We start from the raw sequence: 72,089 nt of genomic DNA, 5'->3' as shown, positions 1-72,089 counted from the left end.
CTGTCAATTTATATCACTGGCCACTTGGCTTCCCTTTCTTAACTAATATGGCGGTCCGACTACAATTGATAATTTTCAAGAGAACATTTTGTATAGCTCCTGTTTCAAATTTTTGAAATAGTAACAGTTATTTCTCCCTTTTCACCACTTTAGCTTGTCACTGTTTAATTAATTATTCCAAGTAGACGTTACCTTTCAGTTTGTAAGCGTCCTCATTACCGTCGTGTATCAATGATGCTCACCAAATCGTAGCCATGAAGAAGAATGATGGCTAGCGCCAACTAGCTACTTAACATCGTACCAAAATAGTTAAAACCGGATCTCTCACTTTTCTAAGATGTAGGTATATGCTCAAGGGCGATGGGTAAGATGATTTTTTTTAATACTAGATTGGCAGAAATTTTGCAAAAAATTGGAAATAATGCTCCTTTGCAAAAGTGAGGGATAAAAGGTACTATACTTTCGGTTAGAAACAGAGATAGAAGAAAATTGTCATCATTGCCAACATTTATTTCTTCTCAATAAAACTAAAGAAAATAATTTGCGTAAGAACGAATACTTTAAAAGTTTGTACAGGGTGATTTCTTGATTCCGACTGGTGATAGTGATGAAAATAAATGAAGTATAAAATTTCAGACGATTGTAACCGTCTGGATACAATTCCCCGGGGTCATTAATAAAATTTTGTTACGACGATAACAAAATTTGATAAGACTTTTTAAATTAATGAAATATTAATGTAGATATACATATACATAGTAAAGCATGCTTATTCACTCACACATACACTCGAATACATGTATTGCCTTGCAAATAACAGTAATGTTTAAACTACGGTTTAGGGAAATAGTCCTTTAACAATTCTTCTCTCTTCTCAGGTGTACAATTAAAGTTTTAAATTTTGAAAGTTATGTGTACCAATACTCGTTCCATCTAAAGAATGCAAAATAGCACAATTTTTTAGAATTTTTGCTACCACATAGGGACCTGTAAAAACTTTCATCCACTTCGCAGATTCTTGTTTAAGAATCGACGATAAAGGATGAGTTTTTAACATCACCAGTTGATTTTCTTTCAATGTAACTTTAGTCGACGAATTTCTTTTATTAATCTTCGATTTTGCAGTTACTTCAATATATCGCTTTTGTTCATCCACACCTTCTAAGTTTTGAGGCCATGGAAAATTTTTTCTAAACATTTCTACCGTAGAAAAACTTAGGAATCGTTCTGCTGGTGCGCATCTAATACTCGAGCAGTAAGAATGATTAAGAAGAGTCTGTATTTTCAGCAGATGCCTAACCCACATAGTTTGATCCTCGTTACACCATAATCTAATCAACCGATTAAGTTCTTTATTGCTCCGTTCAGTAATTCCGTTTGAGTTCGGGGAATAACTCGAGGTTCTTCTGTGTTTTATTTTATTTTTGTTACAATATTCTTGCCACAACTTGGACAAGTATTGTGGGCCACGATCGGAGACTACTTCTTGTGGGTATGGCATTAGATGAAAATACATTTTCTCCAGAACTGCTATGATTTCTTTGGTATTGGCCTTTTTCAAAGGAAGGAATGTGACAAACCTAGAATAAATATCTATTATTGACAATATGTAATAATATCCCTGGCTAGGAGGGAGTTTTCCGATAATATCCACACCCAGCTTCTGGTGTGCAACAGAAGCCTCAATGTTACAAGGTTGTTTTAAAATAATTCTATTGGCAAATTTGGTTTCAGCACACTCAATACAATTGTTAATGAAAGTTTTTATCGTTTGCTTTTGTTGCTTCCAATAGAAAAGGGATCTACAGAAATTATAACATTTTTGTACCCCAAAATGTCCTGCACTATGTATTGTTCGAACTATGTTGTCAACACACTTTTGAGGCACCACCAAAAACCATTGATTCTGCTTTATTGGTTTGGTATAAATTAAACCTTTATATACAATTATTCTGTTTGAATCAGGAGTCAGGTCGTACAGTTTTTTCAAAGTATTGCATAAATGATCTTGTTTCTGATTTTTACGTATTTCGTCAATATCTATATTATCATATTGTGATTTTAGCAAAAAATTTACGTAATGGGTCTCTGGCTCAACGCATACGTCAGGCGGATACCTACTTAATGTGTCGGCAACAAAATTCTTTTTGCCCGGACAGTGCTGAAAGATTAAATCAAATTTCTGTAATTTTAACAAAATTCTCGTAGTTCGGGGTTCGAGACTTTTTAACGTAAAGGCATGTGTCACAGCGGCGTTGTCAGTGTGGACAAATGTGGTACGGCCCGTAATATATTGTTGGAAATGTTCGCAGAGAAATAAAACGGCCAATAGTTCTAATTGAAACATGGAGAGTGACAACTCGTAGGGTTTAACGCGTCTGCTAGGGTATCCAATGACCAGCGGTTCTTCCTGACCAGGGGGATATTGTGCGAGTAGACCTGCTAAGTTTTCCACACAAGCGTCACTTTGTATGTGAAAGGGCAATGAAAAATCGGGCTGATTTAAAGCTGGTGGGTTACTCAAAATATCTCGCAGCCTATGAAACGCTTCAAGAGTTTCTGCATCAAAAACAAATTTTTGATCTTTCTTTAATAATTTGTATAGTTTATCTGTAAGTCCAGAAAAGTTGTAGATAAACTTTCTTCTCCAACCTATAAGTCCAAGGAACTTTTGTAAAACTTTCCTGGTTTTAGGTATACGAAAACAACGGATCGCTTCGTTCAATCTCGGGTCGACTCTTACTGTTTTACCACTTACTATGTGACCCAAGAACTTAATTTCCGGTACAAAAAATTTGCATTTTTTGAAATTTAAGGAAAAATTTGCATTTCTAAAAATTTCAAATGTCCGTTCCAGATGAATTAAATGATCTTCTTGGGTTTTAGACTTTACTAATACATCATCCAGGTATAATACAATAAAGGAACTTGTGGTGTCATCAAAAAATTGTGTCATGACATACTGAAATATAGCTGGACTACTTTTTAGTCCCTGCGGTAAAACAGTAAGACAGTATTGTCGTCCCTTGTATATAAAGCTAGTGTACTGGAAAGAATCTTCATGTAAGCTCACCCCATAATACGCACTTGAAGCGTCAAATGAGGAGAACCATGAAGATTGAGAAACTCTGTTTAGTAAATCATTTATTGGTTCTACCTGTACCTGCGGTGTGATTATTTTACTATTAATAGCGCGTAAATCGAGGACTGGACGTACTCCACCTGAGGTTTTCTTTACTACGTGTATCGGGTTTCTGTAGGGTGACTTCCTTTCTACAGCTATTTCAAGCCGTAACCATTTATTTAGTTCTAATTCAAATTCAGGTTGTATTGCTTGGGGAACAGAATAGCATGGACCAACGACCGGTTCCTTATCCACTACTTGAATTTTATAAGGGGGAGCATTCACCCGACGAGGATACTCCGAAAAAACATTACGATATTTTAATAATAATAATTTAAGACCTTCTCTAGTTTGTACTGGTAAATCTACTCGACGAACAATATACTCCGTTATTTCTTCCTCCGTGAGACCGCAACCCGTGTCCAGAGGCGGTTCAATGTCAACCGTCCTTTTAACCTCTTCCTTACGAAGAGGAGGTACTGGGTAAACAGCTTGACGGGATATTTTGGTGTCAAGTACGGATGGTTTCATCACTGGCCAGCCTGAGTCACGGATAGGTCCGTCACTTTGGTGCACATTGATTGCCATCTCATTCAGTCTGTCAGTAGGAACGAATACTATATTTCCAAACTTATCCTTCATTGAGATCTCCCCTTTTCCCCTGTCGATTATACAATTAAATTTGTCCAGAAATGGGCATCCCAAAATCAAATCTGTACGTAAATATTTTATTACAAAAATTGGTATTTCGAAGATGTGATTCTGTATATTCAGATTGAAATTTTGAACCCCTTGTACGGGGAAACTTTCTTTCCCCGCGAAAGCTCCTAAAGTCAAACCAGTGTAGGGCCGCAACTTTGCGGATGGGAAACGCTGTTTTAACTGCTTCCATACTTCCCAGTCCATCAGGCATAACTCGCAACCTGAATCAATTGTAGCGACTAGTTCCAGTCCACCAATAGTCCCTCTGACTACTGGGGAAGCGGAAAAGTACCGATCCTCACTATGTTCGATGGGTTCATCGTCAATTACAAATCTAATCGAGAACTTTAAAGATGTATCTGGTATTCGTAATAGGTTTGAATTTGTCTCACCATTAATAAAACTGGAATTCTGATTCGTTCCTAAACCCATGAATTTATTCTTTATGGGGAAAGAATTCCTGCAGCCATCTTTCCCCGTTATCCACGACGACTGCGGAATTAGTTTAAAGTCTTTACAGCAGTCTCGCTGTTACTGTTACCTCCCATCGGCAAAATCCCAGTTTCTACTCTGGTTTGATTTCCCGCTTGCGAACAGACTTGATTTCTAACACTGTCATTATTAGTATTATTATTATTATTTATACCGTTCCGTCCTCCCCTTGAAGCATTTAGCCTATTAAACCCTCTTTGGTTATTATTTACTTCCAAGTTCGATCCTCCATTCGAACGGTTATACGGTTGGTAGCCCCTTCGATTGTTGTTTCTATTATACCTTCGTCCCTCATTATTATTTCCCGAAGCACGTTAATTGGGGTACCTCCATCCAGCCTGTGTGTAACTCAAAAAATCGGTCTGGCAGCTCGCACTGACCTGACTCTTCCCTGGGTTTAATATCTTCGCTTGACGAGCAAAATGTCTTTTAGGTGCATAATGCACTTCCTTTCCGCATAAAGCGGCAAGTCGTGACGTTAGCTCGCTCACGTTTTTACATAAATGTGATGCTATTGCTCTCGACTCCTCCGGAGGCAGTGCATTTACAATGTCTACTAACTCAGCTTGCGAGGGGTGTTCCGCGATCTGATAGTAGAGTTCGATTATTTTCCATGAATAATCTAACAACGTGGCATACTTAGTCCTGTCAAATCTCATAGTTTGTAACGCTCTTTCCTGAGCTCTTTCTATATGTTCGTTGCAATACTCTTCTTTGAAGTACCCAACGAAGTCATCGTACGATTTAATCCGGTACTTCATAGACGAGTACCACGCGTTAGCTGCCGCTACGAGACACCTCTCAACAGTCTGAAGACTTTCGTAATCGCTCAACTGATACATGGTCAAACATTGTTCCAGTTTCCTAAGGAATACTCTCGGTAATCCGTTTGCTATGTTACCATCAAAAGACGGAAATCTTTCCATATCACGGAGTGTCACCTTCGCACCTGTGTGCAACGGAAGAGGAATGTAATTTGTGGGGGCCAACGCATTACTGCTTATAGTGGATGTAGTGATTGGACCCGCCATAGCAGACGTCGTCACAGTTCCAGGCGTTCCCACGCATGTTGAGGAGACACCATAATTTTGACAAGAGGAATACATGTTAAATTCTGGATTCACAGCACCAGTCACCGTGGATTCGCATCGATTTACTCCCACTGGATTAAATGGCCACTTCAAACCATTTATACATACTAGAGAGGGAGCATTGACTTTTGTTACGGTATTGGTCACAACACTGGAATTCAACAGTGTTGTATGTAGTGGGATTATTTGCTGATACCAACACCGACATGGGATATCTAGTGGTGGTATCACCTACAACTGTTGACATATTATTTTCAAGTCGCGTGCCCCTCCTGGTGAAATAATCTGAATCGTAAATTTGGGTTTTCTGCATTTCTGGATTCTCTACCTTATTATCGCGTTCCCTTATCCTACTTTCTTTTTGTAAAATGGTCACATCATCCCTGATCCCATCGATCGAATGGTTCATAGTTCGAATCTTCGATTCAACCTGCTTAATTACTTCGTTTGTAACTTCGGGTGACGATTCCAAATTACCATTTGTTTCTAATTTGTTTAGCCGGGCAGCTAACCCATCAATATCAGTTTGATGTTTACAACGACTCACCAAAGGTAGTCGTCAACCCTGGTTCGGCTAATAATATAAGTATTTCCTTTTAGTGGCAAGTTTACACCTTAAAATATCTTCCGTAATTATATTCACTAGTATTATCACCTTTTCTATTGAAATTACAAGTCCATGATAAGTGTTAGATAATTTATTCGTTGATTCTCTTTTAACGTATATTCACACAAAACTGTCTTGCTATCATATATGTTAATTAAGTATCTATAAACAACTACATAGCAACCAACTATACAATAATAATGTATATTTCTTACATATATTAAAACATTCTTCTTTTGTTATTTTTAGTTAACACTATATCAGGTATAGTGCTTGTGTAGAAGCGCTTTCTGCCCAAGATACAAGTAATTATCAACCGATACAAAGTATCTCGTTGTATGTTGTTCTAATTTTGTCTTACACTGTACCACATCTGTTTTCATGTCCTCTATTTGTGTGCGTACCTCGCTTTCGACAATAGTTACCTTTGTGTTTAGCTCTTCCTTAGCAGATTGCAAGGAACGAGCAAAGTCTCGGGTGATCCGATCGATTTTCTCGCTCAAAGCTTCGAAACGAGTGTTACTATCCCGTTTTGAAGCTTCAGCTTCCTGTTCAAATCTGGTTCATTTTATCAAACTTTTCATTCATGTCATGACTTAAATTCCTAATTTTTTCATCAAAACTATTCATGTTTTGGTCCATCTTCTGAGCGAAGTGCTCAAGGAATGACCTGAGGTCATCTCTTCCCGGGGTTACGGGTACTTCTTTGCCAAGATCACCTTTTTTGTCAGCCTCGTCAGACACAAGATCACTCTCAATTTCGTGATCGCTTTTCTCATCCGAGCATCCAGTTACCTCTTTACAAGGCGTAGAGTGTAGATTTCGCACTTCAGGAGTAAAGTTTAGGTAACTATCTTTAAATTCGGATTTATCTAATTCCTCTCGCTCTTTTTGCTCTGTCCTGTGCCTTTCCTGGCACTCATTGCAGAGGCGTGTTATTTCCCTTCGTGCGATTTTCTCTTCGATGTGTTGGGTGTCCTCCAGGTCGGCACACACGAGGTGAAACCACCTCTGATGGCACCCATCACAGCGAACCAATCTCCGAGAGACTCTCTTTTTGCGCTCTCGATCATCAAGTCTACACTCACTACATGGAGTATCTGAATTATCAAATTTAACCGACCTTCTATTTACTGCCATATTTTCCATATTATTTTTCCAAATACACACAAAATAAAATTGCAAACAAAATTCTTAATATATAATGTAGGCTATCTACTACACAATACAAATATACCTTCATGTGTTGATCACTCCTGCAGCCGAGGGTTATTCAGGTTATGATATATTAATTTATTCTCTCTCCTCCCCACTTAATATTTACTCAAGCAACAAGTAACTGGAAGTGAGTGATACTTCAAAATATGATTTCTTTGTAAACTCTTCTCTTATTTTCACACTCACAATATTTATCGCAGTGAAGTTCCGTACCCAAGCTTAATTTAACTGTATTAACAATTCACTAATTTATTTAAACATCCTATACCAAACTTCCTACAAAATTGTGTCACAAATGTAAGTTTTAGTTCGTTCCCATAAAAACGCATTGCTTCCATGGAAATGGTATCCTGTATCACGGTTCGCCAATTTTTGTAGTCGCCAGAACTCTTCGTAACTCATGCAATGACCAATTGTCAAATATTGTTGTTTAACAAGCGCATTTATCATCAGCTTAATGATAATTATCTTTCTATTCAAGATTAATATTTGAATTAGTTTAATTTTGACCGTGTATCTGAAAGACAACAATATTTGCGTCATTATTGATTACGAGGAGTTCGAAAATAGGAAGAGAATAGACAAGAAAAGAAGAAAAAGAGGAAGGACGAGAAGAAAGTTTAAAGATATGAAAAGAAAAGTAGAGAAAGACGAGAATTAGAAAAAACTAATTTAAACACCCGTGACACAAAATGAGAAATAAATCCGAAAAGAAAAAAAAAGAATCCATTCTGAGACAAAAAAGGTCAAACTTGGGATGAAACCCCACTGCAATCCGACACATGTTAACTCATCTTTAGTGATCAAATAAAAAAAATAAAAAAATCATCTTTGATTTGTTGCAGATAGACTAATTCGTCGGAAATGGAAAACTATATCATCTACTAATTATGATTTTTTTTCAAGGAGATTTACTAGAAAAATCTTGTAGTTCCATTGTTACTACGCAGATAACCTCATCAGTCACTTCCAACAGCTTATTACTTGCTATATGAGAGATCGAAGATTTCAGCTGACAAATAAATATTACTTAAGTTAGGTTCCCACATATAACTAAATGTACTTCTTAACCTAAAATGACACTCACATACACACCACTCTCACTCATGACATAAACCAAAGCTTATAGGGTACATTAAGCAATAAAAAGAAATCTATCTACAGGGTAACAAAGGTTTTATTACAATAATAAAAAAAATCAGTCAGAAACACTATCAACTATTGTTCACATCAAGTTTGTGAGACTTATTATTTCACGAAACACCTATAGAGTTATTATTATAAGCATTATTCCTTACAACTTGAAAGAATGAACATCTTGAAATTTGGTAGCAATCTAATTATTATAAAATAAAAAAAATATTCCAAGTGTGACGTATTAGCTTTCTGAGACTACGTATACATAAACCAATAAAATAGTTGTAGATAGTTTAACATTCTTTTACACATTTTATAAGGATTAAAAGCAAGAAAAGAAATGTGGATAGAAAAAAAAGGTTCTAATAAATTTTGCAGTTCTCATGTACATCACTTCTGAAGAAAATGTTCGGAAATTCGTATGTGAATCTTTATATCAAACTGTCTTTCAATTTAGTTCGCCCATACTTATAGGGTCATATTTAACGTTATTGAGTCCTGTCTCATTGGAAAAAACATTTATCCTATTATGTTGGCAAAGGTCACTTTGACCTTGAATCACTTCAATATTTCACCATTTCTTCGAAGAAAAAAAAACAAATTTCTTGGTACAAATACCAATATTTTTATATTGTTTCCAAAAGGTACAGAGCTTGTGACGAATTTTAAATTTTTCGGAGCGATTTACACTGAGAACTCTGAGGAGTCACATTATCACTTTTGGGTTAGATTAGTTATAATTTCGAAAGAAATATTTTGAAGCTTTTTTTTTTTACACTAAGAATATATCGTCCACCTTTTCGGAGATTTATATCCATAGAAAATACGTGAGAATGAAGTTAATGTTGGATCACTGAGTTACTTTGTTACTATTAAATTCGTCAAGGAAAAATTTTCATCGTAGCCTGCTATCTTATCCAAACAATTACATGCATGTTAGTCATATTGGGGGTGTTAAACACATAAGATTAATACAAACACATTTATAACATAAATCATACAATTTTATTAGTATTACTGAATATGGCATCTTATTAAAGAAAGAAAAAAAATAATAGAAGGTCGGGACCGTTTCTGACATTATTGAAGATAGGCACGCTATTTGTTAAGAAACTCTACTCAATTATATATTTATAATTCTCACTAAAATAAATCAACAAAATATTCTTATATATATATTTTCGAGATATATTCATATATTCATCTATTCATATTCTTTCCGCGTGCATAAGAATACAACTTTGTATTACAATTTATAGTAAATCATTTTGCCTACTTTATATCTTTAAACATATATACATATATCCCGACAAAACACAAAAAAATAAATATTATCATTCCATAAGAGGACTATCCTAAAGTACAATACATTCCAAAAGAAAAAAAAAAACACATCTAATAGCAGGTTGATAAAGTAATCCCAAATGGAATTTAGATATTTTGGAACTTAATGAATAAAATGATCAATATATTTCATGCTAGTACAGTTAACATAGTATCTCAGGAAAGAAAAAAAAATCGATATATCTTATGTTACCTAAAATTCACATCACTGCAAAATTATAAACTTATGTATTTGTGGGCCCACAATTCTAAACTACTGAGTTCATCTCCGAATTATGCTATTTTGAACTATGAACCATTGGATTCTAAGTGGGACCTACAATTTTGTGCAAAAAAATAGGTGACTCGCTCCAGAAGGAGACACGTTTTAAGAAGGAAAATTTAAAAAAAGAATATTTAGCTTGTACCAAAACAGGCGGATAAAAGATCATCGCTCCGGATGCACGACAACTAGTGCAAGGAAATCCAAAAGATGAAACCGAAATTTAAAGTTATTTATAACTGTCTCTCGGACATACACAAGAAGCATCTGACCCTACGGGCTAACACTCTGCACGGTCAGTGAAACAACAAAAAATATATTTCCTTGAAAACTACTAAGATTTAAAGTAAGGTTTTAAAAAATGTAAAATATAATTTTTCTTATAAAAGTTAATTGTAAGCTTTGTAAAGTGGGGGGAAGGTAAATAAAAAAAATATAGAAGGAAGATAGACCACTGCCAGGTAAGTTGGATCAAAAAAAAATACGACAAGCGTCGATTTCAAGGCCGAAACATAACTCTTTACCGAAACAGGGCGGGCTTAAAATAGCGCCACGCTGATAAGTCCCCTGATAAGAAGGTAAGCAAGTCTGTGCCCCGATTAATACGTTTATAGGGAAAACATAGTCCCTATAAATATATGAATACTCACTGTAATCCGGCCCAACCCATAAGGGTTTCTCCGAATCTCTCGGCCAGTGTAGTAGTAATCTGCCTTTAGAAATTTCTAACACTAAAAAAAATTATCCAACGCCCCAACAGTAAAAAAAAAAAAAAAAATCAGTAAAGACCCGAAGAAGGAATCCTAAAAGAAGAGAAAAGTGTCTACGCAGTTGGGCAGCCGAAACTAAGAAAAAGAAAAAAAAAGAAAATTTTGTGCTAGCAATTACTATGAACCAAACATTACTAGCCACATCCCAATTCGCAGAGTCGTGACTCTCTGAACGCCTTCCAATTTTCACATTCACTATAGTGAAATAAAGAAACTTGAAAATAAGGGGGAGGGGGACAAAGGCGTTTGGGACGAAAACTCCAACGAAGAAAAAAAATTGGAAGAACCATTAGACGTCACGCAATGTTTCGTATGAACTGGGTGACCAGCGGCGTATAAAATAACAAAATAACGCGGGAAATTTAATTGTAAAATTCATCAAAGCAAATCTATACATGAGTTGTAACCTTGTACTCCTACTCTCGCGCGTCGTCTGTTCACTTAAGCCATTTTGTACATCAGAACACGGATATGTGTCCATGCAATCGCATATGCTATGCCTAACTCAATAAATCTTCATTTGCTAAGGTGATTACCGCCGTAATTGCACCATAAAGCTATCTCGATTTGCAATATTAATAACTAAATTCTTTCAATTTTTTCAGAAATGTGATACTAAACGTTAGCGCTGACTTGATTAAAAAGAATTAATATACGGAATTTCTGATCAGAAATGGTACTCGAAACGTATACTAGCTATTAATCTTACTACTCATTTCACTGCAGAAGTTTAGCAACATGGGGCGACGTTCATACTCTTTCACCAACATTCCACATATTCCCTCGCATGTATACAAGTAACCTTTAAATAAAAGAAAATTATCACAAAAGACTCTACAAGTCAATTTTAATACGGCGCCTTTATTCAAAAAAAAATTCAGGAGGACGATACTTCAGTCCACCGTTGTACCTTATAGGTAAACTCCTCGAGACACCGGAAAGTAAACAAACCATATTTGGGTTTGTTAGCACCCTTGTGCTATAGTATAAACTAAGCTACGTCGAAAAGGTTACTATTTATGGTCTTCATATAATATGTAATTATCTCTTAGGTTTTGTGAAAACCATTTCCTAACGGACGAGGTAAATTAGAGAAACCTAATTCAAGTAATACGCCGAAACGTCTAGTTGCTATACTAAACCTGCACTTATTGGATAACCTAAACACTTGCAACCCTTCTAATTATATTTTAAGTACCTAACTTCCATCTTTTATACGTATGAGCGAAAAATTATAAGTTAGAAAATGTATTTCTTCCATATAATCTAAATATCAGCACTAACACTTCGACTCAAAACAGTAAATACATTTTAAAACTGCAACAATATAATGTTACGATATCAGCTCGATATAGCTTTCTGTTTACACCACGGAACTAGCATCACCTAGTTAACGCAAGACCGAAAGTTTAAATTTTCGATTTTTAAACAAACTAAAACATTTGCACCAGTAAGATTTACCAGATAAATCAATCTATTGTTCTGCTAGATATTTGTATTTCCTGTATTCCTGTTAACTACCAAATATTCATGAAAAATGGAAAAAATAAGTGTTTCTAAGATTGTCTTTTATCTTAACTTCGCTGCATGGCTTTTGTAAACAAATAACGAACACGACTCGCGCTGTACTACTGATAATTCTAGATAGATGGCTCTCGAAACTATTCTTGTGTTCTGCTTGTTACGTGCAGGTTGACTTTCAACGGACCATAGCCAGACGTATTGGTTTAGTAATTTGCATTTTTTGATATCAGTATTGGTTATAAATGAGCAATTTAAAGAATAAAGAAACAAAATAAATCTCCCACATTCCGAGATGAACGATTTTTCTTTAGCAGATACTAATTCACTTCTATTTCTGTATTCACAAGTCAACAAAACGCATTCTCATCACATACACATTGAACATACAGCACACGGTTACATGCACTTTATTATACATATACATATCACTTAAAATATAGATACACGTATACATGAATTGTGGGAACTTAACTAGTTTAGGTTAATTAATAAAATTTCTAGCTCAAACCTGTATAGTTTCATTTCGTAATGTCAGCTTTCGTGGGGGAGGGAGGGCTAAGGTATTTGATTTACATCACTATTACCTAGGTGAAAACTACTCTTCCCAGGCCCTTCCTGAGTGAAAGGAACCCTTCAGAGGCTAACCCGGATTTCTTTCAACCCATTCCGACGTACATGAGCGATCGTTGTGAAATTAATGCTGCATAATGAGAATGAAACTTCTCAATAAGAAAACATGCTCTGCTGCAGTAGTAGTGGTCCGCGTATATCTCGCCGAGTCAGCAAAAATTTTAGTGACGTCATAGGTCAAAGGTCAATGACCTTGGCCCGGGGTCAATGACCTAGGGGTACCTAGGACCACCCCCTCTAAATTTTGGCAGGGGTACCTTGGCCCACCCCTAAATTTTGGCAGGGGTGCCTAGGACCACCCCCCTTAAATTTTGGAAATTGCCAAATTTAAAAATTGGGTATGGTAGCCTAGGACCATAGTATGTACCTCTATCAGTATTGGGTGTCTATGTCGTTCCCTTTCATGGGTAAAAAATTGCCAAAAATTCAAATTTCGGGGGTTTGACCTAATTTATCCCCTTTGATGAGGTGTTATTACCCTATATAGTTATATGGGCGTATACAGGGGTCCATTACCTTTCATAAGACATGGGTATATTAATGCACCCCTTGAAAAATTTGGGAGGGGTACGTTGGCCCACCCCTTAAATTTTGGAAATTGACCAATTTCAACATTGGGTATTATAGTACCGGACCCTAATATGTATCATGATAAATTTGGGTGGTCCACCTCGTTCCCTTCTAGGGGTACAAAATTGCCAAATATATAAACGTAAGCAATACGTTATACCACGTGTTTGGTTTTTGGCTCAATTTATCCCCTTTGATGAGGTGTTATTACCTTATATGTTTATATGGTCATGTATAGGGGTCCATTCCCTTTCATAAGATATGGGTATATTTGTGCACCCCTTGAAAAATTTGGGAGGGGCACCTTGGCCCACCCGTTAAATTTTGGAAATTGACCAATTTAAACATTTGGTATTATAGTACTGCACCCTAACATGTATTATGATAAATTTGGGTGGTCCACCTTGTTCCCTTCTAGGGGTACAAATTTGTCAAAATATAAACGTAAGCAATACGTTGTACCACGTGTTTGGTCTTTTGGCCCAATTTATCCTCTTGGATGAGGTTCTATTACCTTATATGATTATATGGTTATGTATAGGGGTCTATTCCCTATCATAGGACATAGGTACATTTGTGCACTCCTTTAAAATTTTGGGAGGGGTACTTTGGCCCACCCCTTAAATTTTAGAAATTGCTCATTTTATATATTTGGTATTATAGTACTAGACCCTAACATGTATTATGATAAATTTGGGTGGTCCACCTCGTTCCCTTTTAGGGGTACAAATTGCCAAAATATAAACGTAAGCAATACGTTGTACCACGTGTTTGGTTTGACCTAAGTTATCCCCTTGGATGAGGTTCTATTACCTTATATGGTTATATGGTTATGTATAGGGGTCTATTCCCTATCATAAGACATAGGTACACTTGTGCACTCCTTTAAAAATTTGGGAGGGGTACTTTGGCCCACCCCTTTAATTTTGGAAATTGCCCCTTTTTACATGTTTGGTATTATAGTATAGAACCCTAATATATATTACTATAAATTTGGGTGGTTCACCACGTTTCCTTTGATGGGTACGAAATTGCCAAATTTTAGTACAACCACGTGTTTCGTTTTGGCTCAATTTATCCCCTTGGATGAGGTCCTATTACCTTATATGGTTATATGATCATGTATAGGGGTCCATTCCATATCCCCTTAAATTTTGGAAATTTTCCAATTTAAGCATTCGGTATCATAGTACATGACCTCAACATGTATCATGATAAATTTGGGTGGTCCATCTTGTTCCCTTTCATGGGTAAAAATTACTAAAATATAAACATAAGCAATATGTTGTACCATGCGTTTGGTTTTTGGCCCAATTTCTTCCCTTTGATGGGGTTCTATTACCTTATATGGTTATATGGTCATGTATATGGGTTCATTTCCTATCATAAGACATGGGTACATTGACGCACCCCTTGAAAAATTTGGGAGGGGTATCTTGGCTCATCCACTCGGTTTTAGAAATTGTTTTAATATAAGCATTTGGTATCATAGTACAGGACTTCAATATGTACCACTATAAATTTGGATGGTCCACATCGTTCCCTTTCATGGGTAAAGAACTACCAAAAATCGAATTTCGGAGGTTATTGACACCTATTTAGCACGTTATATGGTTTATTACCTTTATATGTTTATGTTCCCTTTTAAATTTTTGAATTATCAAATAACAAAATTCGGTAAACGTTTTCTAGGACCCATTGGTGTTCCTCTTATGGCCAAATATTCAAAATTTAAATGTTATTGACCGGCTTTATTATTGAATAAGTACAGGATTTATTACTTTTTTCATAAGACACAGGTGTATTTGTGTACCAATCTTAAATTTTGGGAGGGGGTACATTTCTTATTGTCATATCAATAATTGGTAAATGTTCTTTGGGTAAATCATTGTGATCACGTGATCAGTTATTGACCTATGATTGGGATTAGGAGTCCAGGACATTGGTACATTGAAACTTTGTAGGATAATTTGAGAATGCGTCATTGGTATTGATTATTACAGCCAAATATAAACGTAAGCAAGACGTTGTACCACGTGATTGACCTTGATGAGGTAGTGTACAGGGATACATAGCTAACCTTATTGAAACTTATGACTCATAGTCTTAAGGGAATACATGCTACAACACTGGCAAAGTTATTGTTGATGCAATTTGATTGGCTGATCACTATCTTTCCTGCAATCTGATTGGCTGATCACTATCTTTCGTGCAATCTTATTGGCTGATCACTATCTTTCGTGCAATCTGATTGGTTGATGAGTTTTAAATCTTTGCTGTATTCAGTTTTTAAGTTTTGTTTAACATTTAAAAATCTTGTTTTCGTTCAACATTTTGCACTCAATGATAAATATGATCAAAACCGTTTATTTGTTAATCGAATAGTTAAAAACCGGATAAAGTTTGACGGTTAACCGTGAAACGTAAAAATTTTTTAGTTTGAAATTTTTTTTTGCTTGAAACATTTTGTTTGAAAATTCTTGCTTTCAAATTTTTTGTTTGAATTTTTTGTTTGAAATTTTTTTTGACAACTTTTGTTTCAAAATTTTTTGTTTAAAATTTTTTTGTTTGAAATTTTTTTCGTTTCAAAATTTTGTTTAAAATTTTTGTTTGAAATTTTTTCGTTTCCAAATTTTTTGTTTGAAAAAATTTTTGTTTGAAATTTTTTTTGTTTTGAAATTTTTCGTTTCCAAATTTTTTTTGTTTAAATTTTTTTAAGTTTGTGCACTTATTAGTGAAGAACCAAAACTGCTTAAAAGAAAATTTTGTTTGAATGTTTTTTCGTTTCAAAATTTTGTTTCAAAGATTTTTGTTTGAAATTTTTTGTTTCAAAGTTTGGTTTGACATTTTTAAAGTTTGTGCACTCATTAGTAAAGAACCGGAACTGTTTAGAACAAAAACCTCTGGCAACGTTGTGGTGCAATAGTACACGTCAGAACATGATAATGCAACGTCATCAGTTTTGCATCATATATAAGTATCGTTCGAGTTAGTATTCATGATAACGTCATCATGGCTACTTGTCTGCAGTTTCTAAACACACGTGATGTGATGAAATCATTTACCAAGATTACTGATTTACAACAGAATGTACCTTATAGAATCTTAGCTAGCCAAATGATACCTACATAGTTTGGATTAAGAATCGTAGTGAAGCTTGAAAATGATAAGAATATAATTTTACCAGCAAGATATTTACCCATGGAAGCATCGAAACAAGAAGAACTGCTGCGTTTCTTAAATACTGGATCTGTATCTTTATGCTATAAAAGACTCTTGGGTCGAAGTCATCAACTTGAATTTAGTACACAGCCAGATTCGTCAGCCATTGTGATTCAAACATCAACACGTCAGACGTAGTTGTATGAATTTGGTTGGTCAGCATGACGTCAGCAACTGTGATGAAATCATGAATTCAAACGTCAGCACATTCCTTTCCAATGATGTCAGCAATAACTATAAATCAACCAATACAGTGTCATCCCACGAAATCATTTGAGCAAGTGCTTTTCAGGAGGAAAGATGTGTACTTCTAACGATAAAGAGTTCATCTTCGCAAGCTATTATCCAATAAATATATTTCAAACAAAACATGTGATGATTGGTATCAGTGCTAGAACATTTGAACCAGTGATTCGATTGGGCAAAGCAGAACAATTTGGTGTACAACTGACCTGTGAAGAATGGCAAATATTATGTTCACGAATCGACCAAATGAACGATTATTTTCATGATGAGCTAAAAGTGACCATAGTCAAATCATTAGGCTCAAATCATGAAGTGGTGTTGCAAACAGTCCTCAAAGAGAAGATGGTGCTGTTACGTAAAAAGAGTACATTCCATGTCCCTCGCAACATGGTGTATCTAACACAAACTGAATGGAACAAATTCATCAGCGTATTTCAGTGTGTTAAACATGCAGTGGAAGTGTGCAACAAAACTAGTATATTCCTGAAAAAGTACTATTTTGAAAAATGTGTTATGCATATTGTACAACATGTATCTAGATATTGTGATGGTTGTCATCATCGTTCGTGGGTGCATACATGTATTGATAAACAGTTTATTTGTGATCAAATGGACATTGAGTTTCCACCAATTGATATTGCATTAGACCTTAAAAGACTTCAATTGGAATTAAAATTATATGCTAAAGACAAACTAGTGCAAGAAGTTCAAAATACATTGTATCGACAATATCCAGAACCACTATCTGGTATGGATGTATGTGGAGTGTAATAAAATGATCCATTTCAATGAATTGTGTTTTTTCATTTCAAGAACAAACCACATGTTCTGACGTGTACTATTGCACCATGTTCTGACGTGTACTATTGCCCCATAATGTTGCCAGAGGTTTTTGTTCTAAACAGTTCCGGTTCTTTACTAATGAGTGCACAAACTTTAAAAATGTCAAACCAAACTTTGAAACAAAAAATTTCAAACAAAAATCTTTGAAACAAAATTTTGAAACGAAAAAACATTCAAACAAAATTTTCTTTTAAGCAGTTTCGGTTCTTCACTAATGAGTGCACAAACTTAAAAAAATTTAAACAAAAAAAATTTGGAAACGAAAAATTTCAGAACAAAAAAAATTTCAAACAAAAATTTTTGAAACAAAAGTTGTCAAAAAAAATTTCAAACAAAAAATTCAAAAAAAAATTTTGAAAGCAAGAATTTTCAAACAAAATGTTTCAAGCAAAAAAAATTTCAAACTAAAAAATTTTTACGTTTCACGGTTAACCGTCAAACTTTATCCGGTTTTTAACTATTCGATTAACAAATAAACGGTTTTGATCATATTTATCATTGAGTGCAAAATGTTGAACGAAAACAAGATTTTTAAATGTTAAACAAAACTTAAAAACTGAATACAGCAAAGATTTGAAACTCATCAACCAATCAGATTGCACGAAAGATAGTGATCAACCAATCAGATTGCACGAAAGATAGTGATCAGCCAATCAAATTGCATCAACAATAACTTTGCCAGTGTTGTAGCATGTATTCCCTTAAGACTATGAGTCATAAGTTTCAATAAGGTTAGCTATGTATCCCTGTACACTACCTCATCAAGGTCAATCACGTGGTACAACGTCTTGCTTACGTTTATATTTGGCTGTTATAATCAATACCAATGACGCATTCTCAAATTATCCTACAAAGTTTCAATGTACCAATGTCCTGGACTCCTAATCCCATCATAGGTCAATAACTGATCACGTGATCACAATGATTTACCCAAAGAACAATTACCAATTATTGATATGACAATAAGAAATGTACCCCCTCCCAAAATTTAAGATTGGTACACAAATACACCTGTGTCTTATGAAAAAAGTAATAAATCCTGTACTTATTCAATAATAAAGCCGGTCAATAACATTTAAATTTTGAATATTTGGCCATAAGAGGAACACCAATGGGTCCTAGAAAACGTTTACCGAATTTTGTTATTTGATAATTCCCAAATTTAAAAGGGAACGTAAACATATAGAGGTAATAAACCATATAACGTGCTAAATAGGTGTCAATAACCTCCGAAATTCGATTTTTGGTAGTTCTTTACCCATGAAAGGGAACGATGTGGACCATCCAAATTTATAGTGGTACATATTGAAGACCTGTACTATGATACCAAATGCTTATATTAAAACAATTTCTAAAACTGAGTGGATGAGTCAAGATACCCCTCCCAAATTTTTCAAGGGGTGCGTCAATGTACCCATGTCTTATGATAGGAAATGAACCCATATACATGACCATATAACCATATAAGGTAATAGAACCCCATCAAAGGGAAGAAATTGGGCCAAAACCAAACGCATGGTACAACATATTGCTTATGTTTATATTTTTGGCAATTTTGTACCCCTAAAAGGGAACGAGGTGGACCACCCAAATTTATCATGATACATGTTGAGGTCATGTACTATGATACCGAATGCTTAAATTGGAAAATTTCCAAAATTTAAGGGGATATGGAATGGACCCCTATACATGATCATATAACCATATAAGGTAATAGGACCTCATCCAAGGGGATAAACTTAGCCAAAACCAAACACGTGGTTGTACTAAAATTTGACAATTTCGTACCCATCAAAGGAAACGTGGTGAACCACCCAAATTTATAGTAATATATATTAGGGTTCTATACTATAATACCAAACATGTAAAAGGGGCAATTTCCAAAATTAAAGGGTGGGCCAAAGTACCCCTCCCAAATTTTTAAAGGAGTGCACAAATGTACCTATGTCTTATGATAGGGAATTGACCCCTATACATAACCATATAACCATATAAGGTAATAGAACCTCATCCAAGGGGATAACTTAGGTCAAACCAAACACGTGGTACAACGTATTGCTTACGTTTATATTTTGGCAATTTGTACCCCAAAAAGGGAACGAGGTAGACCACCCAAATTTATCATAATACATGTTACTGTCCAGTACTATAATACCAAATATATAAAATGAGCAATTTCTAAAATTTAAGGGGTGGGCCAAAGTACCCCTCCCAAATTTTTAAAGGAGTGCACAAATGTACCTATGTCTTATGATAGGGAATAGACCCCTATACATAACCATATAACCATATAAGGTAATAGAACCTCATCCAAGAGGATAAATTGGGCCAAAAGACCAAACACGTGGTACAACGTATTGCTTACGTTTATATTTTGACAATTTTGTACCCCTAGAAGGGAACGAGGTGGACCACCCAAATTTATCATAATACATGTTAGGATCCGGTACTATAATACCAAATGTTGAAATTGGGCAATTTCCAAAATTTAAGGGGTGGGCCAGATAGGGAATAGACCCCTATACATAACCATATAACCATATAAGGTAATAGAACCTCATCCAAGAGGATAAATTGGGCCAAAAGACCAAACACGTGGTACAACGTATTGCTTACGTTTATATTTTGACAATTTTGTACCCCTAGAAGGGAACGAGGTGGACCACCCAAATTTATCATAATACATGTTAGGATCCATTACTATAATACCAAATGTTGAAATTGGGCAATTTCCAAAATTTAAGGGGTGGGCCAAAGTACCCCCTCCCAAATTTTTAAAGGAGTGCACAAATATACCCATATCTTATGAAAGGTAATGGACCCCTATACATGACCATATAACTATATAGGATAATAACACCTCATCAAAGGGGATAAAATCGACCAAAAACCAAACACGTGGTATAACGTATTGCTTACGTTTATATTTTGACAATTTTGTACCCCTAGAAGGGAACGAGGTGGACCACCCAAATTTATCATAATACATGTTAGGATCCGGTACTATAATACCAAATGTTGAAATTGGGCAATTTCCAAAATTTAAGGGGTGGGCCAAAGTACCCCTCCCGGGGTGCACAAATATACCCATATCTTATGAAAGGTAATGGACCCCTATACATGACCATATAACTATATAGGATAATAACACCTCATCAAAGGGGATAAAATCGACCAAAAACCAAACACGTGGTATAACGTATTGCTTACGTTTATATTTTGACAATTTTGTACCCCTAGAAGGGAACGAGGTGGACCACCCAAATTTATCATAATACATGTTAGGATCCGGTACTATAATACCAAATGTTTAAATTGGGCAATTTCCAAAATTTAAGGGGTGGGCCAAAGTACCCCTCCCAAATTTTTAAAGGAGTGCACAAATATACCCATATCTTATGATAGGTAATGGACCCCTGTATACGCCCATATAACTATATAAGGTAATAACACCTCATCAAAGGGGATAAATTAGGTCAAAAAACCCCGAAATTTGAATTTTTGGCAATTTTTTACCCATGAAAGGGAACGACATAGACACCCAATACTAATAGAGGTACATACTATGGTCCTAGGCTACCATACCAAATTTTTCAGATTTGGCAATTTCCAAAATTTAAGGGGGTGGTCCTATGTACCCCTGCCAAAATTTAGGGGGTGGGCCATGGTACCCCTGCCAAAATTTAGAGGGGGTGGTCCTATGTACCCCTAGGTCATTGACCCCGGGCCAAGGTCATTGACCTTTGACCTATGACGTCACAAAAATTTTTGCTGACTCGGCGAGCCATAACGGGACCACTACTACTGCTGCCATAGTCCTAACACAAACTCTATAATTAACTACATGAAATTTTTACCCCCAATACAGGCTACGTTAAATTGGAAAATTTAGCTTTCTGACGAAACTTCGAAAATTAAAACCAAAATCAATAATATTGAAGAAATCTCCGTTATCAGTTTAATGTTGTAGCACTAAATACTGTCAATTTATATCACTGGCCACTTGGCTTCCCTTTCTTAACTAATATGGCGGTCCGACTACAATTGATAATTTTCAAGAGAACATTTTGTATAGCTCCTGTTTCAAATTTTTGAAATAGTAACAGTTATTTCTCCCTTTTCACCACTTTAGCTTGTCACTGTTTAATTAATTATTCCAAGTAGACGTTACCTTTCAGTTTGTAAGCGTCCTCATTACCGTCGTGTATCAATGATGCTCACCAAATCGTAGCCATGAAGAAGAATGATGGCTAGCGCCAACTAGCTACTTAACATCGTACCAAAATAGTTAAAACCGGATCTCTCACTTTTCTAAGATGTAGGTATATGCTCAAGGGCGATGGGTAAGATGATTTTTTTTAATACTAGATTGGCAGAAATTTTGCAAAAAATTGGAAATAATGCTCCTTTGCAAAAGTGAGAGATAAAAGGTACTATACTTTCGGTTAGAAACAGAGATAGAAGAAAATTGTCATCATTGCCAACATTTATTTCTTCTCAATAAAACTAAAGAAAATAATTTGCGTAAGAACGAATACTTTAAAAGTTTGTACAGGGTGATTTCTTGATTCCGACTGGTGATAGTGATGAAAATAAATGAAGTATAAAGTTTCAGACGATTGTAACCGTCTGGTTACAAGCTGAGTCAATTTTCATGTACAGTTGTATTGTGTTTCTTGCAATTACAAGTTCTATAGAACGGTTTCTGGTGGACTTGCAGGGGAAACGCATGACTGATGCAGTAATTGCTGCACACGTTTCCTTTCGGGTTGATGGATGACCAGAACGAAACATATCAATAACATTTCGTAGGAAAAGCTTTGTTTTCCCTCCTGATCCGAGTTTAATGGTTTTCCTGACTTTTTATTGAACCATTTCAGAAACTTAAAGAACAGTTGTGTTTGTGCTTCATCTACTGGCAAAAAGCTTTCGACCGGGCAATTGGACGAAACTTCTGAAAATACTTAAAGAAATAGGGGTCAACTGGAGAGACCGACGACTCATTCGCAATCTATACATCGGATAACGAGTGAAGTTGCGTTTGAATGAAAGAGAAACTAATAGTGTGGAGATTGGAAGAGGAGTCACATAAGGATGTAGTATGTCGCCCTAATTATTCAACATTTACAGTGAGTAGTTAATGAAGGAAGCATTAATGGGAATTGGAGATTTCAAGATTGGAGGGCATATCATTAACAAGATCAGGTATACAGATGATACGGTTATTATAGCTAGAACTGAAGAAGGACTACAGGAGATAATTGACAAAATAGTAGATGATTGACACTGGGAAACTACGAAATGCAAATCAACATCGAAAAATCTAAAGACATGAGAATATCGCGTGGAAACGCGCCTTTACGGGTCAAAGTAGAACAAAAAGAACTTGAAGACGTTGATCATTTCAAGTATCTGGGAACTATTTTGACGAGAGATGCTTATGTGCACGAAAGAGATTAGGTCAAGAATTGCCATAGCCAAAGAAGCATTTAACAAGAAAATATCACTCTTAACTAACAGGTTTAATATTGGATTAAGGAAGAAGTTGGTCAAGTGCTATATATGGAGGATTGTAGCCTACTATCTGGTTCAGAGACTTGGACATTAGGAAGTTAGAGAAGAAATATTTAGAGAGCTTCGGAATGTGGTGTTGGAGAAAGGTAGAGAAGATAAAATGGACAGAAGTAACAAATGAAGTTGTTTTGAAACGTATAGAAGAGAATGCTTCTATCCAGCATCCTTCGGAGGAAGATCAATGGATTGGATACATCTTGCGAAGAAATTGTCTTTTTCAAACCGCCATAGAAGGACAGATGGAAGGAAAGCGAGGAATAAGGAAGATGAAGAAACAGCTGATCAATGATTTGAAAAATAGAAGAAATTATTGGGAGTTAAAAAAGGAAGGTGAAGGTAGAGAAAAGTGGAAGAAATACTTCCAGGACACAACCTAAAATTTTAAAAAATCTTAGTCCCAGGGCTTACCAAAAGGCAGAAAATATAAATAACCAGCGGTCAATTTTTATTGTTGTGCTTCCGTTTGCGAACTCACAAATTTAGCAATAAGCGCTCCTCTAAAGTAAAGTCACTGATATCTACCATTTTTGTTCACCAAACATGGAAAGGCAAGACAATGAACTGGTGAATGCACAGACTTCATTCTCCTCACTCCGCGAGCAGTTACATTCCAATTCACGTTAGGAGCAATGTTGGCATATCAACGATCAGGATGAAAGGTTCAAATCTAAAACATCTTAATATCTTAAACTGTTACATGCATTTAGTTCGAGTGTAATGGAACTTTGGTGTCACTCTGTAATAGAAATTCTATTACTTTTTCCTTTACAATGTATATTATTCTATTACTTTTTCCTTTAAATGTAACATTTGAATTTGTTAATGCCTTCATTTAGATAAAGTAAAAATGTTTCTCGGGAGAGATCATATATAAATTAAAGAATTCCATTTTTTTAACTGCAATTTCATTCCCAGTCGAAACTGGGCGAGCCACAGAAGGTAACGCCTTCTCCGGGGCCAGAGAAAAACTGAAGTGTTAGAGGTGCCTGTTTATAGATGGGATACAGGAAGTTATTGACGGTGGTGATGTATGATCATGATTATATCTTTAGATGCAGTACAAGAAGTGCAGGTTAGAAGAGATTATGGACGATAGATATGCTGATGGGTTTGATAGATGCGACGACGTGGGTTATAGGTTGGCGTGGTCTGGTCAAGCTCATGCAGTGCAAGTAGATGGTCAACTGGTGGATAGGCATGTAGTGGTCGTGCAGGAGTCTGATCGAGCAGTGCACCAAGAATTGGATGGGCCTCAGCGATACGGCTCTGTATATAGCGAGTGCGGAGACGATAGAGATGTTTTAAGAGCGTGGGTATGGTGGTGTGCCGATAGACCTCCCTAGTAGGAGTATTTGCCGGTAAGAAATAAGCGGTGCGCAGAGCATGACGTTCCAGGACTTGTAATTTGGTGTAGAAGTGCTGAGGAGCAGACAACCAAGCAATATGACCATGGGTAAGAGCTGGGCGGACAAATACCTTATACGTATGAAGAAGAAGCCCGGTGTTGAGACCCCAGTTGGTACCGCAGAGGCTTCGCAACAAATTTATGCGGCGTCGAATTTTAGTTTGTAACTGAGAAAGGTGGGCTCTCCAGGTGAGATGTTTATCGAAAATGACGCCTAGATATTTCACAGTGTTCGATAAGGTCAACGGTGAACCGAGAAGCGTAAGATGGAGACGCTCAGGATTTTGTGTTAGGCAAAATTTGTTGCGGTTGCGGGCAAATAAGGCCATTTGGGTTTTGGCGGGGTTTAGTTTAAGTTTCCACTTCAGACACCAGGTGACCAACTGATTGCTGGTTGGAGAGTAGTGTTAATACGATCCACAGAAGAACACAGAGCGAGATAGGCTGTGTCGTCAGCAAATTGTAGTGCATGGATGGGTGGCCGAGGTTGTGGCATATCTGCAACATATAAGATATAGAGTAAGGGGGAGAGCACGGAACCTTGTGGCACCCCAGCACGAAGAACAAAATGGTGAGACTGAGCCTGGTTGATTTCTACGAAAGCTGGGCGTTGATGAAGGAAATTGGCTATGAGGCGGACGTACGGTATAGGAAGAAGATGTAGCAGTTTAAAAAGAAGGCCTTGATGCCATACCGTAATACAGCTTCGTATTTATACTTCATAACAGATTTATTACAATACGAGTTTTAAGGAATTTGGCTTTAAAAAAGCTATTTTGTATATTTACTCTGTCCGTCCCTGTGTCTGCCCGGAAGACACGAAAGCAGAATAACTACTTGATGGATCATCGTCCATTTTGGTCATGATGTAAAGGTCTAAGCATAGGGATTGAGTTCGTTGATGGAAATGATCCATCTAGTTGACCTCAAGAAATGGACAACTAGATATTGGTTTCCCATGTACTCTAATGGAAAGTAATTATGGATACTATCCGTGCTCGAAAATTTTATTCCCAGTACTTTTTTTCTTTATATAATAAGAGTGGTTTTGTATAATATTGGGGATATAAATACTAATCTGTTCGTGGAATGTACCGCTAAACTGAAATTTAATGACTTTCTACTGAACAAATCTGAAAACATAAATACCAAATATGCATTCATCTTACTAAAGGTTTCAAAAACGGAAAGGAGTTTGAGGGAAATTTGAAAATTAAAATGTCAGTCTTCAATGTAACAAACCAAACTCTTTGACTATAACAAATCAAATTATTACGCGTAGTGTGCATTATGTACTGTTATTTGTTTCCTAGTGGTATTTTAGATCTTATCCGTAGTTGCGATTGTCTAAAAAATATAGTTCTACATGTTTGATAACATCAAATGTTCACCACGTTTTTCAGTTTTACCTTGTAACAACATGTCCACTACTGGGAATAGGACCTTTCGGGAACAAGGTTTTGAATAGGGAACCTGGCCCCAAGCCCTCTCTCTAGTTTCGCCAATCAAATAAATTCATTCAAAGCTGAATGATAAATAATGGACACATGTATATCATCACTTACGTGCTAAATAGTATAAAGTCGTGTTTTCTTACGAATCCTCCTTCAATGTAGCTTACAGTGAGGAACGCAAACGCATAAGAAAATACCGTGGTGGGCACAAACTACCACCTTACATTGTCGAATATTAATGGCCAAATATTATTGGCCTAAAATGCTTCAGTCATATTACAAAATGGTAAGTTTGATGACGTACGACGCCAGTTGGTGTAAAAAACGATTTCAGTTGCAATACATTGTGATGAACTTAAATAGTGACAGCTATATCTGGGAGACTCTTGAGTTCAATGTAATCCATGTCTTTCCTCCAGACAACTCTGAGCGCCATATTTGATTAGAACAAGGCCCGCTCATATGCATCTTGGAGTCTACATACATACCTCAGAAGAAACACAGGTACCACTGGTCTCCTTACTTGCACAATAGCCTGACGTATTACTCGTCGCACATGCGTGGAAATAATTTCTAGGATCCTTGACCGTCTCGATTCCTAAGCAGACCTAGTCGATGTCATAGCGAGAGTGGTAATTTTTCAGGTGTACAACCTACGAATGTTTTCTCCAACACCATGACGGGAACTCTGACTGGTAGCCCGGGTAGCCCGTAGCCAGTTTAGGCTAAACAAAGTTTTAAGGAGTTTGGTTACCAAAATTTCTTTATATATAGTTATTACCCTATCCGTCCGTAGAAAAAAAAACTGAAGAAATACTTGATGGATCACCATCAATTTTGGCTACGATGAAGAAAATGAAAAGTCAGGAAGCGAGCTCGCTGATGCAGATTAGTCTTCTACCTAAGATGGTACAAATAAACTATTCCCTGTTTTAACGTTGATTGCTATAGAGCAAAAACAATAATAGATAGCGAGTAACGACTTTTTGCAATCGGTTAACCGTGCCAAGACTATTCATCCCCATCCTTAACTCTGTACTAAAACTGGAAGTGATACAAATCCATTATAAATTCCGGTTTCAATTATGCAGGAATTTTCAACAATGCTTAAATTTATTTAATAGTAAAAACTTGTTGTGACCACAACTACTAGAAACTAATACTGTATTACAGAGTTTCTCAACCTAGGGGTCGCGAGAGGGTTTCATGGAAGTCGTGAAGATAAGCGGAAGAGATAAATGTAATTAGAATCTAATATCTTAAAATATTTTTAAATACTTTTTTGAATTTTGTTCTGATAGGTATATTTTTATTTTTATTCATACTGTTAACACGCACACAGAAATAGATATACTACTAAACATTTTCAACAGGTACAGAGTTGTTTAAAAATCCATTTAAATCAAAGAGGTATGATATCAAAATATGAGTACTGAATATTGAAATACTGCATATGAAAAGCTCTACTTTAATTACCTTTATTCACACCCCATATGAAAAAGTTCTGCTTTAATTACCATTGTGCACACTTATATGAAAAGTTCTTATTTACTGTTTATTCAAACCATAAGAACATTTCTTATTTAACTACTTTTGTGCACATCCATCTGGAAAGTTCTTATTTGCTAATGTTTACCCAAACCCATATGAACATTTCTTATTTAATTACCTTTGTGCACATTCATACGAAAAGTTCTACTTTAATTACCTTTATTCACACTCATATGAAAGAAGTTCTGCTTCAATTATCATTGTGCACACTTATATGAAAAGTTCTTATTTACTGTTTATTCAAACCATAAGAACATTTCTTATTTAACTACTTTTATGCACGCCCATCTGGAAAGTTCTTATTTGCTAATGTTTACCCAAACCCATATGAACATTTCTTATTTAATTACCTTTGTGCACATTCATACGAAAAGCTCTACTTTAATTACCTTTATTCACACTCATATGAAAGAACTTCTGCTTCAATTACCATTGTGCACACTTATATGAAAAGTTCTTATTTACTGTTTATTCAAACCATAAGAACATTTCTTATTTAACTACTTTTATGCACGCCCATCTGGAAAGTTCTTATTTGCTAATGTTTACCCAAACCCATATGAACATTTCTTATTTAATTACCTTTGTGCACATTCATACGAAAAGCTCTACTTTAATTACCTTTATTCACACTCATATGAAAGAAGTTCTGCTTCAATTACCATTGTGCATACTCATATGAAAATTTCTGCTTTAATTATCATTGTGCTTACCAGGGGTGTAGCCACGGGGGCCCATCGGGGCCAGGCCCCCCCAAATGATTTCCTGCCCCCCTAATGACCAGATGTTAAAACATCATCGTGAAATTACCTCGCTTCAGTCATGTAAAAATAACAAAGTTTACATATAATTAATAATTTACGAAAAATAGTATGGGAAAATAGTATTTTACCATACCGATCAAAAAGTAGTATGGTATTTCTTTCTTATAGCCATCCGAAAATAGTATGGTATACTTTTTGTGACAGCAGATTACAGAATTTCCGGTGATTTGTATTTGACAGTTTAAAGACACACGTTTTGATAAGATACTATAAATTCTACCATAAAACAATGGTACTAAACTAAATTGGACATTATATTATTTATATGCTGTAATTAGCGTTGTAAGAAAACTGTTTTTATCAGGTGGAAAATTTGGTGAAAAACGACGTTTTTTAATTAAGTTTTTTTAGTTTGTATTTCATTTGCTTTTTTAAATGCTATTTCCTGTAAAACACGAAGTGAGATATAGCTGTTAATAAAATAATTATGTCTTTTTAGTCACGAATAATAAATATTTGTCAGAAAATCTTAAATAAATCAAGTGCAATTTCTAAGAAAATCAGTCTTATGTATAAAAGTAACCAAGAAAGTTCTGTCGCTTTATGTGGAGATCTGCGATAATTGGCCCTCACACCCTGAGTTCAATGTGAATGGAGATAAGGCGAAATTCAGTTCTTGGTGTTTATATATCCAACATACTACCTGGTTGTGGCAGTTCAGTTACACTGTGCATTTGCGTAAGGACAGATTAAACATGGAACCACCACAGAGCGTCATAGGGCGTGTATGCTGTACGAGTTCAAACTGGGGTCGAACGCCGCAGCAGTGTGGCGGAAGATATGTCAGGTCTTTGGTGAGGGTGTCGTGACTGAGCGGACAGTGCAGTGGTGGTTAACAAGTTTAAGAACGGTGACGAGACACTCGAAAACACACCACATGCCGGAAGACCAAGACATGAACAAAATGTAGATCTTCAGACAGCAATTGAGCCGGACAGTTGCCAGACATGTGAGGAACTTCACTACCCTCATGCCGTAAACGTCGCCAACACCTAGTGGCCCACTTGCGGTAAATGTCGATCGTCGCTAGAGCGACACAGTAGTAGTCCCCCCGTATATGCAGCCGAGTCAGCAAAAATTTTTGTGACGTCATAGGTCAAAGGTCAATGACCTTGGCCCGGGGTCAATGACCTAGGGGTACTTAGGACCACCCCCTCTAAATTTTGGCAGGGGTACCTTGGCCCACCCCCTAAATTTTGGCAGGGGTACATAGGACCACCCCGCTTAAATTTTGGAAATTGTCAAATCTAAAAATTTGGTATGGTAGCCTAGGACCATAGTATGTACCTCTATTAGTATTGGGTGTCTATGTCGTTCCCTTTCATGGGTAAAAAATTGCCAAAAATTCAAATTTCGAGGGTTTTTGACCTAATTTATCCCCTTGGATGAGGTGTTATTACCCTATATAGTTATATGGGCGTATACAGAGGTCCATTCCCTTTCATAAGACATGGGTATATTAATGCACCCCTTTAAAAATTTGGGAGGGGTACCTTGGCCCACCCCTTCAATTTTGGAAATTGCCCAATTTAAACATTGGGTATTATAGTATAGGACGCTAATATGGATCACTATAAATTTGGGTGGTCCACCTCGTTCCCTTTTAGGGGTACAAAATTGCCAAAATATAAACGTAAGCAATACGTTGTACCACGTGTTTGGTTTTCGACCTAATTTATCTCCTTGGATGAGGTCCTATTACCTTATATGATTATATGGTCATGTATAGGGGTCCATTCCTTTCATAAGACATAGGTACATTAATGCACCCCTTGAAAATTTTGGCAGGGTACCTTGGCCCACCCCTTCAATTTTGGAAATTGCCCAATTTCAACATTGGGTATTATAGTACAGGACGCTAATATGGATCACTATAAATTTGGGTGGTCCACCTCGTTCCCTTTTAGGGGTACAAAATTGCCAAAATATAAACGTAAGCAATACGTTGTACCACGTGTTTGGTTTTCGACCTAATTTATCTCCTTGGATGAGGTCCTATTACCTTATATGATTATATGGTCATGTATAGGGGTCCATTCCTTTCATAAGACATAGGTACATTAATGCACCCCTTGAAAATTTTGGCAGGGTACCTTGGCCCACCCCTTAAATTTTGGAAATTGCCAAATCTAAAAATTTGGTATGGTAGCCTAGGACCTTAGTATGTACCTCTATCAGTATTGGGTGTCTATGTCGTTCCCTTTCATGGGTAAAAAATTGCCAAAAATTCAAATTTCGGGGTTTTTTGACCTAATTTATCCCCTTGGATGAGGTGTTATTACCTTATATAGTTATATGGGCGTATACAGGGGTCCATTACCTTTCATAAGATATGGGTATATTTGTGCACTCCTTTAAAAATTTGGGAGGGGTACCTTGGCCCACCCCTTAAATTTTGGAAATTGACCAATTTAAACATTGGGTATTATAGCACAGGACCCTAATATGTATCTTGATAAATTTGGGCGGTCCACCTCATTCCCTTCTAGGGGTACAAAATTGCCAAAATATAAACGTAAGCAATACGTTATACCACGTGTTTGGTTTTTGGTCGATTTTATTCCCTTTGATGAGGTGTTATTATCCTATATAGTTATATGGTCATGTATAGGGGTCCATTACCTTTCATAAGATATGGGTATATTCGTGCACTCCTTTAAAAATTTGGGAGGGGTACTTTGGCCCACCCCTTAAATTTTGGAAATTGCCCAATTTAAACATTTGGTATTATAGTACCGGATCCTAACATGTATTATGATAAATTTGGATGGTCCACCTCGTTTCCTTCTAGGGGTACAAAATTGTCAAAATATAAACGTAAGCAATACGTTGTACCACGTGTTTGGTCTTTTGGCCCAATTTATCCTCTTGGATGAGGTTCTATTACCTTATATGGTTATATGGTTATGTATAGGGGTCTATTCCCTATCATAAGACATAGGTACATTTGTGCACCCCGGGAGGGGTACTTTGGCCCACCCCTTAAATTTTAGAAATTGCTCATTTTATATATTTGGTATTATAGTACTGGACCCTAACATGTATTATGATAAATTTGGGTGGTCCACCTCGTTCCCTTTTAGGGGTACAAATTACCAAAATATAAACGTAAGCAATACGTTGTACCACGTGTTTGGTTTTTGATCGATTTTATCCCCTTTGATGAGGTGTTATTATCCTATATAGTTATATGGTCATGTATAGGGGTCCATTACCTTTCATAAGATATGGGTATATTTGTGCACTCCTTTAAAAATTTGGGAGGGGTACTTTGGCCCACCCCTTTAATTTTGGAAATTGCCCCTTTTACATGTTTGGTATTATAGTATAGAACCCTAATATATATTACTATAAATTTGGGTGGTTCACCACGTTTCCTTTGATGGGTACGAAATTGCCAAATTTTAGTACAACCACGTGTTTGGTTTTGGCTCAATTTATCCCCTTGGATGAGGTCCTATTACCTTATATGGTTATATGATCATGTATAGGGGTCCATTCCATATCCCCTTAAATTTTGGAAATTTTCCAATTTAAGCATTCGGTATCATAGTACATGACCTCAACATGTATCATGATAAATTTGGGTGATCCATCTTGTTCCCTTTCATGGGTAAAAATTACTAAAATATAAACATAAGCAATATGTTGTACCATGCGTTTGGTTTTTGGCCCAATTTCTTCCCTTTGATGGGGTTCTATTACCTTATATGGTTATATGGTCATGTATATGGGTTCATTTCCTATCATAAGACATGGGTACATTGACGCACCCCTTGAAAAATTTGGGAGGGGTATTTTGGCTCATCCAGTCGGTTTTAGAAATTGTTTTAATATAAGCATTTGGTATCATAGTACAGGACTTCAATATGTACCACTATAAATTTGGATGGTCCACATCGTTCCCTTTCATGGGTAAAGAACTACCAAAAATCGAATTTCGGAGGTTATTGACACCTATTTAGCACGTTATATGGTTTATTACCTTTATATGTTTATGTTCCCTTTTAAATTTGGGAATTATCAAATAACAAAATTCGGTAAACGTTTTCTAGGACCCATTGGTGTTCCTCTTATGGCCAAATATTCAAAATTTAAATGTTATTGACCGGTTTTATTATTGAATAAGTACAGGATTTATTACTTTTTTTTCATAAGACACAGGTGTATTTGTGTACCAATCTTAAATTTTGGGAGGGGGTACATTTCTTATTGTCGTATCAATAATTGGTAATTGGATAGTATATCATTCATTGGGTAAATCATTGTCAAATATGAGTATGATCACGTGATCAGTTATTAACCTATGATGGTCTTAGGAGTCCAGGACATTGGTACATTAAAACTTTGTAGGATAATTTGAGAATGCGTCATTGGTATTGATTATTACAGCCAAATATAAACGTAAGCAATACGATGTACCACGTGATTGACCTTGATGAGGTAGTGTACAGGGATACATAGCTAACCATATTGAATCTTATGACTCATAGTCTTAAGGGAATACATGCTACAACACTGGCAAAGTTATTGTTGATGCAATTTGATTGGTTGATCACTATCTTTCGTGCAATCTGATTGGCTGATCACTATCTTTCGTGCAATCTGATTGGTTGATGATTTTCAAATCTTTGCTGCATTCAGGTTTTAAGTTTTGTTTAACATTTAAAAATCTTGGTTTCGTTCAACATTTTGGACTCACTGATAAATATGATCAAAACCGTTTATTTGTTAATCGAATAGTTAAAAACCGGATAAAGTTTGACGGTTAACCGTGAAACGTAAATTTTTTTTTAGTTTGAAATTTTTTGTTTTAATTTTTTTGTTTCAGAATTTTGTTTGAAATTTGTTTCAAAATTTTTTGTTTGAAAATTTTTTTGTTTGAAATTTTTTGTTGCAAAATTTTGTTTGAAATTTTTGTTTAAAATTTTTTGTTCGAAATTTTTGTTTTGAAATTTTTCGTTTCAGAATTTTGTTTGAAATTTTTTTTGTAAATTTTTTGTTTAAAATTTTTTTGTTTGAAATTTTTTTCGTTTCAAATTTTTGTTTAAAATTTTTGTTTGAAATTTTTCGTTTCCAAATTTTGTTTGAAATTTTTTGTTTCAAAATTTTGTTTGAAATTTTTTTTGTTTCAAAATTTTGTTTGAATTTCTTTCGTTTGAAATTTTTTTGTTTGAATGTTTTTCGTTTCAAAATTTTGTTTCAAAGATTTTTGTTTGAAATTTTTTGTTTCAAAGTTTGGTTTGACATTTTTAAAGTTTGTGCACTCATTAGTAAAGAACCGGAACTGTTTAGAACTAAAACCTCTGGCAACATTGTGGTGCAATAGTACACGTTAGAACATGGTGCAATAGTACACGTCAGAACATGATCATGCAACGTCATCAGTTTTGCATCATCGTTCGCGTTAGTATTCATGATAACATCATCATGGCTACTTGTCTGCAGTTTCTAAACACACGTGATGTGATGAAATCATTTACCAAGATTACTGATTTACAACAGAATGTACCTTATAGAATCTTAGCTAGCCAAATGATTTGGATTAAGAATCGTAGTGAAGCTTGAAAATGATAAGAATATAATTTTACCAGCAAGATATTTACCCATGGAACCATCAAAACAAGAAGAACTGCTGCGTTTCTTAAATACTGGATCTGTATCTTTATGCTATAAAAGACTCTTGGGTCGAAGTCATCAGTTTGAATTTAGTACACAGCCAGATTCGTCAGCAATTGTAATTCAAACGTCAGCACATCAGCCGTAGTTGTATGAATGTGGTTGCTCGGCATGACGTCAGCAACTGTGATGAAACCATGAATTCAAACGTCAGCACATGACGTCAGCCGTAGTTCTATAAATCAACCAATACCGTGAAATCATTTGAGCAAGTGCTTTTCAGGAGGAAAGATGTGTACTTCTAACGATAAAGGATTCATGTTCGCAAGCTATTATCCAATAAACAAAACATGTGATGATTGGTATCAGTGCTAGAACATTTGAACCAGTGATTCGATTGGGCAAAGCAGAACAATTTGGTGTACAACTGACCTTTGAAGAATGGCACGAATCGACCAAATGAACGATGAGCTAAATGTGACCATAGTCAAATCATTAGGCTCAAATCATGAAGTGGTGATGCGTACAGTCCTCGAAGAGAAGATGGTGCTGTTACGTAAAAAGAGTACATTCCATGTCCCACGCAACATGGTGTATCTAACACAAACAGAATGGAACAAATTCATCAGCGTATTTCAGTGTGTGAAACATGCAGTGGAAGTGTGTAACAAAACAAGTATATTCCTGAAAAAGTACTATTTATGCATATTGTACAACATGTATCTAGATATTGTGATGGTTGTCAACATCGTTCGTGGGTGCATACCTGTATTGATAAACAGTTTATTTGTGATCAAATGGACATTGAGTTTCCACCAATTGATATCGCAATAGACCTTAAAAGACTTCAATTGGAATTAAAATTATACGCTAAAGACAAACTAGTGCAAGAAGTTCAAAATACATTGTATCGACAATATCCAGAACCACTATCTGGTATGGATGTATGTGGAGTGTAATAAAATGATCCATTTCAATGAATTGTGCTTTTTTCATTTCAAGTACAACCCCATATTCTGACGTGTACTATTGCATCATGTTCTAACGTGTACTATTGCACCACAATGTTGCCAGAGGTTTTAGTTCTAAACAGTTCCGGTTCTTTACTAATGAGTGCACAAACTTTAAAAATGTCAAACCAAACTTTGAAACAAAAAATTTCAAACAAAAATCTTTGAAACAAAATTTTGAAACGAAAAACATTCAAACAAAAAAATTTCAAACGAAAGAAATTCAAACAAAATTTTGAAACAAAAAAAATTTCAAACAAAATTTTGAAACAAAAAATTTCAAACAAAATTTGGAAACGAAAAATTTCAAACAAAATTTTCAAACGAAAAAAATTTCAAACAAAAAAATTTTAAACAAAAAATTTACAAAAAAAATTTCAAACAAAATTCTGAAACAAAAAATTTCAAAACAAAAATTTCGAACAAAAAATTTTAAACAAAAAAATTTCAAACAAAATTTTGCAACAAAAAATTTCAAACAAAAAAATTTTCAAACAAAAAATTTTGAAACAAATTTCAAACAAAAATTCTGAAACAAAAAAATTAAAACAAAAAATTTCAAACTAAAAAAATTTTACGTTTCACGGTTAACCGTCAAACTTTATCCGGTTTTTAACTATTCGATTAAAAAATAAACGGTTTTGATTATATTTATCAGTGAGTCCAAAATGTTGAACGAAACCAAGATTTTTAAATGTTAAACAAAACTTAAAAACTGAATGCAGCAAAGATTTGAAAATCAGCAACCAATCAGATTGCACGAAAGATAGTGATCAGCCAATCAGATTGCACGAAAGATAGTGATCAACCAATCAAATTGCATCTACAATAACTTTGCCAGTGTTGTAGCATGTATTCCCTTAAGACTATGAGTCATAAGATTCAATAAGGTTAGCTATGTATCCCTGTACACTACCTCATCAAGGTCAATCACGTGGTACATCGTATTGCTTACGTTTATATTTGGCTGTAATAATCAATACCAATGACGCATTCTCAAATTATCCTACAAAGTTTCAATGTACCAATGTCCTGGACTCCTAATCCCATCATAGGTCAATAACTGATCACGTGATCATAATGATTTACCCAAAGAACAATTACCAATTATTGATATGACAATAAGAAATGTACCCCTCCCAAAATTAAAGATTGGTACACAAATACACCTGTGTCTTATGAAAAAAGTAATAAATCCTGTACTTATTCAATAATAAAGCCGGTCAATAACATTTAAATTTTGAATATTTGGCCATAAGAGGAACACCAATGGGTCCTAGAAAACGTTTACCGAATTTTGTTATTTGATAATTCCCAAATTTAAAAGGGAACATAAACATATAAAGGTAATAAACCATATAACGTGCTAAATAGGTGTCAATAACCTCCGAAATTCGATTTTTGGTAGTTCTTTACCCATGAAAGGGAACGATGTGGACCATCCAAATTTATAGTGGTACATATTGAAGTCCTGTACTATGATACCAAATGCTTATATTAAAACAATTTCTAAAACCGAGTGGATGAGCCAAGATACCCCTCCCAAATTTTTCAAGGGGTGCGTCAATGTACCCATGTCTTATGATAGGAAATGAACCCATATACATGACCATATATCCATATAAGGTAATAGAACCCCATCAAAGGGAAGAAATTGGGCCAAAAACCAAACGCATGGTACAACATATTGCTTATGTTTATATTTTAGTAATTTTTACCCATGAAAGGGAACAAGATGGACCACCCAAATTTATCATGATACATGTTGAGGTCATGTACTATGATACCGAATGCTTAAATTGGAAAATTTCCAAAATTTAAGGGGATATGGAATGGACCCCTATACATGATCATATAACCATATAAGGTAATAGGACCTCATCCAAGGGGATAAATTGAGCCAAAACCAAACACGTGGTTGTACTAAAATTTGGCAATTTCGTACCCATCAAAGGAAACGTGGTAAACCACCCAAATTTATAGTAATATATATTAGGGTTCTATACTATAATACCAAACATGTAAAAAGGGGCAATTTCCAAAATTAAAGGGGTGGGCCAAAGTACCCCTCCCGGGCGCACAAATGTACCTATGTCTTATGATAGGGAATAGACCCTATACATAACCATATAACCATATAAGGTAATAGAACCTCATCCAAGGGGATAACTTAGGTAAAACCAAACACGTGGTACAACGTATTGCTTACGTTTATATTTTGGCAATTTGTACCCCTAAAAGGGAACGAGGTGAACCACCCAAATTTATCATAATACATGTTAGGGTCCAGTACTATAATACCAAATATATAAAATGAGCAATTTCTAAAATTTAAGGGGTGGGCCAAAGTACCCCTCCCGGGGTGCACAAATGTACCTATGTCTTATGATAGGGAATAGACCCCTATACATAACAATATAAGGTAATAGAACCTCATCCAAGAGGATAAATTGGGCCAAAAGACCAAACACGTGGTACAACGTATTGCTTACGTTTATATTTTGACAATTTTGTACCCCTAGAAGGAAACGAGGTGGACCATCCAAATTTATCATAATACATGTTAGGATCCGGTACTATAATACCAAATGTTTAAATTGGGCAATTTCCAAAATTTAAGGGGTGGGCCAAAGTACCCCTCCCAAATTTTTAAAGGAGTGCACGAATATACTCATGTCTTGTGATAGGGAATGAACCCGCATATACGCCCATATAACCATATAAGGTAATAGGACTTCGAATAAGGGAATAGAATGGGCTTAAAATCAAACACGTGGTATAACGTATTGCTTACGTTTATATTTTGGCAATTTTGTACCCCTAAAAGGGAACGAGGTGGACCACCCAAATTTATAGTGATCCATATTAGCGTCCTATACTATAATACCAAATGTTTAAATTGGGCAATTTCTAAAAATGAAGGGGTGGGCCAAGGTACCCCTCCCGGGGTGCATTAATATTCCCATGTCTTATGAAAGGGAATGGACTCCTGTATACGCCCATATAACTATATAGGGTAATAACACCTCATCCAAGGGGATAAATTAGGTCAAAAACCCTCGAAATTTGAATTTTTGGCAATTTTTTACCCATGAAAGGGAACGACATAGACACCCAATACTAATAGAGGTACATACTATGGTCCTAGGCTACCATACCAAATTTTTAGATTTGACAATTTCCAAAATTTAAGCGGGGTGGTCCTATGTACCCCTGCCAAAATTTAGGGGGTGGGCCAAGGTACCCCTGCCAAAATTTAGAGGGGGTGGTCCTAAGTACCCCTAGGTCATTGACCCCGGGCCAAGGTCATTGACCTTTGACCTATGACGTCACAAAAATTTTTGCTGACTCGGTTGCATATACGGGGGGGACTACTACTGACACGCCCAAGAATTGCCGCTAGTGTACTACTGGCGGCCGGGTTTTGTCCAGTCGAAACATATATATATAGTCGGAGTGTTACCGCGTAGCAGCGAGAACTTCGTTTTGGTCCGCGTTTCTTAGCTTCTTCGCGGAGAATCGCGGAGGGACCAACACGAACTATCGCCAGTTATCTGCATGCGGCTATTATTATATATTATTTTTCCTGACGAATTGTTCCTAAAGTGAGCTCCGAGGGTCAAAAATAACCTCTGCCTCAACATCATAAAGTGAAAAATCTTGAGATAAGTGCGCTAATTGTATGAATTTAGATGACAACTGTCGTCGATCATTAGAAAGTGAGTATGCGAAAACTATGAAATAAAGTAAATAGACACGCGTCATATTGTTTCAAAATTACATGGCGAACACATTTTATCTAATCCCAAACAGTTATCGTCGAATATACACGGTTAAAGGAGCATTCTGATTGACCAAATTAAAAAGATCTTAACGATTTATCCCTTTACAAGTGACGTTTCCTTCATCACCTTCGTAGCGAAGTAGGAAGAACACTCGCCTAGTAATCATAAAGTTGGTGGTTCGAGTCGTAATTTTTTGATACCTTTTTAGTGTTTTTTGACTCACCTTAATGTAAAGAAATCGCACATATAGCCGATTTAACTTTTTTTGGGGGGGGAGTAATTTTGTGGTTCATTGGCGTTTTGTCGCGTCTCTGTTGCTGGTGGTATAATTTTATATAGTAAATTATTATCTGAATGCCACTCATTCTAGCTTTGGAACTTCTTTTATAAAATAACAGACAAATTCTGACCAAAGCATATATTAACTAATAAATAATAGCGTTACAGTTTCGGCAAATTAACTTTGCCTTCATCAGACACATTATGAAATACAATTTCTAAGATTACAGCTTATATACTTCTTAAAGTGAGAGGAGGTATTCCATCAACCAATCATATTCGTCCTTTCCTTTAACAATTTTTAATTAATGCAAATGCAACTTTTAATGATCAGCTTTCACTTAAGAGCTAAACTTTTAATTGGCACACCTGTGTATGAATAACTTTCACTTTTGAAAAACATAAACTTTTAATTGTCTATCCGTTGTTCAACACACCTGTTTTAATCTCTTCTTTCTTCTCTGTTTTATCCAATATCTTTCTCCATACCTCATGTATATTTAGTCCGCTATTCCAATTCATAAGTTTCTCGCTTCCTTCCTTTCTTATCCATTCTGCCTCTTTCCATTTTCTTATAATGCTTCTTTTCTCCTTTTCCAGCCCCTCTACGCCTTCCCAGTCTATTTCATGTCCTGTCTCCCTTACATGTTTATATATAGCGTTACTATCTCTCTTCAATCGAACGTCGTCCTTGTGCTGTTTAATCCTTTCTTGTAACCTCTTTCCTGTTTCTCCTACATAACTCATATCACATTCTTTGCATTTAATTCTATATACAACCCCTTCATCACTTATTTGAATCTCTGTTACCTTCCTTTTCCTCGTTCGCAATGCATCTAACATTCTTCTGCTACCTTTTCTGTACGTTCTTACTCCTCCTTTTCTCAATAAGTTTTTTAAGACTTCCGTTTTTTCTCCTATGCTCTCTATCCCGAACCATCTTTTCTTTTCTTCTTCTCTATCTTCTCTCACTTCCTTCTGCCTTCTGTCCTCTTCTTTCTTGCTATTCTTCTTCAATATATCCTCACTATATCCATTCTGCATTAATAAACTGTGAAACTGTTCTATGTCTTCTTTTCTCTTCTCGTCATCACTGTCTATCATTCTTATCCTTCTCTCCATGTTTCTAATAAAGTTCCTTTTAGTTCCTTCATCTACATCACTTCTTCTATGGCAATAAACACCTGCTGAACATTGTTTTCTATACCATGTTGTTTCAAATTTCCCTCCTACTTTCCTTATTGTCATATCTAAAAAGTTTATTTTCCCCTCTTCCTCTAATTCTACCTCCAGGCTTATTCCTTTTTCTTTATCTTCTATCCTTCTCACAAATTGCTCGAATTGTCTCTTCGTTCCTTTCCAAATACCTAAACAATCATCCACATACCTGCAAAACATAATCAGTCTTTCGCCTCCTTCTTCTTTAACTTTCTCTTCCCATTTATTCATCACAATTTCTGATAACACTGGGCTTAATTTCGATCCTATACTTAGTCCTTCCTTTATTTTCACTAATTTTTCTCCTATCGTACACACACTGTTCTCCCATATCAGTTTTAATGCTTTTATCACTTTATCTTTCTTCCATTTCCTTACTGTTCTATTCTCCATTTCTTCTTCCAATACCTTCAAAATATAATCCCTTCTTAAGCTGGGAAACATTGCTTTGACATCTACGCTAAACATCAATGTTTTCTCATTTCTTCTTCCTACTTTCTCTATCATCCTCTTTACTTCTTCTGTATTCTTAACTCTATTACTTACTTGTTCTCCCCTTATTTCCTCTGCTATTATCTTTATTTCCTCTTCTAATGGTTGAAAAATATTCTTTCTGCAATCCATTACTGGTCTCAACTTTACCTCTTTTTTGTGTATCTTCGGGAATCCTTTCATATCCGGAATTCTTCCTTTTTCATCTAATAACTTTCTAAAGCCTGCCTTCTTTGCATTCTTTATGATCTCCTCTTTAACTTCTTCTTTCATTTTTCTCTCACCTATCACCTCGTATGTCTCGTCGCATAATTCATCTAATTTCTCTTTGTATCATTTTTCTTCCATTACTACTACTGCTCCTCCTTTATCGGCTTGTTGTATAACAATGTCTTTCCTTCGTCTTAAGCTCTTGAATCCTTCTTTCTCTTCTTTTGTAAGGAAGAAGAAGAAAATATAAATAATACTAAACACTAAATGTATAATACTAAAGGAAGAAGAAGAAAAGTGCCTTGATTTGGGATACAAGTTCAAAGTGAAGGAAGAAAAGACGAATACAAGGGAATTAGTTTTTTCAGTGGAACAAGCAATTATGGACATAAAAGAAGAGGAAGAAAGGAACACGATAAGAAGAAAAGCTGCTGCTATAGTGAGGCAGAATATGAACAAACAAATAGGGAATCTTACAAAAGAAGAGAAAGAAGGATTCAAGAGCTTAAGACGAAGGAAAGACATTGTTATACAACAAGCCGATAAAGGAGGAGCAGTAGTAGTAATGGAAGAAAAATGGTACAAAGAGAAATTAGATGAATTATGCGACGAGACATACGAGGTGATAGGTGAGAGAAAAATGAAAGAAGAAGTTAAAGAGGAGATCATAAAGAATGCAAAGAAGGCAGGCTTTAGAAAGTTATTAGATGAAAAAGGAAGAATTCCGGATATGAAAGGATTCCCGAAGATACACAAAAAAGAGGTAAAGTTGAGACCAGTAATGGATTGCAGAAAGAATATTTTTCAACCATTAGAAGAGGAAATAAAGATAATAGCAGAGGAAATAAGGGGAGAACAAGTAAGTAATAGAGTTAAGAATACAGAAGAAGTAAAGAGGATGATAGAGAAAGTAGGAAGAAGAAATGAGAAAACATTGATGTTTAGCGTAGATGTCAAAGCAATGTTTCCCAGCTTAAGAAGGGATTATATTTTGAAGGTATTGGAAGAAGAAATGGAGAATAGAACAGTAAGGAAATGGAAGAAAGATAAAGTGATAAAAGCATTAAAACTGATATGGGAGAACAGTGTGTGTACGATAGGAGAAAAATTAGTGAAAATAAAGGAAGGACTAAGTATAGGATCGAAATTAAGCCCAGTGTTATCAGAAATTGTGATGAATAAATGGGAAGAGAAAGTTAAAGAAGAAGGAGGCGAAAGACTGATTATGTTTTGCAGGTATGTGGATGATTGTTTAGGTATTTGGAAAGGAACGAAGAGACAATTCGAGCAATTTGTGAGAAGGATAGAAGATAAAGAAAAAGGAATAAGCCTGGAGGTAGAATTAGAGGAAGAGGGGAAAATAAACTTTTTAGATATGACAATAAGGAAAGTAGGAGGGAAATTTGAAACAACATGGTATAGAAAACAATGTTCAGCAGGTGTTTATTGCCATAGAAGAAGTGATGTAGATGAAGGAACTAAAAGGAACTTTATTAGAAACATGGAGAGAAGGATAAGAATGATAGACAGTGATGACGAGAAGAGAAAAGAAGACATAGAACAGTTTCACAGTTTATTAATGCAGAATGGATATAGTGAGGATATATTGAAGAAGAATAGCAAGAAAGAAGAGGACAGAAGGCAGAAGGAAGTGAGAGAAGATAGAGAAGAAGAAAAGAAAAGATGGTTCGGGATAGAGAGCATAGGAGAAAAAACGGAAGTCTTAAAAAACTTATTGAGAAAAGGAGGAGTAAGAACGTACAGAAAAGGTAGCAGAAGAATGTTAGATGCATTGCGAACGAGGAAAAGGAAGGTAACAGAGATTCAAATAAGTGATGAAGGGGTTGTATATAGAATTAAATGCAAAGAATGTGATATGAGTTATGTAGGAGAAACAGGAAAGAGGTTACAAGAAAGGATTAAACAGCACAAGGACGACGTTCGATTGAAGAGAGATAGTAACGCTATATATAAACATGTAAGGGAGACAGGACATGAAATAGACTGGGAAGGCGTAGAGGGGCTGGAAAAGGAGAAAAGAAGCATTATAAGAAAATGGAAAGAGGCAGAATGGATAAGAAAGGAAGGAAGCGAGAAACTTATGAATTGGAATAGCGGACTAAATATACATGAGGTATGGAGAAAGATATTGGATAAAACAGAGAAGAAAGAAGAGATTAAAACAGGTGTGTTGAACAACGGATAGACAATTAAAAGTTTATGTTTTTCAAAAGTGAAAGTTATTCATACACAGGTGTGCCAATTAAAAGTTTAGCTCTTAAGTGAAAGCTGATCATTAAAAGTTGCATTTGCATTAATTAAAAATTGTTAAAGGAAAGGACGAATATGATTGGTTGATGGAATACCTCCTCTCACTTTAAGAAGTATATAAGCTGTAATCTTAGAAATTGTATTTCATAATGTGTCTGATGAAGGCAAAGTTAATTTGCCGAAACTGTAACGCTATTATTTATTAGTTAATATATGCTTTGGTCAGAATTTGTCTGTTATTTTATAAATTATTATAAAATTATCCCACCAATTCGCCATGTTTTTATTTCGCGGAAACAGTGTAAATGCCACTGTGATCTCTTACATGTATTGAAAACCAACTACACGATAGGATGTAGTACTTAATTAAACAGTATTTTGAAATTAACGCTTCTTCGTGACGAGCTGTCCTGTGTTCGTTTCCCGGTGGGGGCACTCGGTTGAAAAAAGTGTAAAAAGTTTTTTTCATGTCTGCCATCCTGAATTAGGTTATCCCGGGTTTTCTCATTCACACCAGGCAAATGCCGGGGTGATACCTAACTTATAGGTCCCAGGCTGTTTCCCTCTTTCCCAATCCTTTCTTCCTTTCCTTTCCCGGATAGTGTACCCGCCGAGGGACGTCATCCATCATACATGATTGGATAAATGGCCATAGATATCGAAGGCTCAGAAATCTAAATCCCAAAATTCCTAAATTTACGCTTTAAAAAATAAATGTTCAATTGTAACATTTTAATATTTTTTCGAATTATTAGGGGCCGCGGTGGCTTAGTGGTAGAGCCTTCACCATTGGTCCATGAGGTCACGGGCTCAAACCCTGCTCCCTACAAGTGAACTTTGTGGTGGACAAACACCGTGTGCGTGGGTTTCCTTGGGGTTTTCCCGTTCCCTCCCACTTTCTTTATTCCACCATTTCATTCATTTCTCATCTTCACCGTCTCCTTTAACCTAGCTGGCATAAACGTGGGACGTACAACTCAATTTTTCTTTCGAATTATTGCACTCAAAATACATTCTTATAGTATGTTAGTGTTCGACGGCAAAACGCTTTGCATGTGCATTGTCACCGTCCGAATCACTTTGGTCATTTTGTTGTAGAGGTTGTCACAATTTTGATGTTTGTGTTACTGAACGTTGTTAGTAACACTGAGTATTTGTTATATTGTAAGCTTTCGTTTAAGTGTGAATTTCAAACATGTAATAATCTGATTTAGTGATGTCACTTTTAAACATAGATACAACTTTATGTTGGGTTCATTACACTGTTAATCTGGTGGTATTGTAGATCATTCGAAAGAATTTCCTCTTGTTGATATAAAATTTTCCAACATTTGCTTCAAGAAAATCTTATTAAACAAAATTTATTAATGCTGCAAGTCTCAGTGCGGCCGTGAGTTTCTTAACCGTGTTCGGACTTTCACAGAGGTTACAGCTAGGTCACTGCTAGGGTGAAGCAAGCGTGGCACGTTCCCCGGATGCGTCGTTAGAAGGGCGCTTAGAATGGCAATAGCAATGACTACAGCCTTAAATACATGTTTAACTCTTCCTGTGACAGTTATTTCAGGCTAAAGAAGTTCTAGTAGATAGAAATGTATTAAAAACAATTAATTAAGACGGACCATGACGTAACAAAGACTTTCAAACTTGACCATTTTTGCTATTGGGCACAATAACTTTTCAACTATTTCTTATGGTAACATAATCAAACACTTCGCTGCCACAAAGGCTTGCGTTTTAAACATTTAAGACAATTATTACTATTGCACTAAAATGATTTTATCTCTGCTGAATGGAAAATATATTTGCTTGTATGATTATAATGATGTAGTCACTGTTTATTTCGTTCCATTAGCGATTTCCAATTACAATACAAATACTATCTATAAGAGGATAATTTATTTAGAATGCACTGTAATGTGTTTATGTGATTAATACTAAATATTTCATTCCAATGATAACTTTATAATATTTCAGACACTTTCTATTTAATTTGGGTTTTGGTTTCTTATTTTTAAACTAATACTTGTGTACGAATTATTATTAAACCATTTGAACCCTGTAACGAATGTAATACATTTCTGTAGTTTACATTATTTACATTAGCATAATTACAAATAGAAAAAATATTAGTTTCTTTTAAAATGTGTTTTTTGTGCAATAATACAACTAAATAACACTACGTTAACCAAATTTCGATGTTTCGTAAGGGGAGGGGTGAATTTGTGTTTACCTCGGGTGACACAAACGCTAGTTGCAAGCCTTAGTCTGTATGTGAAGTTCGATTTAACAATTAACACCCTGTACAGAGAGTGAATCTGACATCCAGTATGTATAGTAATATATATATATTGCTACTGGCATTCTGAATACTTGTTATTACTTACATATAACATACACAAAGTAACAAGACTAACAAGGTTTTAAAGAAGCTTTTTGTTGATGTAAGTATTTTTTGTAAATAAAAGATACGAGACCAAAAAGAGTTCGTCTATGTCTAATGAGCTCTGAATTTACATCATGGCCTTCCCTATTATATTTAGGGAATAGACGATGTTGTCCTGTAGCATGTATATATGTTATTTAAACTGGTTCGTTAGAGTACTTTTTTAGTCACTTGTGTATCCACTCACTCGTCTCTGTTGAAACAACTGCACATGCTCATCATCTAGGGATTTTACTAGCTATCATGTAACGATGTTCTCCTTCACCGACTACAATTTCGGTCAACATTGTCAACAATGATTAATAAAGTTATATTAAAAGCTGTATCATACTAACCGTAACAAGAATCCAATAGCAAAGTATAATCTTAGGCATGTAAATATGTTAGCAATTAGAGGCAACAATGATTTCAGAGGATTTTTCATATGTAGAGAACTACAGAACATAGAATGTTACAAAAATGTGTGAGAATATTTCTTAAACAGATTCCTCATATTAAAGTAAGAAAAATAGTTCATATGGACCCGTGCTCAAAAGTAGATATTATCTAAGCTATAGGGTGCCAAAAACGTGAAACAGTATATTTTAAAAGTTAAAAGCTCGACTACTATAAGACCTATTGCAGTATCCAAACATCCATGTTTAAAAATGCTCCAGTACTTGCACACCACTGTTTAGAGAGGTTGTTGAAGAGTAATCAAATACTCCTAAACAGCCTCTCTAAAAATGATTGTGCAAGTGCCGAAGGTTCTGAGAGATGGATATTTGGATAGTTCACATACCAGTTCCTTAGTGATGTCTTGACTGGACTATGATAGGTCCTATAGTAGTGAAACTTTGTACCCTTCAAGTTCGTTTTTTCACGTTTTCAGCACTTTATAACTATGAAAGTAGGCGCTCCCGACTTAAGGTCTATATGAACATTTTCTTATTTTGGTGTCAGGAATCTATTACTAAACTATTGTGACAATTTTTTGTAATATTAATGATTTATCAATGAGACATCCACTGAAATCATCACTGATTTGGAGATGCAAAGGATTTCTGATAGAAAGATTAAAATTTTATTAACTTACTTTGGGAAATGTTGCTAAAACTTAAGCATAATATACAGTATTCATCGATACGAAGTTCACGACATAATTACGTTAGAGTTTCTTACGTCGAACTTGTTTAATACCTCTACACGTCAGAGATAAAATTTACATGTGAGGATAACTGAAAGCAGAGACTCCCGCAGTATCTTTCTTTTCCGAATGTGGACAAACGACTGATACCCAGAGCGCAAAACATTGAGATAAAAACACAGTAGCGAATCCACACATACTTGGGTTCACAAATGAACACAATATCAAACAAAAGGTATTTTATATATCCTTATTAACTACAGTACAATAAACTGTGATAATATTTATTACGGTTTATTGTAGTGTATTTAATTCACGTATAGCTTTTAATACAAATAAAAGTATTTAGTACACTAATAGTATTTAATACATAGTATTTAAAGTAATATAAATATTGTAAGGTTCCCACATGTCTCCACACCATGCTATAACCATGTATCTACTACACGTGCTTCAAGTAAACAAATACATTACAGACAACAGCAACGAAGAGGACATTGTTCATAATCAAAAACATTAGACTACTGACGCAGGGACGAGCACTCAGCAATATTATAATATAAAAGAGGAGAGCACACTTTAAGAAATATCAGTCTCACCCGGCTGATCAAACTACCAACGTCCTAGGGCGCATGGCCATTGGGAACACCTTACTCCTCCAAAGAGACGCATGGTCATTGAGAGTAACCTAACCTACTCGCCCTAAGACGCCTGGTTATTGAGTTCCTTTCACTTGTTTACCTATATAGAGGAAACTTTGCTTATTGTAATATACTTGTATACAAGAGGAACTTTTTTGAAATAAAAGGTGATGGGAAAGTTCAATCTCCCGTGTACCGTATTTTCCTCTACTCTATAGAACAGAGAGAATTTTACAATATATTAAATACAATAATATGTGAGAGTAAATTAGCTTGTTTTGACATCTACTTCGAAGAAGCTATGAAGAGACTGTGTAGATTGTATATTGCAAAAAACAATTTGTCCTAAAATAGATGGAACATAGTAAAAAAAAAAAAAAACACGAAATATTATCACTAATGTCGATGTAAAATTAATGATAAACGAACAATTCCTACACTTATTATAAAACCGAAAAGAGGAAGATGACTGAAAGTCATCTTAAATATGAAAATACTATGTAGATTCTGTATTTCAAAAGCAAACGGTCTTACAATGGATGAAACATAATTAAAACCCACGAAATATTAAGATTAATACAAATGGAAAATCAATAAAAACAAATAAATACTTCAATTATCTCAAAATCCAAAGAGGAAGATTCCTGAAATTCATCCCAAATGTAGAAATGACTATGTGGATTCAACATTCTGAAAGTAAATTGCCCTAAAATGAACGGAATATAGTCAGAAAAGCACGAAACATTAGCATGAATATCAATGGAAAATGAATGACTAGCAAATAATTCCTCCACTTATCTGAAAAACTAAACTAGAGAGATGGCTGAAGTTCAACAGAAATATAAAACAGATGTTTGTAGATTCTACACTTAAAAAGAAGTTGTCCTAAAACTGAATGTAACATAGTAAATAATCACCAAATATGAACATTAAGTCAATAGAAAATCAATGAAAAAGACGAAGTCATTAACATATGTCCACATATCTCAAAAACTATAAATAAAGAGATGGGTAATTGAAAGCTTATTGCAAAAACGTAATGAAGAATTAGAAATGATGTATGACACTTAAGGTAAATATGAATAGAACAGTGTTAAAACTCAACTTGTTTCAGTAAAATCAATAATAATGATAAAATATATGGATCATCTTCGAATTAGCTACGTTCGCCCTACGAGAAGATTACGTGCTTGAAATATATCGCATGTGGATTTGGAATCCCCAAACTCGATTTATTATCCGACATATCTTTTGACCTTATAACGTGACACAGTTTGGTCCTTATGGCAAAATGGATAAGCCCTTATTACATTGAATACATTCATACTGAATTTTCTAATTTTCTTGTTCAATATACCCTGCACTTAGTTGTTTCTTCTTACCTTACTTATGTTTCATATTTTGTATTAATAGTATCGTGATTTTTCGGCAAGCATTCTGTCTTTCAAACAAGTATATTATTAGTAAATATCTCGTAGGCAAAGTAAAAAAATATTATACTGGAATACACAATATAGAGTTTCTGTTACATAGAGACGGTATATCAGTTTCCAGAAACCTAGAGAGTCAGAAGATAGAGAGTGAGACAGAAAAAATATATATTGTTAATTTTCCGTATAGACTTCAATATATAAATCAGTAAATATAGTTATATAAATGCATAATGTTACCTCGAACAAAGTATATTCAGCTGATCCTTTTAGAACACCAAGTTTATATGTTCTCTGTTGAAGCATATCTTTCAGAGAATGAAACGGAAGTTCAATTTGACTAATAGCGAGATAGGAAATCAAGGAAGCAGAATACGCAGCGTATAATACAACGCCTGTGAGATATGTTAGGACATAGACCATCCGAGCAGCTGTTGATTGTGGTGTTACCTCATGACCTAGAATATACATTTACAAATATTACTAACAAATATTAATATTGCAAATATTAATATTACTAAATTAATTAATACTATTACATTAACAAATAAAGTTATGTTTAGTAGTTGTTACTTATGTAGAACAAATATTCACCTTCTTTGTTTAAGGAAAATCGATTTAAAGTTTCTCCGAACGAGTTTTTAAAAATGATTCACACTATTTAGTTTATATATTTCGTAAATAAGTATTTTCCCTAATATATGATATAAGTTATTTCTTATGTAAAATCCGCAAAAGTGTAGTGTTAGGCCAAACATTTTCTAAAACGCCTTATAATTTTGTTTATATATCAGAATAAAATGTTTCGTTAATAATATCTACAACATGTGATTATCGAAAACATAGTGGCATTTCCAAGGAAACGTCGAACATAGCTTCCCTGGAGCAAACAACACTCAGCCGATCCAGTTGAAATTCAGTACACAGTAGGAGATGGGGACTGAAAGGGTACTACTCAGTATAGGTTAAAAGTGGTCAATAAATCTCAAAATACATAATTCATTCGTAAGTGACGTCACTGATATCTGTGATATATTAAAACGTTCCATTTTTTCTACGTTGAACAACAGTAAGGTTTACGCTCAGATTGACGTATATAAGCGAGAAAATATATAAAGAAGAGAAAATAATAATTTATATCAATATCAATATCAGAGCAAATTAGCCTTATTAATTAAGGAGTGTGAATGTGGAGAGTAGAAGTGATCTTACGTATGGTAATTTGGTATTATATTAATTAACAATTTCTATCTTCAACTTTTAATTGTACCTTCATCATTTATTAGGTCTTGTCTCTCTAATTACTCCACACCGATGCTTTCATTAGAATGTTGAGTAAAGATGGGAAAACCTTCTCTCGATAACAGATACCGATCACTGTTTGTTACGGTATGACTATTCACTCATCCGACAAGACAAGATATTGCCGAAAGTTGTTATTGATCTCGGAAACAAACAATCGCGGTTTAGGAATTCGTAAACAAGAAAACAAAACAGCGTTTCTAATATATTTGTTCAATTTGAAAATCGATTACACGATTTCGTGCCTTATATTAAATATTGCAATATCTTTACAATTTTCTACAAAAGAAAAGTAAATGCATTTTCTACTTTTCATTTGATTCATATATAAGTTTACGTAACAAAATTCGCTCCTGGTGTTTCTTGTAGTAGACCAAGTATTACATTATTGCTTTAACAGCAATAAAAAATAGTATTTATTTAATGATAGTAAATAAAATGCAAATAATAGAAACATACTACCGTATGATTTCACGTCACCCCGGCGTCCATGACCAATTGAAAATATCGGTAACCTACTTGAACAGCTAGTGGTGATATCAAACGTCTCTCTGAGTATCATATGTTGCTTTGTTTGTTGTCCGAAGGTTTAAAGACATTTCACCCTATGTTCCTTTAACAATTTAATGGACAACCATTGATAGCATTACCATTAAAATATTTAGTTTCCTTTAATAGTTGAACCACGTCTTCCTGATCATAATTTCGTAGCTTTTAAAGTATTTTTATACTTTGGTTACAAAATACAGGGTGTTTATTTCAAAGCGGCATTACCATAAAATAGATCTTATGTGTGGCTACTGAGTAGTATTGCCTTATTATGGTAAAATATCATAAGAATACTCTCACTAATTACCAACAGTTTCGTTGAAATATTTTCCTACAGAGCAAGAAACTACGAATTATATATATATATATATATATATATATATATATATATATATATATATATATATATATATATATATATATATATATATATATATATATATATATTATTCGTAGTTTCTTGCTCTGTAGGAAAATATTTCAACGAAACTGTATATGTATATAAAAGAACTTTCGTGGAAAGTAGGAGTAGAGCTTCTACAATACGAAATTCGACTGTCCCCTGTTGACGAAGATTAGAAGTATCTAAAGAAGCGACCCACAAATCATGTATATGAATACAGTATGAAAGCAATAATGCCAATTCAATATATACAATAATGCCACTGAAGTTATAATTCGTGCGGATAACGCAATAGAAGCGATGTTGCTTGAGAGCAACACTGCCCCAGTGTTAAGAAAAGATGTCATTTAACCACTCAAAACAGTTTAGACGTTGAAAGAGGCTGTATGACACATTCATAATTCTCAGTGACTTAAGTGGTTCCGTCTCCAGACTCGAGGCGTTAGAAAGTGAATCTTCTGATGTTGAGAGTAAAAACAAAATAACAACACCGCAAGTTTCACATCAACAGAAGGAGATGAAGAGCCTTGTAATTCGAAATCTCTAGTCAAAAAAACATTGTTTCTTAGTCACCTACAATAAAAGAACAAATACAGTATGTTGCATTGATTCAAGACAAAGTAACGAGATCCGGGTTCGATTCCCGGCGGGAGCTTATGTTGCTAGGATTCCACGTTAATCAGTAGGTCCACATCTCATATAGCTTTGCTGCTGAACGAAATAGCAAACCTCAAAATCAATCAATCAATCAAGGCAAAGTAAAAATAATTCTAAAAGGGGAAAAAAGATTGCAAATGATTTTCGTTATTTCCTGAGGAATTGTGATCGAAAGATAATACGGCAACGTATGCCTGTATTAAAGCTCATTTTCGATAACCTTCACAAAGGTAAATCTTGACTGTGATGATTTTGTCTTGTTATTTTGTAATATAATATCTTAAAAAAATGACTGTTTACGAATATGCGGTGGTGATTGACGATATCTCCAAACTTCGTGCTTTATTAACTTATGAAATAATGAATGTAAATAATTTTCCAGGATCTCAACTCAAGGGATTGATTCACATTGAATAACGTACTTTTTATAACACAGATGCTCTTCAGTGGAAAATGATTTTTGATATCAATGTGTAAATTATAATTCTTTAAAATCTATAATATACATCTTTGGAGCAAGGCTCCTTTTACTCAACTTAGGTGTTTGTTTGTCCGAATACTCCTTCGAGACTCCTGAACAATTCTTAACCAAATTTGACATGAGGATTCAACAGCGCGCGCTAAGTGTTGTAAAGGATTGCATGTCCAGATTGGACATACCATTGAGAAATAATCACCGGAAAATGGGATGCCCCTAAACTTAACCTTGAAAGAGGAACTGGCGCGGAAATTAGAATTTTCAGCATTAGAAATAGAACGAAGCCCTTTTTTGGTTTGATCTGTGAACACAAATTTTTCAAAGTCATTATACTTTCCCTGATATGCCAAACTGAACTATTTGTATGTCGTGTTCGTTCACGAAAACAATTGATACACTAAACAATTCTATGAATAATCAATAAAAGTCGATCTTTTAGCTCCAAATTTGCAATTATTGCAAATTTGCAATTATTTGCTATTATTGTATATTTTGATTTCATTGCCAAATTGTTCCTAGATATTTTGTTTTTTCTGATTCTCTCAAGTTTGTTTCTAGATATTGAGCTTACAAACTGTAAAATCAGTGTGTCTTCCGGACATGTTTTGGTGGGGCAGAGCCCCGCCGGAGGTCTGAGAGTGCCCCCCGGATACCAAGTCTATAATATAGTAATAAATAGAATAGTGCTCTGGAATACTAAGTGTGCCCCCCGGAACATTTTTTTCTGAAGGAACGACTGTTTGCAATTGAATAGTGCGTTATGAGCGTACTGGCCAGGATCTGTATCATGAAAATTTAATCAATTCTCAGTCCATGAAACATGTCCTAGTCACGTGTTCTTCGAACCTAGTAAGAAAAGATTTTTATAAAATCGCTTACAAAATTTTAGAAAACCAACCAACTAAGGCACAAAATGGTTATGTACTGTAATCAGCTCTCGAAGTTTTGTTCCAGAAACGATCGAAAGATGGCAGTATAATACAGTTTTACAAATATAATTCACAGCACTTCTTGTTCATGTATTTTGTGTTCTATGGGACTGTCCGAGAGTTGCCAGGTCTACAGATTTATCTGTACATCTACAAATTATTCAAAGCAATGCGGAAAATAAAAACTTCCGTTTCGATGTCATCTACAGGCTTTATCTGTATTATCTTCTAGCTTTTTATTACTGGTTAAAGCAGATAGACATGTTAACTTAAGTTCTCAGATAGAGCAAAATATAGATTTTGCATATGTTAGTGAGATACATTATGCCTCTGAGCAATTATTAGCTATTATTTCACTCCTCTATTTTGGCACTATCTATTAAATATGCCTAGGGGTATACTATCTTGAAATATTAGCAGGGAGCTTAGATAAATATAAATGATCATTTCTCCATATAGCCTATGTTAATACATACACACACACACACACACACACACACACACACACACATATATATATATATATATATATATATTTCGGTAGACATTTTGACTTTTAATACTAACTAGTACAAACAAAAATACTTCATGCAAATGCTCATTGTCAAATTTCTTCGCAGACTGAACTGCTCCTCAACTGATCACCTATTGTGTTGTTTTCAGAAAAAAAATATCATTCTTGCTATTATTTAGGAGAAATGTTAGTATTTAAATAAAAGTATTGGTTTAAATCATAAGAATTGCTCTAGTTTTAATATTTTGTAGATAGGGTTTGAAATATTAGGACACATAGTGTAACCTAGAGATCGAAAGAAAAATTCCTCAAATTTTCTTACTTTCATCCGGTGTATAATAGTTAAGGATTTCTATGCTAGAGGGCATATTTATTACATACCAGAGAAATCATTATGCGTTCTTATCAAAAGACGTTTCCATTATTCCACACTTAGTTCAGAAAGGGTTCGTGTAATAATACGATAATTGCATATAGTATCCCCTGTTTTAGAAGACAAGAGTTTTGATCTAATCGAAAGATCCCTTATGTGTTACTCGATGTTGTACATGAAGTATCGTAACATTCAAACGTCCTTACTCTACCATTCAATCCTGGACAGTTCTACAAATCATTTGCTTACGGATCATTCAAGAGTTGTGAGAAAATCATAATACCAATTTTGTGTGTACTGTGATGTGTATGCTTTTCTTTTATACGTGACACAAAATTACGACACAAATTTAAACATTAAAAAAAACACTTTTTCGATATTAAAATGTCATTAGAAATTTTCATTTTCCTTTATATAAATGTAATTCTTTGGCAAGCCCGATTAGTGCCTAGGTTGAGTAAGCTGGCGCATATGGCCAGTATATTTGGCTCAATCTTTCCCTCCATATATATTACAAAAAAGAATCACTTTATTTAACGAGAAATGTCACGTGTTTAAGTTTCTGATGAATGTAGTCTCTATATATAGATCATAACGCACATTTCCTTTTCTGGAAATTTACATTACATGACATTTTTTGGCTGATGTATAGTCTAGAGAGCATGAGTATGTCATCTGCCCCTAGACATGTTGTATGGCATTTTAAAAACACAAATTTAATTATTGTTTATGCGCCAATTCCCAGTTTTCCTTTTGGGAAATTATGGAAAGCTTGTATAAATTTTCGTGCATTTTTTTGTTAAAATAGAAATGACAACTGTTGTGAAATTTTCCTGTTTTCATTATACCAACTTGATCTATTTACAACCCAAGTCATGGTTTTGTTATTCCATCATCATATGTCCTTCGGTTTTTCCTGTTCCTCTTTCAATAAACATTGGTGTAAAAAGGAATTTGTTTTTTTTTTTTAAATCGCCCACTCATTTATGTCATTGAAGAAAAAGAATGTGTCCTCCGGATATCAAATAAACTCATCAACAGTTTAACACGTGCATGATTGATTCCCTCATTTGTTTACCAAGTATGATGTCTTTTTTTGATTCATGTGTGTACTGCTTGTTTACCAGGAAAGCAATATACTCGTATGTATTCGAAATATACGACTCGACTATTTATAGTATAATTTCATTCTGATAATTTTCCTTATATATTGTGCAAAATATGTATAGACGTCTTTATTTTTAACACGTGTTTCTTTGCAATGAATTACCTAACATTGTGTAGTAATAACAAATTAGGAGATACGTATATATATAATGAAACTTATATTAGTAGTTGTTTTTAAAAATAAAACAACATTATTCTGAAATACGATATTTATATTACCAGTTAATGATGTTTGAAATGCATTTTTAGATTACTTCTTATTAATATATGTAGTCCTGGAAGTAGGCAGCATTCATCACGTTTTTGAAATCTTCAATCTCCAAATTCTATTGTAACCATACCCACTGACACTAATGATTTTCTGCTGGAAGTTTTCTCGGCACTGGAGGAAACTCAGTATATGAGTTACAAGAAGAGTCACGGTACATCTTTGCCCGAATGCGACCATTACATATGAAATATATGTAGGCATGATCAACTGTGGTAATCGTCTTCTTCTTCGACTCTGTCAAGTATTTTTCGTACAGATACTTTACTTTGAGCAATGTGGTGCGGAATGAGGTTGTGAACCTGATCCTTATTCACGCATTGCAAGCAATTATGGCCAGGAATAAAGTATGTGAAAGTGGACTTTGCCAGAGTTAATCCATGCAATTTTTCACGTTGGAGTGATGGATTCTCCTATATTGCATTCTAGGGATACCACGATGTACCTTATGAAATATTTTATCTGAATCTCTTTTGTTAGCCAACGTTTCTGCATGGGCCACATTTATGTTTGCCTGGTCAAGATACTGTTAATTGTATTCCTTCCGAAGGTGATGCCATTTTTATGACAATTCCACTATACGGTTTTATAAGAACAGTATGTGGAAAAATATATGATGCACTATTCCCAATAGCAGTTCATTTTCTGTAGGATTTCACCAGCACCGACAATACTCTGCCATCTCCTAACTGAGTTCCAATACTGTTCACGGGTTCGCCCAACCTGTGTATAATGGATATCGAGAATGCCTGGTTGGGGCAATGGCGGTTAGGCGTGGTTAATAAGTGCATGTGGCAAAGTCTAGAAAATATGTGGCTTAGCCTTTGGAATTCCTATATAGTTTGCATGAATGTAGACGCCCTATACGTTATTATTAACTCCTACCAACTGCCTCAGTTCTTTACGATCTTTGCCATTATTGATTTCGTCCCCTTCTTGTTTATTAGGATTATACTGTGGTACTTATGATGTTAGTATGCTTGAGTCCATCTGTCCGTTACTGTACATGATAACTCATGAATAAAAGAGAATTGTTGATTTTTTTAAATTACAATTGTGCCCTAGAACGATTATCTCGGCCTAGATCATAAATGGATCCAGTCCGTTAATATTATGACGAGTAATACAAGATACTAAAGTCATGCTATAACTTGTCTTTCCACGATACACAACCAGCATGTTTTTGTTACCGATCCGGTTGCATAGAAATTAGGGAATATAATATATTTTAAACAGGATGTGGATAACCAGGGTTAACGTCATCGTAGATCAAAAAGTTGTTGGCAAATCGACTCCATTAATAAACTTGGCTGACACTGGATTGTTAATATATTTTTCCTTTCTTTTAGGAGAGTTTATTTAGCAATGATTACCGCGAGTATTGTTTATTTAGTTAGGATTAAAAATAATCTTCCTTCGGAAATCTAGAGTATCCTCTAATATCCAGATACTGTACCTACACTGATGTCATACATCATCCCATTCAATAGGACTGCTATAGGGCTACATGGCTTGACAGCCAGCTAAACCAAGGTTCTTAGTAGAACAGAAAATGTTTTGGTTTTCAGTCCCGGAACTTAAACGTTTTAATTCATTTTGCTTCGGAAAGGGAAGTGATATACATTTTGACGTATAAGTTCTGTTCAAGAAATTCGAATTTATTTTGGCGTATCGTTCTTACAAGTATATACAAAATTGGTAGCCAAAGTGAATTATGTTTTCAGGTCATCATTCATCATCACTGACAAATATCTTTAGCTCCAGATAGTTATAAGCTTCAAACTATGCTCAGAGCACCTAAGAAATGTTAACTCATTGTCGGCATTGAAAGTTTATTTTTCTTTGTAATTTAATTTCCATTTCAATATCAGTTTCAGTGGCAGCCACAATAAACGTCTTTTACAAAAATTTGTTTTCGGCACCCGATCCGAAACCGTTTCTATCAGTAATTCTCCTTTGGCTTGACCCACTAAATCCTTTGATCAAATCGGCTTTAGTAGCGGAACCGAAGCTTAGAAGAACCAATTTACTGATGTCCGTTTCTTTATTATTAACAATAAAATATCACGACGTAAGCAGTGGGGCTATTCAGCCGGTTCGCACCGGTTCGCTAGAGCCGGTTGTTAAAATATTTCGAGATCGCAGAACCGTTTGTTACACCCAGACAGTAAATTTTACCCAATTATACCCAGGAACAGTAAAGTTTAGTTTAAGTAATTTTGTTTTTAGAATTTCTTTCAGCTACAGGGTTAAACATAAGATATCTCAGAACAAGGTATAAGCATTTATTTATAATATCAAATGCTCAGTTATCAAAAATGAGAACTGGGATCACATGAGTGTAGTGCTAAAAGTTTCTCACATATGAAACGCATACATAGCATTATCAACAATTGTCCATAAATTGCTGGATTAAGTTCTTTCTAATACTCTTTGACAACCATACAACCATTTATCTTGGATAACATTTTTCCAAGATATTCAGACAGTGCTATCTAATTTCATCACACTACCTTGTATTAGGATGCTGTGTAGGTCCCTACTTGTCACTTGTGGTATCCAGTAAAAAATTGCTTTTGTCTACCTTGTATGTTTTGTTTCCTAAGAGAGTTATATCTATCCATCTAATCTCTCTCTCTCTCTCTCTCTTTCTCTCTCTCTCTATATATATATATATAATTTCTCTCTCTCTCTCTCTCTCTCTCTCTCTATATATATATATATATATATATACGTTTTATTTCTAAACATAAAGGTGTCGGTGCGCTGGAGCTCAAGTTCATAATGAATAAAAAGTTGCATACCTTTCAGGGGATAATAATAATAATAATAATAATAATAATAATAATAATAATAATAATTATTATTATTATTATTATTATTATTATTATTATTAATAACAGTAATAATGTCCAGTGGCGTATCACTGCAGTCTTGTAATTAAAAACTCCTAACGTTGTATATAAAGATACTTTTAAAATGTCTGATTCTTACATTTTAATTTTATAATACAATAAGCATAATGATAATCAATATTTCTTAGTGATTGTTTCTTGCTTTTTTCTCTTTTTGTAAACAGACGAGAATAAGCTGCTATTGTTTCTTTTCAAAAGGCATCAAGAGTTCCACAAATACTGAATTTCAATAACAACATACATACAGCACATTGTTCACATAATGTTCTTCAGATTATGCTACCAAAGTGATCTACAATTCTCTACTAAATTAATGGATAAAAGAAATCTAGGGGTTTTCACTTAATTCTCTTTCTAATAATGAATAAAAACCATTTAATTGGATGCATTAAAATAGGAACTGACCAAAGGGTCCTCGATGGAGAAAGTACCGAGGCGGATTCCCAACAGTTTTTTTTTTTACTGGCTTTCAGTTTAGTCGAACTTCAGTCGAACGACAGAAAAATTTGTTGGGATTATTTTTTTGTAGGAGGTCAGTCTTTCAGAAAAAAATCTGGTTGGTTCAGAGCATTCATGGTATATATTATCGTGCGGAAAAGGGATGAGAAAAAGGGGGCGAGAACGTGCCAGCGAGAGAGAGACAGAAGATTCCAAATATTTCTAGTCCCTGAACATAATTAACTGACTTCGAGAAGAAACAAAGAATCGCAACTCTTTCTCTAGAAAGAAAACAAGGACAAGGAAAGCAATAAAAACTCTGATTTTCAATAAAATTATATATTTACTATACTGACGATGTATTTTCAGAAGTTCTCGTCAACCCCCTTTTTAAGACAAAAGAGAAAATATTCAGTTCATATTAGAAAGGTGCCGATATGCCGTACCTTTGCGTACCGCCAGAAATAAAATACTTGGTAAAAAATTAGAATAACATCATTGGATATAAGGATATTATGACTCTAATATTATAGTACAAAATTAAACGTATTGAGAATATGTGTATACATTCCTTACATACCTTGCTGGCAGAATGCTCCGTAGATGTAAAGATAAGAATTATACAGAGAAAATAACTGAGGTTCTGTTTGATCTTCTTCCCCTATGTTACGACCAAAAACATAGAGCGTAGATAGCACCACTGGCAGAAATATCACATGCATTAAAACAACTACCCACAACTGCCACGTAAACGGTTGAAGAAAATTTCTCCAATCCAGTCCTGCTGCCGTTGGCAGTTGAATAAAGAGGCGGTACCTATAATATTCAGTAATATAACACATTAAGTATACTGGAAATGTAGAGTTACTTTGATACATTTCTTATGTTTGACACCACTTGAAACACAATCTGACATGGGAAGGTCCCACAAGTTGTCGTTCAAATCTGATTGCTACATAGCGCATCTGATAGAGCCTCGTGAGAAATGAAAGTGAGCAAAATTTAAGGTGCTATGGACCAACTGGGCTTCAAAATTTGAATATCCAAAAAATTATGTAATGGAATTATGTACGTTTAAAGTAAATGTCTTGAAAACCGTTAAAGCAATCAAAACGAAAGTTGCACAATATAATGAGAAAAAAATGCCCAATCGAAAAATAAAATTAGTTTTTCCATAGGTGAAGTAGTTTCTCCAACTCAGCATAAAAATATTTTGTTTGAAATAGTACAATATACAAGTGTGCAGATATGTAAAATGCACTAACAGTGAAATGTAGTGGCACAGTATTGCACAGTGGTATAGTATTGGAGCTACGTGTGCTGAAAATGTTCAATATAGAAGTCTGATATGTGGCGACAAATGGTAATAAAGGAATACATTAGAAAAAAGTGAGGGTTTTGCAATATAATTCTGTAGCCCCGGTGAATAAGCAGACAACTTGCGAATCAAAGTGATACAAGCGAGGAAAGAAGCACGCGTTTTCTAATTCTGTAAAAACTGGTTTTCCAGATCATCTTATCAATATTTGGAAGAGTACTTATTTGGTTTTGTCTTTCGTGACATAAAGTGACATATTCTTTTACTTTCTCTCCTACATACCATATGATTAAGTTTGTACACTGTATTTACATATTCACATTCTAAATATTTTATTACTGCCTCATTTCATTTCTAGTCGGCCCAAATAACCGTGTGGTCTAGAAAGCTAGACATATTAGGTATCGCAGGTTTCAATCTCGCCACGGATATGTTTTTGTTGTATTTTTTACCTTATTTTTCATTGGTATATTTCTCTTTCATAGTGGTTCGGATCCCACTTTACACTATACATTCCGTCCTATAAGCTTCGGAGCTGACATAGGACGTAAAAATGGCACTCAATTTTGTTTGTCAAATTCATCAATATTTTGTGATACTGCTGACATTGTGCTATGTTATACTATCGGTGTTATGCATTTAAACAAATTCATACTATGATACCCAGATTCCTTTATTACCATCTGTTGCCACATATCAGACTTCTCCATTATACATTTTCTGCATACGTATCTCCAACAATATGCAACACTGTACCTCTAAACTTCACTGTTATCACTAAATATAACAGTGTTATGTTTAGTGTATTTTAAATCTGTGCTCATTTTACAGCCGATAGGCCTACCTGTAAAGCCTATGTTTCTATGGTGCTATGGTGCTATTTCAAACAAAATAATTATGCTGAGTTGGCAACACTGCTTCACTTATGGTAACACCGTTTGTAGTTTCCGATATGGAATTTTGTTCTCATTATTTTGTGCTACTTTTATTCTGATTGCTTTAACGATTTTCAAGCTATTTACTTTAAACGTACATAATTGCATGATATAGTTTTTAAATTTTATTAAAATTTTGAAGCTTCGTAGCTTCTATCCTTCTAGTCCATAGCACCTTAACTTTTGCTCATTTTCATTTCCCATGATTAGGGCTCGAAAGTTGAAGACCTAGAAATGGCTTAAAGAGGATCTATAAAAAGACATAATTTTTATTTAAAAAAAGACCATAAACTGAAATAAAGGATGTAAAAATAATACCCTATTTAATTAGAATTATATATTTAATGGATATAATGCTCAAGAAATACAAGTTTCTGGTAGGTTAACGGTCTGTCCTTCTTCCACAAACTGAAGTACTAACTAAAATAAGAAAATTTCTTCACCCTCACCCCTCCTTTCTGATGGACATTGTTACGTCTCCTTATCTGACTTGAGATTGTTGCAGATCTGGTCTTATCAGTCCAGTCGTTGAACAATGTCTTATCTTTTGAATTATCTTTACTAAAGAAAAAGTGGTGGTGATTCGAGTTAATGACCAGTAAATTTATTGTCGTAAGATAAAGGACAAAAAAACGTTAATACCTATTATAAGCTTAGAAAAAGACCAATAAACGAAAGAACGCTGAAAAAGGCAAAAATGGACAAATAAAATCCACCATTTTCTGACACACAATGACCCAAAAAGAACATATATATTATGTTAAGCCTCGTGTTCGCGAAATCGCAAAAAAGAGGATTTTTTTTAACTTCCGGGCCCTACTCATGACTCTATCAGATGTGCTATATGGCAATCAGATTTTAGCGACAATTTAGCGGGACCTTCTAGAGTGAGCATTGAGTACATACCTAGTTTTCTGGAATGTCATTATTACTACCTTATGATAATTTAGAATTTGAGGAATTGCATTTAGTTCAAAATACTCACCATTTCCATTTAAGTCACTAACACCATTATTCTTGCCGCTTACTTATTTCTAAAATACCCCGAACCTTTATTCATAAGTGTAAGCATTAAAATCGTTCTTACAGTTACGAATAAAGGCTCAGGACATTTTAGAAATAAGTGAGTAGCCAAAATAATGGTACAAGTGACGTTGTTGTACTACACGCAAATTAAACAAGAATTAACTGTTTTTGCTATTTTGTGAAGATCTTTATTTCTAAAACAAATACTAAAATGACGTGCTTACACTGTAGGAGTATGGACTTTTCCATTGTAGTACAAGAGGTATTGATAGTAAGTTCTTTAACATAAACTGCCTTTCAACTAGCTACATTACCATTTTCCCGTATCTCGTGTCGTTTTCTACCTCTGGTGCGTGAGGCCTCAAGTTCAGTAGCCGACCACGTAAGTTTGTGGTGGGTTTTCTCGGGACAATCCTCTTTGCTTCTACATTCTCATCTCACCAATTTTTCGTCATCATTCTCTTGCGTTTATTCATTCGTCTTCCATACTCTTAGGAGCATAAATCGTGGGAAGTTACGCTTAAAGTGTGTATCGTCTTCTCTGAATCATTTTCTAGAATTTGAGTGAAATTTAGTATGTTAAAATTACTCCCAATTTAGCATGTTAAATTACTTTCAATAAGAAGCAAACTTCTTATTACCTTATAGGTATTGCTCACTGAATATTTTTAGAGATATTATTCTGGGAAAATTTTCATTTATTTTATTTTTATTTGTCACTCTTCTAATACAAGATATACAGAAAATATGAGTTTTATGTCTTTATACGTAATACAAATTTTAAATTTATTTCTTGGAATTTAAATTTGTTTTCCAGGATTGAGGTTACATGAGACAAAACACAATGTTTAAAGCAGAATCCAAAACACCGGGCTATATCCGAAGCAGACACACCAGCCATAGAGCTAATCTGAGGTCACTCTTGTAGGAATCGGACACGTAAGCCAGTTGGCATTAGAAGATGTTCAATGTGTATATGGTAACAAATGGATACAAGTAATCATCATTGGTAAGTGTAGAGTATTCCAGCGTATTTTAATAGTCGTCTTTGTGATAAGAGAAAAGCAGTATTTGTTAAATTTGAACCAGATACTCTTAGTTATAAACCCCAATGATACTGTTTTGAGAAATATTAGAAATTAACCGTGTCTACAGTAGTTGTAATCTATTACAAGGATTGTTTAAAGATTATTTTTTCTAAATGGTTAACATCTTAAGACTATAGGGATTACGCACTTTGAACGCACTTTGTTCAATTTAAAGTCCAGGGGGGCACGAAACAAAGTTAGAATTATCCAAAATTCGAAACATTGAAATATAAAACATGTATTATACTAAAACAAAGCTAACAAAACTACTGTACGTGACCAAAAACATCAATAGACTTTATTTTTAAGACAACGTATTATTGCATGACCCAATACTGCAAACAAACAAATGAAATTTATTCGCGCATAAATTAAGCAACACGTACCATGTGAAATACATACAAGCATACTATTACATACAGTGAACTAACATAGTAAACCGCATATAAGAAAAACGATCTTGATTATCTGTTCTCATCCAAAGAAGTTTATGATCTTCGTGTTTTGATTTGATTATTCCTACAGAGTCAACAAAATATTCATTTCCATTTAACGTGTCAAGTAATATCTATCTTACATTCCATAAATCTTAAAATTTGAGCTATTTCGGAAACATCAGATGGTCTTGTCACACGCTGTTTCTTAATTGGCTACCTAGTCTCCATCTTCTTTACCAACATAAAATGGATTTGTTTTTAATATCACTCTTCTTTACGCCTGCCTCTGGATAACTGATAACCAGTTAAAACTGTATTCTTCTGTTCACAGTGTGTACAGTCACGAAAGAAAGTATTTTTTAGTTGACAAAATTTATTTTCCTAATAACTCAACAACAAATTAACCTATTAGAGTACATATTTAGGCAAGTTATCAATTATAACTATTCTAAGGACAGCAACAAAAACATGCAAATTAATTCATTTGTTATTGGCAAATGAATCTTTGTCAACTGTCAAATACTTTCTTTCTCGTGTGGGCAATATTAAAGAATCGTTTACTCTATTAACTTTGAATTATCTAAATAGGAGGTTCAAAATTTCAATTCACCTACGATGTTTACCATTGTTCTCAATACAATTTTCAAAGGAGATAATTTTTTTTCAAATTATCCAATATTTCGAAATACCCAAGTTTGATTTAATGAAACTCCACTTTATGAAATTAAGTCAAAATATATAGTTATAATATATGACAATATATCAGAGATCGAAAATTATTATAACTAGGACTGATTCGTATCCTAGGTTAAGTGGAATATCTCGTACCTTAGCCATGCTTCTGCAAAGAGATGTGAAACTGTAACAAGAGCTAAACGATACATTGTCAAAACATACAATCTCAAATTTTAACAGATTAGCGTAGCATGACGGATTATGTCTCACTTGATCAAGAAGTTGAACACAAACCATACCGTAATAAAAATTTGTCGGATGTTGAATAACATATTATAAGGTTTTAAGCTATGGTGTAGATCTATTAAAAAAGTATAAGGTGGAGTTTGGAAAGAGGTTTCAATTTTATACCATAAACTAACCGTTAGTTTACCATACTCCTTGCTAGAGAGATGACTAAAAGACACATGTTTCAGTTTATTTTACTCTTTAATGAATTTAAAACACTTGTTGGTATGAGTGTCTGCGTAATTGTTTATGCATTATACGAAGCATTTTTGTAGACAGACTTCTCATATTTACATACCTGTTAATTAATTTGATAGTGTCTTCTCGAAAATGGTCACTTAAAACTAACTCAAATTCCAATGCCAGTTATAATGTATAAAAGATGTTTGATTAAAATCCAAGACAAATGACTTTTGTTTAAGATAGTTTGATTATGACTAAATTTAGGTAAATACTATATAGAAAACGAATTATGATTACATTGTTTCAGTTGCAATGAACTTATGGTCAGAGCTTTACGCTTAAGATAATATGTACAGAGCCTTACGAGGTATGGCATAAGTTTACGCACCTAAATATTTTGTTTGTTACTATGTGCCGCTTAAATATTTTTCTTACAGTTTATATATGAGGATTATTTTGGAGGTTATTCTAAATGCACCTTGTTATGAATTAGGAGTCCACGTATGCCAGTGTTGCCACAATTCTAGCTCTAGAGTGGGCTGAAAAATAGTATCAAATTGAAACAAAAAGGCCTGAATTCATTATTTTATACCAGTGTAATATATGGCTCTATAGGACGAAACTAAAAGAGATAAATTTCTAGAACACTCCCTCCCCTCTTCCAAGAGTCCAAATGAAGAAGAAGATCTTTTTAAAAATTATTTAAAAAAAGAAACATCCAAATAGAAGGACCCAGTGGCGTAACAATGGTCTTTGGCGCCCCTAGGCAAAATCCCTAGTGGTGCCCCCTCACCCATTTAATAGGCCAATGTATGACCATCTGTAACTTACGCGTACGCGCCACATCCCACGTTTGGCTAGCTTTGGACAGTATTGTCAACATGATATTTTTCTTTCCGCTAAAACCAGGCAAAAATTCGCTAACTACAAAAGAAAAAAAGTTATCACGTCTATAAAATTACTGTAAGCAATATTGCAATCGGTATTTAAGATCAGCTAATTATTACTCTCCAATAATGTTGAGATTAGAGTCTAAATAGGTCAGTATCGTCCTCATCCATTTAACACTACGTTATCTCAGTCAACGTCAGGAGCGGACGAAGGTAAAATTTTCACCCTGCCACTGAGTCTTTACCCCCTCACCTAGTCCTGACATATACTTTACATTTTATTACAGTGATGTTAGAAGATACGTTCGAAAATTTATTTTGGAGTGCTCGTTTGGACGCCCCCTGACGTTAGCGTCCCGGGCAGTTGCCCGATTTGCCCGACCATTGGTGTTTGTGCTTGGTTCTGTGTAGCCGCAGTACGTGGCAATTGTGCTGTGCCTCATGATAACACTTTTTAACTCGTTTTACTCCAGATCCAGGTAATAGAATTTGTCGTTATTGTTGAAAGCCTGTTGCGCAGGGGAATTTTATTTATATTACTAAGCTTAGTACATGTAATATAGGACTGGTATCGTATTAATACAGGAGGATTAATTTCTTATTCATACAGTGCTATAACCTGAACGAGTTAACAGTAATGCCAATAATTTGATACGCAAATGTAATAAACTACGAGCGAAGTGAACGGGAATTTTTATTCTTGCCTTGTTTGGAAATGAAAACCACGAAAACTTGGAGCTCCGCTTATATAATTTGCTTCTCTTTTGCTAAAAAGCTGGGGCGACCCCTAATATACCGAAACGTCCTGCGCCCGTAGGCAATGCCTACCCTGCCTGCCCTATTCCTACGTCACTGGGAGGACCCCAAATAACCGTGGAAGTAGATGAAACTTTTCTAGCACGTAGGAAGTATGACAGAGGCCGCAAATTAAAAGAGAAAACAGTTATCGTCTTCGGTATGTATTGTAAGGAAACCAAACACGTCTCTATTTCAAAGTGACGAATAAACCAAAACGGTATTATCGCCATATATGAAAAAAATATATATATATGGTCTATATAAAACGAGAAACAAATCAATCATCTCCGAGTTCGCTCCTCATGACATCACGTGAGATGTAGGGAAAGTCTTAGTGACACTTTTGAAAATGTGAAAAGTATTTGTTAAATGGTACTGAATTGGGTAGAATTGTACCAACTTTTTCACAAAAGGGGCTGAAAATGCCAGCGTGGTACCAACGGGCCGATTGGAACAATTGCACCAAGCATGGCAACAGTGACGTGTGCAAATGCTTTTTCTCACATCTGGGTTTAATAATACAATAATTTTCTGAACAAGCAGACATGTTTCTACGCATACTAACTAACTAACTAACTAACTCTATGGCCTATGGAACCCGGGGGTTCAGTGCCGCGTTCACAAAAGCTCTCCACTGACTTCTATCCTTAGCTAATTGGATCCAGTTTCTACTTTGTATTCCAATCTCTGCGAGATCCATCTTAATATTGTCCTCCCATCTGCGCCAAGGTCTTCGTAATGGTCGTTTTCTGATTGGTCTTCCAGTCAAGACTTTGAAAGCGTTTCTACTTTTTTCCATTCTAGCTACATGACCTGCCCACCTAAGCCTCCTAGACTTGACGACCCTAACAATGTTCGGTAAAACGTATAAACTATGTAGTTCCTCGTTATGAAGCTTCCGCCATTCCCCATTCTCGTTCCTCTTGGGTCCGAATATTCTTCTCAGGATCCTGTTCTCAAATACTTTCAGTCTATGTTCTTCCCTCAGAGTAAGCGACCATGTTTCGCAACCATACAGAACAACAGGCATGATTATAGTTTTATATATTTTAAGCTTCAAAGTCCTCGACAGAGTTCGCGACGACAAGAGATTTTGAACCGAATAGGAACACGAATTCCCTGCTTTTAGTCGACATTTATTTTCTTCGTGAATATGATTTTCGTCTGTTAATATTGATCCTAAATATTTGAAAATATCCACTTTATCAAAAGTATTATTAATATAATAACGCCTCCACAATTTGCCGTATTACGGTCCCGACGCACTTCCATGTATTTAGTTTTCTCTGCATTTACTTCTAAACCCATGTCCCTGCAAGCGTTTAATAATATCTCTGCATTTATTTCTACTGTTCTCCTATCATCCCCTATTAAACTTACATCATCAGCATATGCCATAACCTGGTGAATGCCGTTCAACTCTAGGCCCTGGTTGCTATCTTTGATTTTCCTTATGGCGTATTCCAGCACAGTTAAATAATAATGGCGACAACGCATCTCCTTGTTTCAGGCCATTTTCGACATGGAAGCTCGTGGACAAAAATTTTCCTACCCGGACTTTACTTTGGGATTCTCTTCTGCGCATTCACTTCTACGCAATGTTTCTACGCATTCTAAAACAAAAACATTTATTATGTAGCTACATCACTATTAGCACATGGACGCATTCACAGGTAACATCATACACTATTGTTTTATATTCTGTGTTAAACATCCAGACATACAGATACACACAATTATTTTTTTCTGTCTTTCTTGTTCATCAATCAAGAGAAAAAGATATTAAAATTGAAAATTAAATTCTAATAAAAATAATCATACACATTCGCCATCTACGATTATGAAATAAATTTAATAGAGAATGATAGGGGAACAATACAAATAAATTCAGAGGTCTTGTTAAACGCTTGCAGGGATACGGGTTTAGAAATGAATGCAGAGAAAACTAAATACATGGAAGTTCGTCGGAATGGTAATATGGCAAATTATGGATGCGTTAAAATATTAAATAATACTTTTGATAAAGTGGATATTTTGAAATATCTAAGATCAGTATTAACAGACGAAAATCTTATTCACGAAGAAATTAAATTTCGACTCAAAGCAGGGAATCATGTCATTATTCAGTTCAAAATTTTTTGTCGTCGCGAATTCTGTCGAGGAATTTCAAACTTAAAATATATAAAATGATAATCATGCCTGTTTGAAGCAACGTCGTTGATTTCTGAGAATCATCCTGTCGCACCAATTTGTAAATTCAATAATTGAATTAAGCCAATTATTCAATGTAATATTCTACATGTACTTCTTTGATAGTTGTCAGTATCGGACTTCCGAAGAGAGAGCTAAATGGATTTACTGACAGTGCCTATAGCGACAACTTCCAGTCACGACCTCCGATCAGTTTTAATTTAAAATAGGAAAGGTTGAAAGAGGAATATATAAAAGTCAAGAGAAAGGAAAAGAAAGGAGAGGAAAAAATTATAAAAAGAGAATAGAAAGGAGAAAGAGTTATAGAAAGATTTTTCTGATGAAAGTACGTACATTATGTCAGAGATGGTAAAATATTAGAGAGAAAGGTTATGGGAAAGGAATATTGGATAGGTATGGTTAAAACAGAAGAAGATAAGAAAGAGAGAGGGGGGAATAGAAACGGAGAAATACGAGATAATTATTGAAATATAGTAAGCGAGCTCAAATAGTTACTAAAGTCACTTCATATCTTAATTTTATTACTCGAGAATCTATTCTGGACTGATCATGATAAGACACATGTACCTTCATACGACTCTGACCTGAATCCAGGTAACTACTCCAGTTGGGCTTACCCTAATCCAGTCAAGATATTAGAAGTACTAACTTAATTATTTATTTGTCATTTCTAATCATTAAATAACTTCCATCCATTAACTAAATTTTACACGCTGAAGATCGAAGACATGTTTGAGTTAGCCAAGGAAAGAAAAAAAATTCAAGTGATACACATATCTTCCACAAATCGGAGTTCTTGAAGTTTTGAAGAAACTGTTATTATCTCCAGCTTAATCCGTTGTTTCGGCTTGCCTCTCAGAGCCGATTTGGATTAGTTAGGCCGATTAGTTACCTTCATGACCTTGGTCATGACTCAGATATACACATGTTCAACTAGTGCACATACTTAAATGAAGATTATTACTTCATATTAAACCTTAGAATTTACCACCTAAAAAATAGAGTTATCATTCATTCACACACATCCACACGTATCGGTCAATGTATTGGTATAGGTAAATAGCTAAAAACTTACTTGAAAGAAAACTATCACCTAGCTACAGTTTTGTAACATTTATTACATATACTAAGGATAAAACACAAGGGAAAAGTCATTAATTACATGCAAATATATATTTTTTTACTTGGTTTCACCGTTGCACAACGAGTGTGGACCCAACGGGGCATTTCAAGTACTGAATCATATCTTCTTGTGTGTTTTTCTTACATAGGGAGCAAAATCAACTGCTATGCTTCTCATTGATTCGAAACAACTGCTTCTTCCTCTGGATCATCTTATTTCTTCTCGCAGCTCAACGTTGAAGCTCTAGTTTGTAAGCACAACTTGTAATTACAACAGCATTCTGTGCTTTACTTTGGCCTCTTCGCAACCCGGCTGATCCTGGTTGATTTATTGCTTTTGGTAAAGGGGATGTCTGTAATAAGATGTTTTTGAAGTTCCTTAGTTTCTTGGCAGGTGGCACATAATCCTTGTCCTGATCACTGTCGTCTTCTGATTCAAGCTCTGACTCTAGACTTCGCATGGCTGATAACTTGCTATGTTGTTTTGTACGATCTTCTTTGGGAGACCCTCATCCTTCTTGAGAATTGCCATCATTATAGAAAGCATTGGATGGAGCAAAGAGATGGCCTGCAAAAACGTGACGCTGAATCGTTTTTTTTTTTAACTTGCTTTGGAGCCACGCCACTCCTTTAGACTCCACGCCATTTAGTAATTGGGGGACGAACTTTGAAGGTAGCACCTTTGGTTCCGCATGTAGAAACCCTCGTATCATCTGACTTTGAGCTCGTAATGCGATCGTGTTTCTGCCAGAGGAAGAAATATGACAACTTGTTTCCTCTCGACGTTTCTCTCATTGTGCGCTTGTTTCAATGGAGGCACAACCAAGCCCTGTTTCAATGTCAAATTTTGCAGATGACTCCCGTTGGAGATATTCACAATACGCCACTGGTGTTGCTACTATTTTTATTGACGTCTACGCGTATGATTTGGTAGTTCAATTGTTTGTTTGACGGCTCTATGTGCATTATTAGCTGAGATAAAGGCCTGCTAAGGGTAGTCAGATACAAGTCTGCTAAAACGCTTCTAGCGGCTAAATGGGAAAGGATATGACAAAGTTTGTCCTCTGAAAGTTGCATGACATTTAATGTCCTTTCGAACGATTCCAACAGTTATACCACTTTCCGCTTCAAATATTGAAGTTGCCCTCCGTTGGAGGTATTCACGAAACGCCACTGGTCTTGCTACTATTTCTATTGCATTCAACACATACAATTTGGTAATTCAATTTTTTGTTTGAAGGCTCTACGCGGAGTATTAGCTGCGATATAGGCCTGGTACGTTCTTATTGAATCGCCCTGTATATAAAAATAAATAAAAGTTACTAGGGAAGTACATGAAGTAGTACACGGAGATATGTATGTGTTGTATATATTTGGAAAGGTCACACAGAATATACCTCACATGTGAAATATCTCGCTTGAATGAGGCCTGTAGAGGACGTGACGACAATTTGAACATCAGAACAATTCACGCTCCGAAACACCAGAAAACGTAGACAAAATAAGAAGCTTTGACGTAATTGTTTTGAGACGTGGTATATATGGATTTGAAAGGTAGCTGAACACGAATCTGACATCAAATGTTTACAAATCAAAATGACGGATCCAACATGGCGGACACAAATTACAAAGAAACATGCTATGAATCTGAAACCAGGTATATGGAGATATTCAACGTCGCTATCTACGAATCGGATGCTAAAAGTGTAAAATTCAAAATGGCGGATCCAAGATGGCGGGCAAATTGCAAAACACTGCTATGGAACTGAAAGTTGATAGGTACAGGTTTCTTGATCGCTGAATACGAATTCAATGTTAAAAGCACAAAAATAATATGACAGATCCAATGTGGCAGACGAAGAATGCCAAAAAAAAAAAAAAAAAAAAAAAAAAAGAGTACAGAACGGGCATATGTTATTCTTACACATGTAGTAGTAAAATACTTATAATACAGAAGGGGGGAAGTACGGGCTTGTCATGTTTTACTATAAACAGGGAACGTGTTTTGCTA

At 35.0% G+C, this 72,089-nt stretch overlaps 2 protein-coding genes across 2 annotated transcripts; one reads left to right on the top strand and one right to left on the bottom strand.

The window, feature by feature from the left end:
* Positions 1 to 25,125: 25,125 nt before the first annotated feature.
* On the bottom strand, positions 25,126 to 41,266 carry LOC145689309 (uncharacterized). Its single transcript, XM_081763450.1, has 2 exons — positions 40,651 to 41,266; positions 25,126 to 25,259 (listed from the first exon to the last, which is right to left on the bottom strand). Exons 1-2 carry the CDS (start codon positions 41,264 to 41,266, stop codon positions 25,126 to 25,128), a joined length of 750 nt encoding a protein of 249 aa, XP_081619576.1.
* Positions 41,267 to 41,585: 319 nt separating this feature from the next.
* On the top strand, positions 41,586 to 51,915 carry LOC145689308 (uncharacterized). Its single transcript, XM_081763449.1, has 2 exons — positions 41,586 to 42,439; positions 51,801 to 51,915. The coding sequence occupies exons 1-2, from the start codon at positions 41,586 to 41,588 to the stop codon at positions 51,913 to 51,915; spliced, it is 969 nt and encodes a 322-aa protein (XP_081619575.1).
* The last annotated feature ends 20,174 nt before the right edge of the window (positions 51,916 to 72,089 follow it).

Source organism: Thermobia domestica, chromosome 7 (genome assembly GCF_964235325.1).
Source record: "Thermobia domestica chromosome 7, izTheDome1.hap1.1, whole genome shotgun sequence".
In the NCBI taxonomy this organism is placed as follows: Eukaryota; Metazoa; Arthropoda; class Insecta; order Zygentoma; family Lepismatidae; genus Thermobia; species Thermobia domestica.
This window is presented reverse-complemented; position numbering and strand designations above follow the sequence as displayed.

Excerpts from the sequence above, each read along its gene's own strand:
- LOC145689308 (XM_081763449.1), top strand. The coding sequence starts at position 41,586 with ATGGACATAAAAGAAGAGGAAGAAAGGAACACGATAAGAAGAAAAGCT. Across the intron at positions 42,440-51,800 it reads AGACTGATTATGTTTTGCAG|ACTCGAGGCGTTAGAAAGTG; the intron begins GTATGTGGATGA and ends TTCCGTCTCCAG.
- LOC145689309 (XM_081763450.1), bottom strand. The coding sequence starts at position 41,266 with ATGAAAGAAGAAGTTAAAGAGGAGATCATAAAGAATGCAAAGAAGGCA. Across the intron at positions 25,260-40,650 it reads GTATGTGGATGATTGTTTAG|ATATGCCACAACCTCGGCCA; the intron begins GTATTTGGAAAG and ends TATATGTTGCAG.